Source organism: Ipomoea nil, unplaced genomic scaffold, assembly GCF_001879475.1.
Source record: "Ipomoea nil cultivar Tokyo-kokei standard unplaced genomic scaffold, Asagao_1.1 scaffold2845, whole genome shotgun sequence".
In the NCBI taxonomy this organism is placed as follows: Eukaryota; Viridiplantae; Streptophyta; class Magnoliopsida; order Solanales; family Convolvulaceae; genus Ipomoea; species Ipomoea nil.
In genome coordinates this window covers 3,820,727-3,892,815 of record NW_017619273.1, presented here as the reverse complement: position 1 = coordinate 3,892,815, position 72,089 = coordinate 3,820,727, and the positions used below count along the sequence as shown (strand labels likewise).

Sequence of the window (72,089 nt, the reverse complement as noted above, 5' to 3'; positions counted from 1 at the left end):
TTATTAATAATCATTGTATTACTCTCACTGGATAAGAGTGACAATGATCGCTGCTCTCCCCCACCTGACTAGAAAATGACCCATAATTAATTACTTTCAGTTTCAACATTCATCCACCATTTTCCCCACACCCTACTGTATATAATAAATAGTCCATAACGCAATAATGAAACTCCAAGCAATCCCACTTAAAAGTTAAAGCCCTGCCCTCAAGTCATCACCAATGAACCATGAGCAATACCACTTATTGCGGCTCATTTAGTCTATTCCATGGGATCAAATGTTCATACTTCAATCTATGTTGTTAAGTGCTACGTTTTTTCTTTTTCTCGCCTATGTAATTAGAAAACGGAAAATTGATGTGTTTTTAAACTTGGGCCAAGTGTATTATTGGGCTATAGCGGTGTACTATTGATCAGGGTATTGGAGTTGAGCCATGAATGTGGCAAATTATGTTGTGGCAAATTATATCGTGCATCGCGATGCATAATCGATTATGCACTGCGTATCAAAATGATGTCGTTTTGTTTAATGAAAGGAAATGACATCCGTTTCCCGCTGTTTCGCACCCTTTTACAAAAAGTAACTCTGTTATTCAGTTTCATTTTGTATATACTTCAGTTTCAGTTCAACACAACTACAGTTTCATTTCGATATAACTACAGTTTCATGCGATATTTATAGACTCAAATGTGGGGAAAATGTTATTTAATTTTATTTTATATACATTATAGTTTTATTAAAACACTACATGATCATTTTGATATAATTACAGCTTCATTGTACAATATACATCAAATATGTGAATTGTTATTCAGTTTCATTTTATATACACTGCAGTTTCATTTCACTACAACTACAGTATCATTTTGATATAACTACAGTTTCATTTGATAATATAAAAATAATACGTGAGGCAGTGTTGGTTTAGATATACTGTAATGTCAGTTGGTAATTAACATACAAAAAAATGCGCGTTCCGTTAACACGCGCCGTTTCTTTGCTTAAAGAAACGACATCGTTTTGACCGCGATGCACGTGCACCGCGGTCCACAATATAACGACCCTTATGTTGTGGAACCGTGTCCACCTTGCAAGGTGGACACGGTTCCAAAACCGTTTATAATTATAAATATATAGTTCAAAAATTATGAACATATTGTTTTATAATTATGAACATATCGTTCTGTAATGATAAATATAGATATTCAATAATTGTGAATATGAAATTAAAAAATTATTAATATATAAATTTATAATTATGAACATATAGTTCAGTAATTATGAACATAGAGTTCTGTAATTGTGAATATAGAGCTTAATAATTATGATTATGAAGTTCAAAAAATATGAATATATAACTTTATAATTATGAACATATAGTTTAGTAATTATGAACATAGAACTGTGTCCACCTTGCAAGGTAAACACGGTTTCACAGCATAACGATTGCATAAATGTAGTATGGATTAATATTGGATAGTTATTGGAGATTATATATTTAGTTTCATTCATCTAGCTAGATTCAAATTTTGTAAATACAATATCGAATCGTGTAAAACTACAATTAAAAGTTAATAGAATAAAAGAGAAGTTTGGGGCAAGAATAAAAGAGAAGTCCATAGTTTAAGAACAAAACAAGTGGCAATTGGCAAATGAATAGATAGGAGATTAGGAGAATATGTAGAATCAGAATCAGCCGTGGCTTGGTCATATACGCAAAAAATCTTGACAATGGATTGTTATCTGTTTTTTTTTTTTTTAATGCTATTGACTCTATTACAATTTTAGCTATTTTTTTTTAATTTTAATTTTTTACATTTTGAAATTAGAAGTGTATTGAATTAAGTTAAAAATTAAATATTAGATGAATTATTCAAAATCATGGTTCCGAAACAACAGAATTAATATCATTTCAAGAATTTAATGAACTCAATGCTGACTCCCTGTTTGATAAGTGGGATAATGCTTGACTTTCTCAGGTTGGTGGGGATTCTTAGGGATTGTTTACTAAAATGGAAAATTTGAGAACTTTTCAGAAAAACAGAAAAATAGAGAAATGAAAATATAAAAAATAAAAAACTTGTTTACTAAATTTATTTCTCCAATTTTGTTTTCTATCTCCAATTCTTCCGTTTATGTACAATTTTGAACGAAGAATGCAAAATCAGTGTTCTCCATTTGGAGAAATGATTGTTTTTTCCCTTCTTTGTTCCTTGTTTACTTCTTCTTTCATTCTTGTTTTTTCCCTTCTTTGTCCATTGTTTGTTCAATTGTTCCCCATTCTTCTTTCTCTCCTTTTTTTTCCCCTTCCTTAGTCCTTCTTAGGGCTGTTAACGAACCGAACATAATCGAACGGAGGTTGTTTGTGTTCGTTTGTTAAGAAATTTGGAGTGTTTGTGTTCGTGTTTGTTTGTTAGGATTTTTTAAAATCCTGTTCGTGTTCGTTTGTTAAGCGTTCGTTAGTGTTCGTTAACGTTCGCGAACACATTCACGAACGTGTTCGTTAACGTTAACGAACATGTTCGCGAATGTGTTTGCTAACGTTCGTGAACACGTTCGCAAACGTGTTCGTTAACGTTAACAAACACGTTCACAAACATGTTCATTAACAAGCACGTTCACGAACATATTCATTTACGTTCATGAACACTTAATAAACAAACACCTGCACAAGTTCATGATCACAATTCGTTCGTGAACAATAAATAATCTACGTTCACGAACAATAATCAAACAAACAACACAACTACAAAACTAATATAATATAATATAATATAATATAATATAATATAATATAAGATATATGTTTGTGAACATGTTCACGAACATTATTAAACGAACACAAACGAGCTTGTTCACAAACATTATTAAACGAACATAAACGAGCTTGTTCACGAACATTAGTAAACGAACACAAACGAGCTTGTTCACGATCTCTTAGCAAACGAGCTTACGACTGTTCAAGCTCTGTTTGTTTATTAACCAAGCTCTAAATTTTGTTTGTTAATGTTCGTTTACTTTAACAAACGAACATAAACCAGCGCTTACCAAACACGAACACGAGTAGTTTGACGAAAACTCTGTTCGCTAACACCCCTAGTCCTTCTTCCTTCCCCCCCCCCCCCCCCCCCCCCCCTTATCTTTTCATTATTATTATTATTATTATTATTATTATTATTATTATTATTACTACTAGTAGTAATTTACCCGCGCGATGCACGGGGAAAAAATTATGTTATTATAAATATAAATAAAAAAATAGAAAAAATAAAAATATTTTAAATTGTTTAATATAATAATATTTTTTGAGCTTCCATTGGTCAAGTATTTATTATTTTATAGAATGCAAAATTACAATTAAAATTAAAATCAAAATTTTGTATGGTTAATATAATCTCTACTTAGGTACATATTCAAATAAACTTTTAGAGAGAATTTACATAATTACATTGATTTATTCTTAATTGTATTTCATCTATATTATAATTTTCACAATATAAATAATAACTAAGATAATTACATTTAGAAAGCTAATTTCAAATTGTGTATGAGTAAATTTAAACTCTAATTGAACACGGTTTTTTTTATATGATTATATAATATATTCTTTATGCACATGCATGTCATTCCATAAACCCAAATGTCATTCTATAAGCCCAACACCACTTTTTGTGGAGATAATTCAAATGAATTTTTTTTTTCTTTTAAAAGTCCTAAGTTTAGAAATCCAGAAAAAACATTAAAGACCCATACGATATATACATTTATATATTTAAATTTTTATTTATGGCTCAAATGATTTTTTAATTTTTTTTTTTAAATTCTGAAGTCCAATAATTGATTCACGGCCCGCAGCATTTGCTTTCTTCCTCCCTTCTTGCTTTTGCCATTTCTTTGAAGCATTTGAGAAGATAGAAAAGTACACTCCACAATCTCTACCTGTAGAAGGTGGTTCTTTAATGTCTGGCTCCATTTTTTCTATCACTTTCCATGATTCTTCTCACATGAACTGGACTATATATATATATATATATATATATATATATATATATATATATATATATATATATATATAGGGTAAGAGTGAGCTTGGAGAAAAATAAGAATCAATTACAACCGTCTATCTAGAAAGATCTAATGGATCAAATCTAATTTAAAAAAAAAAATGTGGTAGTATTTTTTTAAAGGGAAAATTGTAATTGATGCCCCTCCATAATATGTCAATTATCAATGTCACCCCTAAATTATTAGTAGTACAAATGTTGCCCCTCAATTTTTAAAATGGTACATATGTTGTTTCTTCCGTACCGTACGGAAGGGGCAATATATGTAGCATTTTATAAAATTGAGGGATAAATTTGTACTTGAGAAAGACAATATATGTATTGTTTTGAAAATTGAGGGCAACGCTTACACCACGTTAGCATTTACCACCATCGGTCGGTCGATCTTTCTCCGGTCATTTCCGAGTGTCTGACTAAAATGCTTGGGGGCAGAGCTATACATCAGTTATTAATTTAACCAGGAAGTTCCAATCACAATATTATTGCACTTGTCCTCCTTGCACTACAATCCTTACCTCCCTGGGGGTGCTATTGCAAATTTAAAACAAAGGAATATCAATATATATTAAACACTGAGTAAATGAGAAATACAAGGAGGCAAGGAAGACACCCACGTTCTCAGGACAGATTCAAAATCAGTTGCCTTTGCAAGAGTATGAGTCACATGATTCGTTGACTTATGAATATGGCGAACAGTAATGTTTCCAATACCCCTAGCAATATCCCGACATTGCTTAACAACTGCACCAACATAAGAAAAGTTGTGAGTCGAAGAATTAAAAGCATAACAAAAATTTAAACAGTCTGATTCTAGTAAAATATTATCAAGACTAAGGTCCTTGAGCCATTTAAGTGCTCCTTTTACCGCCATCGTCTCCGCTAGATAAGGGTCTCGTCCACAACTTAATCACTGTTGTAAATTATAGAATTTCCGATCACCTGAAAATGATCTTAAATCAAGTCGAAAGTCTTGTTTCGACCACTTTTGGTATCCGGAAAAATCTTTGTTGCTATTTCCGACCACCTTTTACTTTCAACTTGATTTAAAATCACTTTCAGGTGGTCAAAAATTCTATAATTTCCAGCAATGAATTTACCACCCAAAGCCGCAACAGCACTGCCATAACAATATTCTTTACAATTTACTCTCCACACATTCACTTGCTGCTTCAAGCCTTCAGTTGTCCAAGCTGCATGCATTGCGCCACATCACAATATCATTACGCATGTTCCAAATAGACCACATAACAGCCGCCATTTTGATAGCACAATCAACATCTTGAGCAGCACTTTTGTTTAGTTGATAGTGGTGAAAATTGACATATCCTCCTGTTCCTTAGTAATGATGAGTGAACAGGTTTTCCTTTTCAACTTGGAGAATAAGGGTGTATGTAATGAGTGCGACAATTATCCTAAGTCTTGAAAATATTTGTTACTATTCGAAGTACCATTCGGTTGGTTTGAGTGTAGAGCAGAATTATCCTAAGTCTTGAAAATAAAATAATTAGAGTCTAAAATTTTTATTAGTTGGTATATCAAAATCTAAAAACATATGTTCCTAGCTAACAAAATATAACTGTAGTGTATCAAATCTTCTTCAGTTGGTTGGGACTTGCAGATTGATCCAATTATACTCTAAGCTTGAGTTTAATCTTCACTTTGATCTCTTCTCCAATGCTGTCTCGTTTCGTCCTTAATTATTTTGTACAACTTTTGCTATCAAACTTGCTCACAGTACACCGTGCTATTTTCCATGCTAAAAAGTGTCATGTTTATCTTCCACTTCTAGTGTTGAGTGCTAGTTAGCATCCATGCCTTCAATTGTGTATGCTACTTCTAGTAGCAATTCTACTTTTAGCATAAAATGTAGCCAATAAGATTCTAACCGTGTACCATTAATGCTCAGCATTTATACGCCATTTTCTCCTCTCTTCAAATAAATTAAATTTTTTCTCCAATTCTTTCTTTAAAATTAATTTTTCTAGAAAATTAATTATACTCTTTAAATTTTTTCATTTTTCTCCTTACTTATAATTTGCTATAAAGAAGTAACACTTCGAATTTGCTCAATCGAATAGTTAAAATTTCAAAACTTATACAAGTCTATTAACCCCCCTCCCCCCCCCCCCCCCCCCCCCCCCCCCCCACCCCGCCCTCTACTTGTAACCCCTCCTACCGGGACCAACAATATATTGCTATGGCAAAAATTTAGTGACTAAAATGACTAAACAAGGAATAATTGAGAGATTAAAAACGTTTTTTTTTTTCCTTAATTATATTTGTTTTGAAAAGATTTCCTTAATTATATTATTCACTTTCTAATAGACATTATATAATTGTAATAGAGTCAATTCTATTCACATTAGTTTATTACTTCCTTCATCAGTGGTTTACTTTCTAATTTTCACATCTTGACTACCAATAAATTAAAACTATTTATATTTATTAGTTATTCATAGATTGACCAACCATAATACAAGTTAAAAAGAGAAATATACTTATTAATCAAATTAAAAAAAAAAATCAATAGTGTTACATAAAGAAATGAATATATTTAGAGATAAATTTAAGAGAAGAATATAACAACACTCTTCAAGATACACATCACTAACATAAAATTATTAATTCAAAAATTATTTTTATTATTTTCCACAAATTAAATAAATATTTTATACATTAAATAAATAAATAAAATTTACTACTAAAATTTCATCTTTAACAACGTTTTATCAGGATTCCGTGATCAAAGTTTGTGTATCCAATGTAAAATGTAGGGTTAAAGCATTGGTAGCAGACAGCCAGACACAGAGATTTGAGAGTTCTGATTAAATAATTAAGAATATGCCACGCACTTGATTACATCACACTCATTTAGATTGGAGAATTTTATTTGATTATATATATTGATTTCAAATGATGCATACTTGATTTGTTGGCACTCCAAAATATTAATAAACTTGTAATATTTTATTATTGATGTGATGATGATATATGTGATGACTATTCCCTTTACTTAATCTATGGGCTTCAAAGTGTAGGGGCAAACATGTCCATGACCAAATTCAATCACAACTGGTGTGTCTTCATCATAAAAAATAAGAAAAAAAATTTGGTTTTAAGTAATGTGGTATTTGCCAAGCACTTTCTACTCAGATAACACTTATGTGTCTCCCCTTAAGGGATGGTCACAAGGTTGAACCCCGGTGGTGGGGTATTGACTCTTTGAGCTATAATAGTTAGAGAAAATATATAATATATATTACCTTGTAATACAGTCAATAGTATTTAAAAAAAAAAAGAGAGAAAATGGTCAAATAGGTCCCTTAACTTTAGCTAAAAGGGCAATTAAGTCCCTGAACTTAAAAAAATAGCAATTAAACACTTAAACTTGTCAAAATGAGTCAATAAAGCCCATAAAACGGTAGATGACCTATTATAACACGTCATTTTAATTCCAGCTAAAAAAATCGGCGACGACTAGTCGCCATCTACGGCGAAAGGCGACTAGAAAGGTCGCCTCTCCAATGGAGAAGGTGACCGGATTGGTCGCCTCTCCAGTGGAGAAGGCGACCAGATCTGGTCGCCTTCTCTACACCCGCACTGGTCGCTTTTCCACCGGAGAAGACTACCGGTCGTCTTCTCCGGAAAAGCCACCGGAAGTTGGTTTTAATGGTGGTTAAACGTGATATTATAGGTTACCCGTAAATCGGACCTATTTGACTCATTTTGACAAATTTAAATGTTTAATTGTTATTTTTCAAAGTTTAGGAACCTAATTGCCCTTTTGGCTAAAGTTTAGGAATTTATTTGACGATTTTCTCTTTAAAAAAAAAAAAAGAGTAATGTGATATTTATGAAAATTAAAATATTAGCTTCCTTTACTAAAACCATTACATAATTATTATTTATTACTTGATGTGACATTAAATTACGTACATAACTGCTATTTATTACTTGATGTAACATTAATTAAAATTTTTCTTATGAAAACTTGTAAGTTGACCAATTTCATCCTTAATTAATTAATAAATGACTTAATTCTATTTTTTTTCATAAATTTATAGGTGTCAGTTCACTTTTAGTTTTTTTTTTTTTTCAGAATATATTACTTTGGTCTTATTACCATTTTTGCCATTCATCATCAAAATTATTGAAATATCATTAATTTTATACAAAGTGGGTTGACATTTGACCTGCTATATTTTTATTTTATTTTATTTTTTTACAAAAAGTTCATAATTAAAAACTTAAATGTCATTGTAGTTTATGGAATTTAAACAGTTTTATTTATAAATGACCAAAAATGGTCATGTCACAGTAATACTATAACCAAATAGAGTGTTCTGAAAAAAGAAAAAAAAAAGGCCTAAAAGGAATTTGACATTTATAAGTCTAAGATAAGACTAAAAATGAAATTAACTCTTAATAAATAATTTACACAATAATTAAATCTAAAACGATATTCAATTTAATAATGTAATAATGATATGTTAAGTATTAAATCTGATTTTGTCGATAAATGATGTCATTCAATATAGTAATGAACAATTGAAACTTTTTTTTATTATAAGCAAGGGGATACCTTATATACACACTACTTGCCTCAAGTTTAGGTTCGAACCTTTCACTGCACCTCCCACTTAGGGGAGCAACCAGGTACTAGTGAACCACAAGCCACTTAGTAAATGAATAATTGAATTTAATTCTCTAAAGATTAAACTCATCGCTTGTATAACTCAGGAGTTAAAAATGATACACATCTAATTTATAGACATATTATAAGTATAAGACTAAAACTGTAAATTTATCCTTTTTATTACTGTAAAACCTAAATGCCTATCTTGCAGTCTTTATAAGTAGCAAGGTCCTTTTCGAACATCAAATCGACTAGGAAAAAAATTACATGCGCGCACATAATCACATATATATACTCCTTAGTGCGACAAATAAATAAAGGGAAAAAAAAAAAAAAACCTAAAATAGACTTAAAAATAGAAAAGAATATAAATGCTAATGATAAGGAAACTGTTACTCTTACATTTTAATTTTTTTTAGGATGATGAGAGAAATTTGAAATCATTATTTGAGGATGTATAATGAGTAAATTTACTTTGTGATTTTGGCCAATATATAAAAGATTACAAGGAAGTAATCTAAGTTGTTTATAGTTGACTAGTTCAAATCAAGAAGGCTAATAAATCGCTCATGGTTAGAGTTAAACTTGTAACATTGTAGTTACTAAATTAAGCCAACTTTGTTGTCTGCACACTTACATTTTTAGATTACGTTTATTAATTTACCAAATAGAAAATCTACATCTACAAATATAATAAGAGCGAATAAAGTTAAGCACTTAATAGGAACAAAGAAATGTTGGCGTAATTGTTTGTTAAAATAAATGGTTCATATTATTTTGATTTTAGTATTTTTTTTAATATAATTTTTCTTATTTACTCTCTATTATATTATTTTTTCTCTTAAATAATCCTACATTCTGTTAGACTAAACTTTAGTAACGGAATATTCCGTTAACTATTTATTATTCTTAACTTATTTGTTAATTTCTATAAGTAAGGTCTTAGGTTCGAGCCACATCCCAATCAGAGTTGACATAATTGTTAAACATATACCACGAATATGCTAAAATGTATTTTAAAAAATACTATATAAAATTTAACATAAACTTTGGTCAAATAATTAGTCCGACTAAATACATAACATTTAAAGTTGAGCATCAAATATTATAATCAGGAACCTTGAAAATCATTTTCTTTGTTTTTTTTTTTTTTTTAAAATTTTGGTTAATTTTTTTTTCTTTAAATTAATCTTCTTTTGATTATTTAGAACAAGACTCAATATTTCAATTATGCTTTTGCATTGTTGGAATGATTTAGGTCATTATGGTATTAATATTTTTTGTACGTATTTCTACAATGGTATAATTGTACATTACTTTAAGTTGAGCATCAAATATTATAATTAGGAACCTTGAAAATCATTTTCTTTGCTTTTTTTTTTTTTAAAAAAAAAATTCGGTTAAGTTTTTTTTTTTTCTTTAAATTAATCTTCTTTTGATTATATTTAGAACAAGACTCAATATTTAAATTATACTTTCACATTGTTGGAATGATTTAGGTCATTAAGGTATTAATATTTTTTGTATGTATTTCTACAATGGTAAGAAAGGTCTTAGGTTCGAACCACATCCCAATCAGAGTTGGCATAATTGTTAAACATATACCACGATTATGTTAAAATGTATTTTAAAAAATACTATATAAAATTTAACATAAACTTTGGTCAAATAATTAGTCCGACTAAATACATAACATTTAAAGTTGAGCATCAAATATTATAATTAGGAACCTTGAAAATCATTTTTTTTTTTAATTTCGGTTAAAGTTTTTTTTTTCTTTAAATTAATCTTCTTTTGATTATTTAGAACAAGACTCAATATTTCAATTATACTTTCGCATTGTTGGAATGATTTAGGTCATTATGGTATTAATATTTTTGTATGTATTTCTACAATGGTATAATTGTACATTACTTTACAAATATATATTGTACTATTATTTTTTTTATTGGACAAAATTATTCTTACATCATTGTCAGACCTGCGCGACCTAACTATAAAGTTGTTGATAAGAAATACAACTACACATGCACTCTAAAATGGTATGACCATTTTTCAAAAAATTGACAATGTAGACATCCCACTAGCTCCAATTGAACGAGTTTACATATCATTTTCAGAATTTTACTAATGCATGACAACTTTTAAAGAAATTGTAAGTTAATTTTTACTAAATCATTATAACAATATATATTGTAACCATATATTTGGTATTATTATCATAATCATCTATTGACAACAATTATAACAATTGTCATTGACAAACCCTCAAAATAATATGTCTCAACAACGAATGAAAAAAAAATCAATGCCTTCATTGTTGTGGATGAAAAGTATGTACCCTACTTTATTACTCTTATTAAATTAAATAAATTAGTAGCTACAACAAAAAATAATACAGATTCATTTATTTAATTTAAAATTAGATTATATTTCTATAATGCTTTTATTCAAAAAAAAAAAATTATTCGTTATAAAAAAAAATTAAAAAAAAATAGAGATATAATTTCATTATATGATCTTTATTTTCTACCATTTAAAGATTCATTACTATCAAATTCATTAATTAATTATATTCAGTACATTGCCATTGTCTTCATTTTACTATATCTTGTAATTAAATATCAAAGTTATTATAATACAAAATATATATTATATATTTATTTACTAAGTATTTTATACAAATATAATAAATATTACTCTCTCTGTCCCATTTTATCTGTCCTACTTACTATTCATTAGTCAAACCAACTCTTTCGTTTTTGCTTATTTTCTTTATTGTTTTTTACTAATAAATTTGATTTTTTGTGTTTAATAGTACTTTTAGTGTAGTTTCTAAATATATAAATTTTGTATATTAATATTAAACTTAATATTATGAAAAATTGAATTAAAAATAACTCAGTCAAGCCTCGTTAACCAAACCAGACACATAAAGTGGACGAAGGGAGTAATATTTTGTTTAATACTTTCACATGATAATCTACAAGACACATCTCACAACACATGAAATTAAACATGTAAGGGAAAAACTATTACTGCCAAATGTCAACATGTGCTTGCAAGATAATGAGTTCATAATACAATTAAGATCCCAGTCATATACACAGCAACACAAATCTAAAACTTCCTACACCATAATCTCATTACATTACATTGCCCTCTATGTTACCACCAGTAACCCAATTACACACGACACACTACCAATAAAAAAGATGAGGACAAGTACTGAAGATGAAGACAATGACAATGCTACCCAAAAGAGAATTAAGAAGAATTGGAGAAATTTAAACCAAAAGTAGTATTTATTTAGACTATCGTTATTAGACTAAGTATTTAGACTAGCGTTATTACAAAATTACATACATTTATTTTAGTGACAATTATAATCAGATCAATCTCACATATATTATCTTGCATTTATATATTTTGAGTTATTAATTTAAATAAATAAATTTAACATTCAATTACTTATATATGAACATATTTTATATAATCTTACATTAATATACTTTGAAGTACTTATTTAAAAATAATTATTAAACATTATTTCATTTGCGGTACCACTTTGGGTTGGGAAGGTTGCAACCGTCAATAGTCATGTTCGGTGAGATTTTTTTCATTGAAATATCTCTAATATATTAACCATAAAAATGATTTGTAAATCTTTTACTAAAGAAAACTAAATGCAACAGTAATAACAAAAAAAATATTATATTTAAAGTACGTGAATGTTTCTTACGGATTGACAGTACAATGGAAAATATTTATACTACACATAAGCGTATGTTTTACTTTTTATTTTTTAAAAGGGAAAAATATTTAAATACACCATTTTATTTTATTCAAAAATTAATTAGGTTCTTAAATAATTTTTAAAATGTACAATTAAATCTATTAACCTGTAATTTTGATACATTAAAGTCCAAAAATCGATTAGTGACATGTAATAGCAGGTTAATAAGGTTCTAGTGACACTCCAACCAACTCCAACAAGGTTACGGGGATTAACATCGTCAACTATTTGCCAGTCATCAGTGTTAGCCCCTGAAACCACATTGGATTTAGCTGGAGGATTGCCGGAGTTAGTCAAAGTGTCGCCAGAATTATAGTGACATGCTATTACAAGTCATTAACAATTTTTTGAACTTCAATGCATCAGAATAACATGTTAATGGGTTTAATTGCACATTTTAAAAGTTTAGAGATCTAATTGACTTTTCGAATAAAATTTAAGAGCCTATTTGACTTTTTTTTTTTTTTTTTTTGTTGAAATACAATTCTTTGTAGAAGATTACGACTTGGATAAGAAATTTAAGGATAACTAACTAAATAAGAAATAAACATGTGTATAATCAATTTCTTTTTCTTTGTACAAACAAATACAATATAATGGGTGTCTCTCCATTCACCCTCTAATGTCTACACGACAAGTCATAATTTATGACCACACACCAACACCAAATTTTCAATCTTTTTTATTAATTTATATTTTTTTCTACTTCTTTTCCTTGAGCGAGCCAATAATCAATTATTATGGGCTTAATTAAACAAATTGAACACAATCCACCTAACCAAATCATAATTATCTATAATTTTGTACAATTAACACACCTTTATCCAAACACTAATGTTTAATTCTTTCACCTCTCCATGTCCGAAGACGCAAAAAACTTGCCCATTTCAAGAAACCTCTTTGACTCGCCGTTTCGCGCAGCTTTGTCGTCTCTCTTCTGCGCCTCAACATCTTCAATTTCTATTGTAGTTTCGTCGTCTTGGTCGTCCAGTTTCGTCGCCAGAGACTGGTACTCCACTTTTTGGTCGTAAATCTTGAGGAGCGCCAAGTATGCGGCGACGGCGAAAATGGTGACGGCGATTACGTACCAGCTGAACTGAATGTTGACGAGCGATTTGGCCCGCTCGAGGTCTCCGTGGGCGTGGCAGCGCACCACCTGGTGTCCCTCCTCGGAGTTGATGAAGCAGCCTTTGGGGATAAGCTCCGGCGTCCAGAGCATGAAGCCCATCGCCATAAACCACACGCCTTGGAGGAGAATACTGGCGGACCTCACGAAGCCGGTGAGGAAGCTGCGGGGGAAAGGGATGCTGAGAAGGGTGGTGGCTAAGGACACGAAGATGACGGCCTGGAGGAGCCAGTGGTACTGGCCTTCCACCCCCATGTGGTCGGCGGAGTGGAGGTGGAAGAGGAGGAGCTGCTGGGCGAAAGCCATGGCGCCGAGGAATTGCGTCAGCTGGAACTTTGCCGGTGCCGCGGTTTTGTCCAGGAGGACGGAGAAAACGGCGTAGACGAGGAAGGTGAGGGAGATGTTTGAGTGCTCGAAGTTGTGGAGATGGTTAGAGGGTATGGTCCCATCTAGGTCTAACGGCTGGTGCCTAGCCGGGCCTATGAAAAGCTCCATGGATATGGAACCTAAGCAGCCACCCATGATCAAGAAAAGCTCCAAGTATTTGATTCTTGGAGTGGGGAACCATGGGAGAGAAGTGTAAGCTTTTGGGTGGAGAGCATGGAGCCTTATGTGGTTCAATAGATGCCATAGCCCAATCACAAAGAAACCAAAACCTGGTGCAACATGCCCCACCAATGTACCCATGTCTTAGATTGTCTGTCTGGTCTGCGGGTTTTTTGGTCTAGAAGTTCTGTGTAGAGAGAGAGAGAGAGAGGGAGGGGAAAATTTGAGGCTGGGGTGGTGAGATGGAAAAGGGATGAGAGAGAGAGGGGGATTTATATACTGCAGATTCAGTATTTGAAAGAGAATTTTATTTGATGGTCTAAGGCTCCAGAGGCTTCTATGAGGGAGTTGAAGTTTGAATATTTTGGGTAACTTAGAGCTTGAGAGGCGTTTCATGTTTTGGTGAAAATGGATTATGTAACACGTGATTGGGATTTGGGATTATATAGACCACTATTTAAGTTAGTCATAGAAAGTACTCTATCTATGACATATTGAATGAATTTAAAGAATAAAATAAATATTAGTTCATCACTTCCACAAAACTCAACAAATTCATTAATATTATCTAATTAACTAACCAACATGGTTGGCGTGGTGGTTCAGTACCTCGTCCCTTAAGCATGAGGTTGGTCAATCCCCTACCACTTAGTGCGCTGACAGTAAGTAAAAAATTATCTAATTAACTAGTATTTTAACTAGTATATTATCTAATAGATAATATATGTTTTTTTCTATGACGTTTAATTTCTGTTGAAAATATAACCATTAATGTGCAATCCAATTATTAGCTTAAGCTTTTAGTTGAGATGGAGCACATGCTTCAATTTGGTATCAGAGTCAGACCAAAGGTCATAGGTGTCACTCGATAAGCGACTATGCAGAGGCTTTTAGTTGAGATGGAGCACATGCTTCAATTGTTTCTAGCTTCTAACAATATGTTTAGTGTGATAACACACATTTAATGTAAGTTTTTGAAATTATTGAAAAACAATATGTTTAGTGTGATACCACACATTTAATGTAAGTTTTTGAAATTATTGAAATAACGGATGGTAAATGCTATCGAGCATCTAGTGTCAGTACGTTTTACCTGTCATTCATTATTCATTAAGGTCAATGTTTGATGATTAACCAAAAGACTAATGAATATACATAAAATAGTAAATGTTAAATTTTGTAAATAATTATTATTTTATTTTTAAAAATATACTGTTGTCCGTTTTATGTTTATAATAGGAGATACGATGATGTCTCTCTTTCTTATATTTTTGTTGGAGTGTTGGTGGCTTGGAGAGGAAGTTAAGGTTATTGGGTTCAATTTCAAAACAGTTGACCAGAAACAGTTCTTTAACTTTATGAGGTGTGCATGCATGTAAGGAGTTAATTAGCTAGGAGGTGAGGTGGCCTTTTCGCTTTCTAGATGAACAGATGACTAATTTCCAATGAACACTATCATGTTCAAAACAACCCTATTTGTACATCTTTCTAGTCCATTTCGAGGTTTCTTCCTTTGCTGTCCCTCTTCCAACTGCTTCCATGTTTGTATGTAACTTTAATTTGAAAGCGACATTCCATGGAAAAGATTAACGTAACACGCTAAAGTATTTCAGGTTAAGAAATTTAAGGAAGTAAACCTTGCCTTAAATTTTGTGAAACTTTTTTTTTTTTTTACCCTAAATAAGATCTTCGCACTACCTACCCCAAATTTCAAACTCTATCTATACTACGAAGTACTAATAAAAGTAAAATTCTACTTTTGCAACTTCACGCCTAAATTACCTCCAACTCCTAAACTATTATTGTATAAAATCTAATAAATATTATGGTAGAAATATGTATTTCTTATAAAAATATGTTTGTCTTGGTAAATATGACAATAATATAAATACGTAAATTATTTGGTAAATATTGTATTAAAATAAGTACACACTTATGAAAAACATTTTTCGGATAAGTACACAATTATGTACGAAATTTCATTTTCTTACATATATAATATACTTTTTTTAAAAAAGTAATACTCTCATTGAAAACAATCAAAACATAGTATTTTAATACTTTTTATTATAAAACTAATACTTTTGCCTAGAAATGTAATAATTGGTGATACATAAAAAAATTTACATTTTTGTTAAAAAACACTCCGTATTACATAAATTTTTATGTATAAGTAATATGACACATAAATTTTTATGTATATACATATAAGCCAGTTCATATGAAAACCACACCCAAGGTGAGAACTTATGGCCTAATTTAATTTGGAATTTTCATTTGGCAAGATCTGATTGATAGGATTTAATGGGTATTTTAAACCCTTATTTATTTATTTAGTTATTTATTTATTGCGTTAGGGGCATTTAGGTAGTTTTTCACATAATTTCCTTACATACGAATTCCTAATTGATTATATTGCGTGATTTTTGGGAATCATAACTATGATTTTAAAGATTTTTTTGATATTTTTTTCTTCCTTTTTCTTTTGATTTTTTCTAGCGCTCGTGGTGACTACTTGGAATAGCTTTATGTTTGATAAGATATGAAATAGCTCATAAGTGTGCTTCGTTTGTACTAAATTATTGACTAAATGCTAGGTAATTGCACTTAAATGAGGCTTTGTTCATGTGTTTATGGATCGAGGAAAGGAAATTTGGGCTTTTTCATGTACGAGCTTAAAATGATGAGGTCAAATCGGGATAATACCGAGGTAAAATGGTCCAAAAATTGAAAGTGAAAATCATAGCACTGAGCAACAGAGTAGCAGAGCAAAGATCGTGTCCAAGAGGGTGTCACGCTGAAGGTCACGCCGTGACCATCGGCGTGACACTCTAGCTAGCTTTTAGATGGTTAGGCATCACGCTGAAGGTCACACCGTGACCATCAGCATGACAGCCCCACATCTGAAAGTGGCCTAGCTTGTCACGATGAAGGTCACTGTGTAACCTCCATTGTGACCTGCTAGGCCACCTTGCGGATCTTTGGGTGTCACGTTGGTGGTCACAGCGTGACCCTTGTTCATCTGCAAGGCAATATGCCTGGTCACGATGGAGTTCACACCGTGACTAGGCAATCTGAAGGTAGTTAAATTGGCGCGATTCCAAGAACATAAATAATTAAATAGTTTTAGGCATTATTTTCATTCTATCATTTAATTTTTCAGTCTCCCTCTACATTTTCTCTCCACTCAAACTATCTAAGAACATACCCCATTGTAATCCATGATCTTTGAAAAGATTTAGGGGAAGATTACTACATGTAATTACATTTGCAACTTCAATTTTAGAATTATTTTGTCAAGTTTTATAAAGTAAAGTTCTCTACTTCTTACTCTTGCATTTTACGTTATTTGTAGTTTGAATTCATCATGTATTGTTTTAATAACTTTGTTGTATGCCAACTCAATTATGAGTAATTAAATTAGTTTAGGGATTTAGATTGAATTACTTTGTATGAATGCCAACATGAATTGGATTGCCAAATCTACGACTTGCAATATTTTTATAATGAATTTGATTGTGAAATTGGTGAATTGTTTTTACTCTTGTTTGGTTAGGGCCTAACTTTTCAAGAGGATTTTGGATTTGGTGTTTCACCTATGAGAATAGGGATTCACCATAGCCAAACCTATCACATTTCTAACTCACTCTTGAGAAAGGGGAGGGGAGTTGGAAGGGAAAGAGCACACAAGGTGTTTGATTAATTGTCTCACCTAGTCTAGTTGCCATGAGAATGGCGTTGGCACTTGCTAAAATTCCTCACTTTCATTATTGATCTTTGTTTGGCTTAGAAACTTAGAACATTAAGAAACATTTATGCAAAGTGGTTTTTATCTAAATATCTAAATCATTCCCTTCAATATTGTGTTTTACTTAATTTATTGCTTTATCTTATATTTGTTCTCAATGCAAATAATCATTTCCTTTTGATTAGCTTTCAAACACTCAATGATCTCGTGTTTAACCCGTCTCTACTCAATTCCCTTATAGCCATTCCTAGAGGACGACATTCACTAAACATCACCACTAAAAACCAACTTTCCAATTATCATGTGTGTGTGTGTCTATTGATAAGTGCTTATTTGTCTATATTTCCCCCCCTTTCACTAAGACATTTTGCTTATAAATCATTCCAAATTTCATGAGATTATGATTAAATTGTGTTATTTTGCAAAGAGTTTTGTTTGGAAACAAAGATGAGTATTTTCAGGCATTTTGGTGGACATTGGAGTCAAATGGAGCGTTTTGGATACATTAGGAGTCCATGGGAGCCAATGAGAAGTTAAGAGGATGGACAAATACTTCCAATAGAGCCTAAGAGCGGTGTATTCAATGGTCTTAGTCATTTGGGCAAATCAAAACAAAAGAGGAGCAAAAGATCAAGACATTGTAATTTTTGTTCATTTTGGACACTGCTCGGTTTTTTGACCATATCTCGGCCAAGGAATGTCCAAATGAAGTGATTTTTGCACAATTGGAAAGCTACCTTAAAGGGCTACATCTCTGTTGAAGATTACAAGTGCCAATAAAATGGTTTTAGGGGTGAAAAATAGCCTAGAAGTCAAGATAAGTGCACAGAATTATGTTTTCAGGAGCCTGGTACTACCTTGCATACCCCCATCCGTGAGGCAGTACCACTGTGCTATGTTCACTATATAGGCGCAGTTTTAGTCATTTCTACATGGTTTTGACCCATGGTTGAGCCCTAGCTTCTCTCTTTCACTTCCTTTCATATTGTAGTGTTAGATTAGGTTTAGATTTAGGATTCTTAACATATTTCAAGCTTGTAATCAAGGATTCAACACTTGGATTCCAACATTTCAAGATTCTACCATCCAATTTCTTTAGAGAAGTTTTACTTCCTTTTATCTCTTTATTTTGCAAGATTTATGTTTATTACTTGTGTTTTTGTGTTCTTTATGCTATTTAATCATGAGTAGTTAGTTTATAGACGTAAGGTAGGGTTGTATTACCTATCTTGATGCTTAGTTTGTGATTATTGCATAAAGGGGATTTTATCTTACCTAGGGTTCTTGAGTTTATGAAGGATTTGTGTTTGTATTTTGTTAATGCTTGGTGTACATCATTCATTAACATGTTTGGGAGGATTCTTGGCCTCAATGAGAGTTGGGTCAAGATTCCAAGCCACTCCTTGCATAAACTCGATTTTTCCTATGAAAATGGGGGAAATTGGGGGTTTTAGATGTTTTGTGTTCTTGAAGAACTTGGAGTTGATTCACCACGAGAGTGGGGCAATTCCTTGTTCTAATCCTTGTTAATTTGCTCACGTGAGTGACTTATAGACTAGGATTCTTACGTGCATCCCCTCTATTCCTTGGTTATGCGATTTTCCTCAATCCTTAGGTTGTACTATGCATCTAGAAGATAATGCTCCCTAGCTTGAGTCCTATTTCTTTATTTCGTGTTTACATCTTGTTCATAAGTGTTCGTGTTATTTTGTTTAGTTATCATGGTCTTAACTTGGTTATGATTTGCTTAGCTTCTTGTTGATTTCCTTATGCTAGTGCCTAGTTTATTGCGATTGCATATTGTGTGCCATAAGCCCCAATCCCCTGAGGATGAAATTTCACACATGTACACTCGCCATCACTCATTTTTGCTACAATCAAAAATTGGCGCCATTGCCGAGGTTTGGCAATTTGGTGGTTTTATGTGATTGCTTGTTTTGCTAGCATTGGAATTTAGGGAATCTTAGGAGACTAAGCTTTTTCTTTCTTTTTGTTTGTTTTTATTGTTCAAGATTTGTCTTCCAATGGGGAGGTTTTACAAGATTTGCTCTTGCCAAACGAAGGTCATGTGGTTGAAGCAAATGAGATGATAGGTGAGGATCTCAAAGATAAAGATGAAGATGATGAGGTTTATGATGAGTGCATTGAGATGGAAACACCAAGTTGGGGAGAGATTATAGGGTTGCAAGGGAATGGTGATAATGAACAACTAGAAGATGGTCCAATTGAAGAAGTGCAAGAAAATGATGGTGTTGAGAAAGAAACAAAAGATGAGAGTGTTGAGGAAGAAAGGGAAGAGAATATGGAAGAGTGACAAGGATCACATTGAAAGTTATCCATTTGAAGAGAATTTGAAGGAAAATGTAGTTGGGAAAATGCAAGGCTTAAATGAGGAACTCTCTTTAATAGAGCATGTTGAGAATTTTAGAATAGTTTGGGAACCAGGAGGAGTTAATGGTTTTGAGAGTATTGGCCCACATTGGCCGATATTCATATCTAAGGACTCCCAATTCTTATTGGTGAATGACAAAGTCCCAAGGTTCTCCTTGCTTATTCAAGATGGGAAATGTCAAGAAGAGAAAATGTGTGGAACTCAAGAGAATGATCAAGCTCTTGAGTATTATCAAGATCCGATGTTTAGAAAGAAGACATCATTTGATTTGTGGATTAAAAATAGATTTAAGGAAGGGGCATGCTTGAAGTTTGATTTGGATGAGCATTATTTCTTAAGATTTGAAGTGGTGATGTTGAGCTTAAGGGAACTTATTGATGGCCACCACTTGAAGTGCTACTTAGAAGAAAAGGTTAACTAAAAAGAGATGAAAATTGAAGAAGAGAGCATATTCTTGGAAGTGGGTCATTGCAATTTCTTTGGAGATAATATGCTACTTTTGAGCTTAAAGGAGTTCCTTAATGCTCAACATTTAAGGAAATTTATTGAAGAGAAAGTGGATGGAGAAAAGGAACTCATCTTCATCCAATCATGCATGGATAGTTCTTTGAGAGGTTGAGTCGAGCTAGCGACGTTAAACTTAGCGCTTCATGGGAGGCACCCCATGTTATCTTTAATTTTATTGCACTTTACTTTCTTCTTTATTTTTCTTAACACTTTTATTTTTGATATATCATGCTTTTATGTATATATATATGCTCTTGATTCTCGGAATGACACTAAGGAGTATGCTCAATTCCAAGAAGGCTTCATGATGATTCTTTGGCACTAAAAGATTCATTAGGGGAGTCTCATCTACCTTCTCTACTTTCTTTAATTGTGTATAGTGCTTTACTTGGTGTAGATAGTAGAGATTGTGCTCCTTATGCTTATTGTGGCACCCTTTCCCCCCTTTAGAGTAAATATCTCCCATGGTTCTCTTAGTATTAGCGTTTTACCATGTGTGGTCATCCGAGTTTAAAACGACCATGAGACGTCCTCCAAATTTTAAAAAATAGCCACCAGTGGTCCTCCGTTAAGTTTGGTGTCAAATGGACGTTAAATGTGAGTGCAAACATGTCATTTCACCTATATTTCTTCCTTAAACCTTCTGATCAAGCCTCTGGTAGCAAGCCAACTTCAGGGACATGACATGTTTTCCCTCACATTTAACGTCCATTTGATACCAAACTTAACGGAGGACCAGGGGTGGTTATTTTTTAAAACTTGGAGGACGTCTCGTGGTCGTTTTAAACTCGGATGACCACACATTGTAAAATGCTAATACTCGGAGGACCATTGGAGGTATTAACTCTATATATTTATATATATGTTGGGGCTAACCCTTTCAGCCAAGAGTAAAAATAAAATAAAATCAAATACGGAGTAAAAGTTAAAGCATTGCAAATCAAAACAATGATTATATCTCCTTTGCATTGCTTGTTTTAGTACTAATTGTCTTCATCTATCATTGTTTTTAATTATTTATTATATATATTGTTTGTGTGGTGTGGTGGTAAAGCATTGCAAAATTTTAGATTTGGTGTAAATATATGGTAAATGCATGCATTTCTTAATTATCCGGCCATCTGATCTGATATAATTATTATTTTTTGGTGCGTGGTTAGCAAATAAGTACGCTTGCTGGGAATCTAGTTCCAAGTTACTTCGAGTGGGAAGTTCTTTTCACCATGGCCATTATTGGACTAGGCCTCTTACTGTTTGCTATGCTCATTGGAAATATGCAAAACTTTCTACAGTCTCTTGGTAGCAGGTACAAGTGTTACTTTGAATGCCGTGCATTATATTGTAGACAAACTTGTAGTTTCGATCTCACCTAGCTAGCTTTATGATTCTTTGAACTTCTCATTAATTAGTAGAATTATGTATGTATGTATGTATGTTATTCTGCATGTTTAGGCAGTTGGAAATGTCACTGAGGCGTCTCGAAGTTGAGAAGTGGATGAGCCACCGAGGCTTGCCAGAGGGATTAAGAAGGTACCTATCTAGCTAGCTACTTTCTAAGTTTTTCTTTTTGAATCTTTCTGCTCTTCCACCACTGGCTGCCTTTTGCTATAAAAGTTCAGGACTTGCAAGAAGATGTTGTGTGCTCGTTCCTTTATCCGTCAAATCCTCTTTCACCCATCATTGAATCCAAAAGTTTCTCCCGTTTTGTGGTAGCCATTTACGGTTTAGAACTTTAAATAGATGCTTATAACTCATTTGTAGTAACACTTAAGAATAGACCATTTGTAGCAATTGTTTCAAGCTTCTTATAACTCATTTGGATGCTGAAACAATTGCTACAAAACCTTATTAGCATGCATGTTTAGCTAATATTTTGACAAATGTATTTTTGATGGTGAAACAATTGTTACATCTTGATTTAAATGATTGACTAATGTTTGATTTTCTTAAATTGGTAATTGTATTGTAGAATTTAATATTGTGGTGTTGAAATTTTTATAATTGTAATAGGTCCATAATTCATTTGTAGAATTTTAAATTTTATTTTTTTTGGTTAGTAAATCTTACCGACCACCTAGTGGTCGGTAATTCAATTTTTTTAATTTTTCTTTGTAAATCTTACCGACCACCAGTGGATGGTAATTCCGACCAATTACCGACCACTAGTGGTAGAAAATATGCGCTTTCTATCCGACAACTAGTAGTTCCGACGTCCTCAACAAGAAGTCGGTATTTTCGACCACCTTGAGTAGTTGTCGGTAACAGCTAGGGCTTTTTTTCCGAATCCATAAAGTGGTCGGTAAGTTGGTCGGAAATTACATTTCCGACCTGAAATCACCCTTTTCCGACCACTTTTTGGTGGTCGGAAAAATGCAGATTTCCAGCAGTGATTTACATTTTTTATTGATTTCTAAGTACAATTCTCTTAATTATTATTATTCATATTTTTAAATTTCATATATAGATATGAATACAATTTGGAATAAATCAACTTAATTATATGAATTTATTCTATAAATTTATCTAAATATGTACATGATTAGAGATTATATTAACCATACAAAATTTAAATTTTAATTTTCTATGTTATGAAAATAGATACTTGACTAAATATATAAAAGTCCAACTATATTATTATATTGTACATTTTAACATCTTTTTATTTTTTTCTATTTTTATTTTAAATTCATAATAACAAAAATAAAATTCCGTGCAATGCATGGATAAACCACTATATTTAAAAAATACAATTTGATAAATATCATAAATTAATTAGTAAAATATCATTTATGTTTATAATAATTAAATAAAAAATATTTTAAAATAAAAATAGATTTACTTTATTTAGCATAGATCTAGGGATGTTTATGTGCTGGACAAGTCATTTAATTACTAATTTAGATGTCACATTGCATGCCTGAAGACCATTAGTAATGGAAGATTATTAGCATACTGTGATTGTGTACATCCTATTGTTAGTGGATCATTGTGTGTCAATGTATACTAATTGATTCCAGTGTTCTACAGGGATTTGACAGAGAAGGAAAGTTACGAGCCATTTGTGGTCATTTTTGGTCAATTTTAATTTATTTGACGATTATTAGTTGTTTGACTTGGTTTAAAAATTAATATAAGTGTTTGGTTAATTAACATTTTGCACTTCAAAAAAGCTACTCAAAGCAACTTTTTCAATTAACTTTTTAAGGAAAGAAATTATACCAAATAGTTTTCAGCTAACAGCTAATTTACCAAACACCTTTCTGCAATCAGCTAATAGCTAACATTCATTTACCAAACAAGGCTAACCTCCAAGGTGCAATATCTTGTGTTGCAACCAAACTCCGGGAGAAAGGCCAAAGTGTTGACCTGGTCTTGGAGAACAAACTACTGAAATGGTACAGAGTGATACTAGTGTCTGAACTTTTCCCCAGATCTGCATAACTTTCACATAAGAGCTCCTCCCGATATTATTTGTTCTTGTGTTGTGTTATAGGGTGTTCAAACGAGCAGCGCAGCGCGAATAAATGCACGCAAGCTGATATTAGGATGTGTTTGGTTCATGGGTTTAACTATCAAAAATGACAATCAAAGTCATTGTTATTGTTTTGTTGACAAGTTTCTAGAACAATGAGATTTGATTACCTCATAAACTCATTCCAATTAAGGGTTTCATTCTATTATGAGTTCTACTACATAGACTTCCAAATCATACTCCCTAAATTTTATTCCTTGATGTGGCGTGCACTAATAGACTACTTTTTATTATGTGGGTCCCAATACAAGTGTCTACATCAAGATTTTGTGTAAGAGTAGAAAATTAGAGTACATATAGTATTTTTCTTCTATTATTCCTTTTGATTTTTAAGTTCGGATTAGTGTTTTTAGATTTTTTTTTGATCATATTGGTGCTTTAAATGTCTTTATATTAGAATAAATTACCTCAATTTTTTGTTTTTTTTTTTTTTTTGTTTTTGTATTTTTAAAGCCTTTATTCTCATTATAAATCATACATAACCAAACAACAATATTGGAAATCATTTCAATTCCACCCTACTACCAAACATGCAAAATACTTTTACCAAAACTGATTACCATTATCAAGTATTTGATTCTCATTTCAATTTCAATTTTCATGTGCAAACCAAACACACCCTTAGTTGGGAGTGCCGAATGGCAAAGGGGTATGGTTGGTGTAAAAACTCTGTCAACGGGCGAGCAATATGAGGTCAAAGTGAATGAGCTATAATATAGTAATTAGCAATGAAAGGATGTAAAGTGAGTACTAGTAACTTTTTAGTTTTTATTTTTTTATGGTAAACTGGATTGTTATTTTTTCCTGTGTTACATGTGACTGCTTGTTTTACAGTAGCCACTATCTTTGTCTAGTCAACAATTTTAATTACTACACTATCTTTGTCTAGTCATTTATCCACACGCTTCTTTTCAACTTACTTTTTCAAGTTCCAATTTATCTAATTGGTTAGTTTCATTTATAACCTCTTCCTACCACTCAAATTTATCTAATTGGTTAGTTTCATTAAGACCTCCGCAAACTCTTTATTTAGCATTATTGGTTTTTCTTTTTTCCACTTGTTGCAAACAATCACTTCAAAAAAATTTGCACCACTATTGTGCTTTGACATCACTGCTGAAAATTCACGTTTTCTCAATCACTTTTTCGATCACTTCAAAATAAGATCACTGGTATTATGGATGCTCTAACATCTATCTAAACTAACTTGTCAGAAATTCAAGTGAAGATTATAATAACATCTTCAGCAATGAACCGGTAAAAATGTATGAACGATAGAAGAAATGTTTTTTGTCATCTTGTGATAAGAACTGCTAGACACTTGCATCATGGACGTCTGACTTCAAGACAATTTTTAACAATAAGTAAACATGCTTTTTGGCCTTTGAATAGCAGTGCATAATATTGTGCTCAGGAAGGAAAAAGTATTACCTAAAGATAAAAATCATGTAGCCGTAATTCCCGTAAAGGATAAAATGATAGCTTTGGACACCTATCATTTATGAAGGCATCAATAGAAACAATTTCAAACATTCCATTCTCAAGTAGACATGACCGGTTCGGTTTGAACCAGACAATTCGAACCGTGTTGACAAGTTTGTCAAATTCTAGACAAAAAGGGATCACCAAGTCAAACAAGGATTATGAATTAGATTCCCAATCTAAATAGGAATAGCAACCCTATTCCTATCCAATCAATAACTCTCTGCCAATAAAAGAAGCTGCAACACAACCCCTTAACTCACGCTTTCAATACCTAACTGTGAGCACGAGAGTCATTGAGAAGAGATACCCAAATTCCCTTGAAAAGTAGTACAAGAGTTTAGGTTACAATAGTTTGATAGGATATCATATTGTGTAATCCCCGTTCCCTAAACCAAGTGTACTTTGAATATCAAGCTTTTAGTGGATTTAGGCAAATTCTCAATTTGAGAAGTGCCTCGCAGTTTAGGGTTGTTTGCCCGAACTGCGTTATAAATTTATTGTGTCACAACGCCAGTTTCAACATACTCGAATCCAACATCTATATTAAGTTCAATTGGTATCAGAGCGGCTCTGGTCAAGTTACTAGCAGGATCCAAATGGAATTTCCAAGAGAAGGTCTTTCAAACAATAGACCACCAGCTCTACTTGGCACAAACTTCTCCTACTGGAAAGCTCGAATGCAGATATACATTCTAGCACAAGGAGAAGGCGTCTGGAATGCAATAGAAAACGAATGGAAAACTCCAGTCGATGACAAAGGGAATGCAAAACCTAGAATTGATTGGAGCGAAGAAGAGAAAACTGAATATGACTTTAACTCAAAGGCTATGAATGCAATATATGGAGCAGTAAGCGAAGACACTTTTAAACTAATTGCATCAACTCGCATAGCCAAAACTGCGTGGAGTATATTGTGCGATCATCATGAGGGAAACACAACTGTAAGACAATCTAAGCTTCAGATGATACAAACTGAATTTGAAAACCTGAAAATGGAAGAGGAAGAAAGCATCACCCAATTCAGTGCCAGAGTTTTAAGTATATCCGGAGATGCATTCAACTTAGGCGAACCTATACCCGAACATAGGATCGTCAAAAAGGTACTACGCTCACTACCCGGAAGATTCCAAATGAAAGTCACCGCTATTCAAGAACATATAGATCTGAATACATACAGACTTAGTGACCTAATAGGAAATCTTCAAACCTATGAACTTGAGATGCTACAAGGTCGGAAAAACAATGGTAAAGGAATAGCATTACAGTCCAGACAAGAAGAGAACTCAGAAACTGATTCAGAAACCATGGAACAGTCAATTTCACTATTAACAAAGAATTTTAACCGAGTTCTCAAGAAGTTTAACAAGTCCAGGAATAAAAATTTCTTAAACAACCAAGTAAATTCTACAAATCAAAAACCATCCAATCCAAAGAGAAGAGATAATACATTTACTGAAGGAATACAATGCTATGAATGCAAAGGCTTTGGACACATTCAATCAGAATGTGCCACATACTTGAAAAGGAAAAATAAAACATATATAACAACTCTGAGCGATGACTCAGATAGTGAAGAAGATGATAGCAACACAAACTTCGTAGCTTTCACTGCTAGCCATGAAGACAACACTAGTAATGACATGCAAGAGTTACTAGAGGCATACACTCAACTAAATGCCAAGTGGGAGCAAATCATCAAGAAAAATTTGGAACTCATGGAAGATAATCACTATTTGAAGAATGAAAAAGAACGAATAGAGAAACAATACAAAGAAGCTCAAAACGAACTATTAGACTTCAAAAACAAAGAAGCTAAACTACTACAAGAAATCAAGGAGCTTATCGAAAGACCCAGGACTCCAAGCACAGACACTAGTGAGAATCATCAAACCGAGACACAGGAAGTGTCACAACAGCACTTCCGACACCGAAGAAGAATAAGGTGCTACTATTGCCACAAACTAGGACACATCAAAGCTCACTGCTAGAAAAGACAAAATGACTTTTACTACAGGCAAAATAACAGAGCATGGCCATCACATAACAGAAATAATAGTAAGAAAATCTGGGTAAGAAAAGATCAAAATGTTGCATATACCTCCAAAACAAACAAAGAGCAAGACATATGGTATTTTGACAGCGGATGCTCCAGGCATATGACTGGAAATCCAGAAAATTTAGAGAACCTACAATATAAAAATGAAGGGTATGTAACCTTTGGAGATGGAGGAAAAGGGCAAATCATCGCAAATGGAACCCTAAACGTACATGGGCTGCCAAAACTGTCAAAAGTCTTCTTAGTACAAGGATTGAAAGCAAACCTGATTAGTATAAGCCAACTATGTGAAGATGAACTTAAAGTGGAATTTTCAAAAGATAGTTGCAATGTTCTCAATCAAAATCATGAATGCGTTATGATCGGAAGAAAATCCACAAACAAATGCTACACATGGGACAATGACCTAACTTGCCTACAGACAACCGTCAATCAAACACAATTATGGCACCAACGGATGGGTCACATAAACTTTCATGACATGAAAAAGGGTTTAGAGAAAGGAGTCTATCGAGGAGTTCCAATACTCGACATAGACGAAAACAAAAAATGTGATGCATGTCTTGAAAACAAAATAACACGAACAGCCCACAAAAGAAGCTCAGGAATACACACCTCTAGAATCCTAGAACTACTCCACATGGACCTATTTGGGCCAACCCAAACCGAAAGCATAGGAGGGAAGAGATACGTCTATGTAACAGTCGATGACGTTTCACGATTCACATGGGTGAATTTTCTTAGAGAAAAATCTGAAGCATTCACAATATTCAAAACTCTCATTATCAAAATTCAGAATGAAAAAGACGGAAGAATAGGAAAAATCATTCGTCTAAGAAGTGATCATGGAAGAGAGTTCGAGAACTCAAAATTCAAGGAATACTGCGCAGAAAATGGGATTCATCATGAGTTCTCCGCACCAAAAACACCCCAACAAAATGGAGTAGTCGAATAGAAAAATCGAACCATCCAAGAAATGGCAAGGGTTCTCCTAAATCACAAAAGACTACCATCAAAATTCTGGGCAGAAGCAGTTAATACAACATGCTACTTGATAAATCAAGTATTCATTCGAAAAGAAACCAACATGACACCATATCAAATTTGGAAAGGAAGAACACCAAATTAAATTTAAAACACACACATGTGTTTGGAAGTAAATGCTATATTCTAAAAGATAGAGAACCATTGGGAAAATTTGACATCAAAGGAGATGAAGGGATCTTCCTAGGATACTCCTCAAACAGCAGGACATATCGAGTATATAACCTTAGGACAGACACTGTCATGGAATCTATCAACGTTGTGGTCAATGACACAACAGAAGATTCCTCCACAAATGATGAAGAGATAATTGTTGTTGAAACAACAGTTCCAACATCGCATAATCAAAAATCTGAATCAGAAACATTAGAGAAAGAAGAAACTGAAGATCTTGAGAAAATTGAGGAAACCCTCAATACTGAAGAGACCAGGATACAGAAAGATCACCCAGTAGAAAACATTATAGGAGGACTAAATGAAGGAATCAGAACCAGAGGGAAGAAACGAGACTATCGTAAAATGGAAGAAGGAGACTACGACTACTGTTACACCTAAAAAATGGAACCCAAAAACATTGTGGGAGCATTAAAAGATCAATTTTGGATAGAAGCCATTCAAGAAGAATTACAACAATTTGAAAGACACAATGTCTGGCAGCTAGTTCCTAAACCCGAAAATGCCAATATCATAGGAACAAAATGGATTTATAAGAATAAAACAGATGAACATGGAAACATTATACGAAACAAAGCCCGACTAGTAGCACAAGGATACACTCAAGTTGAAGGAACAGATTTTGAGGAAACATTCGCTTCAGTAGCCAGAATAGAGTCAATCAGACTTCTCATAGCAATAGCATGTTTCCTCAAGATAAAACTTTATCAAATGGACGTAAAAACAGCCTTTCTAAACGGAAACTTGAAGGAAGAAGTCTATGTTGCTCAACCAAAAGGATTTGAAGATCCTCACTTTCCACAAAACGTGTTCAAACTCAACAAAGCCCTATATGGTTTGAAACAAGCACCACGTGCCTGGTATGAACGACTCACTGAATTCCTAATAAAAAAGGGTTACAAGAGAGGGAGTGTAGACAAAACCTTATTTGTCAAACACCATGGGCAAAACATTGTCATTGCTCAAATTTATGTTGATGACATAGTTTTCGGATCAACACTCGAGGCCTACAAAGACCATTTCATTACTAACATGGAAGGAGAATTTGAAATGAGCATGGTAGGAGAACTAACCTATTTCCTTGGCCTACAAATTAAACAACAAGACAATGGAATCTTTATATCGCAAAGCAAATATGCCAAGAACCCAGTTAAAAGATTTGGTCTAGAAGAAAGCAAAGTTGTCAGAACACCTGTTCCAACAACAGAAAAAATATCAAAAGATTCAGAAGGAAAACCGGTTGAACAAACCTTATATCGAAGCATGATAGGGGGATTGCTATATTTAACCGCTAGTAGGCCAGATCTAAGTTTTGCAGTAGGGATTTGTGCGAGATACCAAGCTAATCCAACTGAACAACACTTAAAAGCAGTCAAAAGAATCATCAAATACGTGAAAGGAACATCAGACCTAGGGATATGGTATTCTTTCGACACCAATCATCATCTCTCAGCTTATCGTGATGCCGATTGGGCAGGTAACGTAGATGACAGGAAGAGCACATCAGGAGGATGTATTTTCCTAGGCACGAATCTAGTATCTTGGATCAGTAAGAAACAAAGCTCTATATCCTTATCAACAGCAGAGGAAAAATATATTGCAGCAGGAAGCTGTTGTACACAGCTACTCTGGATGAAGCAAATGCTAGAAGACTATGGAATACAACAATCAACCATGACAATCCATTGTGACAATAAAAGCGCAATAGACATTTCAAAAAACCCAGTACAACACTCAAGAACAAAACACATAGACATCAGGCATCATTTCATAAGAGAATTGGTAGAAGAGGGAATCACCAGTCTTATTCACATCAGTACAGAGAAACAACTAGCAGATATCTTAATCAAAGCACTTGACGGAAACCGTTACACAAAATTAAGGGCTGAAATAGGCCTGTGCACCTTTTAAAAATCATATAAAAATAAAGGGGGGGGGGGGGGGGGGGGGGGGGAGCGCATGGGCCAAATCCACAAAATAAAAGCCTATGACATAACCGGCCCATAGACATTTCAATCCACAATCTCACCAAAAAGGCCCAAACCCGGTTCCACACTTCACAGCCCCAATTTAAAGAACAGAGCCATCGTCCTCACCCGACTTCACCCATCATCAACCCGAGAATCATACACTCACCCTCACACTCTACAAACATGGTGAGAACCAGAAATCAAAGGATGGGAAAGATACCTCGAAAAGGAACAACCAGTAACACCTCAAAGTATACCGGTACCGGAGTATCTTCCAATCCAGTGTGCGTCGAGGAAGAAAGCCCTACCAACGCCGCAACAAATCCAGTCCCGATATCCAGAGTACCGTTCGGCAAGCCACAAGAACAGAACGCCAATCCACCAGGTAACCAAAATCTTCCTCTAATCAATCATGATGAACAGCCTGAATGCATGCCCATTGCGGCCGACTTTGGGGACAATCGGATTGTCGACCCAAACGACCTTGTAGTGCAACTTAGGTTTGCCATAAATCGTGGTTGGGAACCCGATTTAGGATCTTACGCCAGCTCCGAAGAAGAGGTAAAGTCGAAGGAGCCGGAAACAGAGGAACATGAAGACCCCCTAACTCAAGAGACAAACCGTTCTTCCACTCCACAAAACGAAGAACATACCTCAACCATTGAATCTCCTATCCCAATTTCTCGGGTCAATGAAAACCCTAGAAAAGGAAGAAACCCGACCCAATTGAAGGAGCTAATCCTAGGGCCAAAAGGCCAAACGACTTTCCAATACGAGCAGGACCTCCTCAACGACAGCCAAACATCCCATCTATGCCCTCAACAACCAAGAAATCAAAAAGGATAATAACAGAGGATGAACCGGACTGGTCACCACATGAAGAAAATGAAAGTTCTTGGAATGTAAGAGTAAGGACCCGAGCCCAAAAGAATTCCCAAATACCTGCCAGCAAAGAGAACCAACAAAAGAAAAGCCCCACCACCAAAACGGCTAAACTGTCTAAAAAGGAAAAAGGGAAACAGAAAGCAGTTACTAATGCTGACATATCAAACCTACCAAAACCCCACAGTGTAATCCTCTTGAACAAGGAATCAACAAGCCTATTGAAAAGAATAGTGGAAAGGAAGATCATAAGTCAAAAAATACTTGACATAAGCAAGCTAGACAATCAAGAACAAATTCAAGATATCCTAGTCACAAACCAACTCCTGGGAACAGTGACTAATATTGAGCCCTATGAAGAAAAGGTGGTACAGGAGTTCTACTGCAATCTTACAAAAAACATCTCTACACCTAGCAGTCCTATGTATGGAAAGGCATACTTGAGAGGTAAATTTTATGAATTCACACCAGACACTATCAACAAGTACCTAGGAACACCAGAAGCAGAACAAAACATGGAGATAAATAGTGAGCAAAAGAACAAGATCAAGGCAGCATCTTTAACAAGCAAATATGCCATCCTCCAGAAAATAGCACTTGCCAACTGGATGCCATCTTTACATGAATCCACTGTGAAATGGACCTTAGCAGAATTACTATACAAGATAGGGAAAGGGATTCAATCCAATATGGGAGGCATTATCCATTCTCAAATCATAAATCTAGTAGAGGACACAAAATCCAACACCTCCCTGATTTTCCCAAATCTTATCTTTGCCATCCTGACAGAATAAGGTCTCAAAACACATGGCCCCAAAATCAGTGTCAAGAACATCAACACCACTGTCAAGCTGAGGAAGGGAAATCATCAAAATGATCTAAAAACCACAGCTCCAAAGAACAACCCACTAGACTCCAAGACATTAATCAAATATTTTGAAAGAAGAATAACAGAGTTAGAAATCTCAGAAAAAGAACTCCTAAGGAAACATATGGACATCAAGGAAGAAAAAGCAGAGATATCAGAATGGCTAACAGTCCTAAAAGTAAATGATGAAGAAAATCAAGAAGAAGAACAAGGATCAGAAGAAGAAAGCCAGGAACATTCTCAAGATAAGGGTGTTGAAACTCATGTTTCAACATCAGAAGAAAGACCCTAAACCTTTTTAGCAAAAAAGGGGGAGGAGAAGCAGGAAGCTGGCAGACAGACAGCAGCTGAAACAGAACAGTCTCTTTATTTTTGTGGCTGAAACAGAATAGTCTCTTTATTTTTGTTTCTTTTTGGTTCAGGCAAATCTGACACTATGAAAAACAAGCAAGTTTTTGTTGTGAAAGCAGGCAGGTAGACAGCAGCTGAAACAGAACAAAAATGAGCAGACAGGCAGACAGCAACTGAAACAGAACAGTATCTTTATTTTTGTTTTTTTTTTTTTTTTTGGTTCAGGCAAATCTGACACTAGGAAAAACAAGCAAGTTTTTTTTTTTTTTTTTTTTTTTTTGTGAAAGCCCAACACATTATTTATGCAACCCAATCTAGTGTGTGCACACTAGTATTAGACACCAACTCAAATCATTTCCCTGAAGACAAGAGCAGAATCCCCTATCCAAAACCAACAAGTCAACAACCAAAAATAACCCCACAAATTAAGGGGGAGACAAATTGCTTAGACAACCCTTGAGAATAATCAAAGTTGAAAGAGAGACCCACAAATTAAGGGGGAGACAAATTACACGTGTCAACTCTTGAGAAGATTCCAGATGAATCAATGTTTTTGCTAAAAATTTGACAAAGGGGGAGATTGTTGACAAGTTTGTCAAATTCTAGACAAAAAGGGATCACCAAGTCAAACAAGGATTAGGAATTAGATTCCCAATCTAAATAGGAATAGCAACCATATTCCTATCCAATCAATAACTCTCGGCCTATAAAAGAAGCTGCATCACAACCCCTTAACTCACGCTTTCAATACCTAACTGTGAGCACGAGAGTCATTGAGAAGAGATACCCAAATTCCCTTGAAAAGTAGTACAAGTGTTTAGGTTATAATAGTTTGATAGGATATCATATTGTGTAATCCCCGTTTCCTAAACCAAGTGTACTTTGAATATCAAGCTTTTAGTGGATTTAGGCAAATTCTCAATTTGAGAAGTGCCTCGCAGTTTAGGGTTGTTTGCCCGAACTGCGTTATAAATTTATTGTGTCACAACGCCAGTTTCAACATACTCGAATCCAACATCTATATTAAGTTCAATTGGTATCAGAGCGGCTCTGGTCAAGTTACTAGCAGGATCCAAATGGAATTTCCAAGAGAAGGTCTTTCAAACAATAGACCACCAACTCTACTTGGCACAAACTTCTCCTACTGGAAAGCTCGAATGCAGATATACATTCTAGCACAAGGAGAAGGCGTCTGGAATGCAATAGAAAACGAATGGAAAACTCCAGTCGATGACAAAGGGAATGCAAAACCTAGAATTGATTGGAGCGAAGAAGAGAAAACTGAATATGACTTTAACTCAAAGGCTATGAATGCAATATATGGAGCAGTAAGCGAAGACACTTTTAAACTAATTGCATCAACTCGCATAGCCAAAACTGCGTGGAGTATATTGTGCGATCATCATGAGGGAAACACAACTGTAAGACAATCTAAGCTTCAGATGATACAAACTGAATTTGAAAACCTGAAAATGGAAGAGGAAGAAAGCATCACCCAATTCAGTGCCAGAGTTTTAAGTATATCCGGAGATGCATTCAACTTAGGCGAACCTATACCCGAACATAGGATCGTCAAAAAGGTACTACGCTCACTACCCGGAAGATTCCAAATGAAAGTCACCGCTATTCAAGAACATATAGATCTGAATACATACAGACTTAGTGACCTAATAGGAAATCTTCAAACCTATGAACTTGAGATGCTACAAGGTCGGAAAAAACAATGGTAAAGGAATAGCATTACAGTCCAGACAAGAAGAGAACTCAGAAACTGATTCAGAAACCATGGAACAGTCAATTTCACTATTAACAAAGAATTTTAACCGAGTTCTCAAGAAGTTTAACAAGTCCAGGAATAAAAATTTCTTAAACAACCAAGTAAATTCTACAAATCAAAAACCATCCAATCCAAAGAGAAGAGATAATACATTTACTGAAGGAATACAATGCTATGAATGCAAAGGCTTTGGACACATTCAATCAGAATGTGCCACATACTTGAAAAGGAAAAATAAAACATATATAACAACTCTGAGCGATGACTCAGATAGTGAAGAAGATGATAGCAACACAAACTTCGTAGCTTTCACTGCTAGCCATGAAGACAACACTAGTAATGACATGCAAGAGTTACTAGAGGCATACACTCAACTAAATGCCAAGTGGGAGCAAATCATCAAGAAAAATTTGGAACTCATGGAAGATAATCACTATTTGAAGAATGAAAAAGAACGAATAGAGAAACAATACAAAGAAGCTCAAAACGAACTATTAGACTTCAAAAACAAAGAAGCTAAACTACTACAAGAAATCAAGGAGCTTATCGAAAGACCCAGGACTCCAAGCACAGACACTAGTGAGAATCATCAAACCGAGACACAGGAAGTGTCACAACAGCACTTCCGACACCGAAGAAGAATAAGGTGCTACTATTGCCACAAACTAGGACACATCAAAGCTCACTGCTAGAAAAGACAAAATGACTTTTACTACAGGCAAAATAACAGAGCATGGCCATCACATAACAGAAATAATAGTAAGAAAATCTGGGTAAGAAAAGATCAAAATGTTGCATATACCTCCAAAACAAACAAAGAGCAAGACATATGGTATTTTGACAGCGGATGCTCCAGGCATATGACTGGAAATCCAGAAAATTTAGAGAACCTACAATATAAAAATGAAGGGTATGTAACCTTTGGAGATGGAGGAAAAGGGCAAATCATCGCAAATGGAACCCTAAACGTACATGGGCTGCCAAAACTGTCAAAAGTCTTCTTAGTACAAGGATTGAAAGCAAACCTGATTAGTATAAGCCAACTATGTGAAGATGAACTTAAAGTGGAATTTTCAAAAGATAGTTGCAATGTTCTCAATCAAAATCATGAATGCGTTATGATCGGAAGAAAATCCACAAACAAATGCTACACATGGGACAATGACCTAACTTGCCTACAGACAACCGTCAATCAAACACAATTATGGCACCAACGGATGGGTCACATAAACTTTCATGACATGAAAAAGGGTTTAGAGAAAGGAGTCTATCGAGGAGTTCCAATACTCGACATAGACGAAAACAAAAAATGTGATGCATGTCTTGAAAACAAAATAACACGAACAGCCCACAAAAGAAGCTCAGGAATACACACCTCTAGAATCCTAGAACTACTCCACATGGACCTATTTGGGCCAACCCAAACCGAAAGCATAGGAGGGAAGAGATACGTCTATGTAACAGTCGATGACGTTTCACGATTCACATGGGTGAATTTTCTTAGAGAAAAATCTGAAGCATTCACAATATTCAAAACTCTCATTATCAAAATTCAGAATGAAAAAGACGGAAGAATAGGAAAAATCATTCGTCTAAGAAGTGATCATGGAAGAGAGTTCGAGAACTCAAAATTCAAGGAATACTGCGCAGAAAATGGGATTCATCATGAGTTCTCCGCACCAAAAACACCCCAACAAAATGGAGTAGTCGAATAGAAAAATCGAACCATCCAAGAAATGGCAAGGGTTCTCCTAAATCACAAAAGACTACCATCAAAATTCTGGGCAGAAGCAGTTAATACAACATGCTACTTGATAAATCAAGTATTCATTCGAAAAGAAACCAACATGACACCATATCAAATTTGGAAAGGAAGAACACCAAATTAAATTTAAAACACACACATGTGTTTGGAAGTAAATGCTATATTCTAAAAGATAGAGAACCATTGGGAAAATTTGACATCAAAGGAGATGAAGGGATCTTCCTAGGATACTCCTCAAACAGCAGGACATATCGAGTATATAACCTTAGGACAGACACTGTCATGGAATCTATCAACGTTGTGGTCAATGACACAACAGAAGATTCCTCCACAAATGATGAAGAGATAATTGTTGTTGAAACAACAGTTCCAACATCGCATAATCAAAAATCTGAATCAGAAACATTAGAGAAAGAAGAAACTGAAGATCTTGAGAAAATTGAGGAAACCCTCAATACTGAAGAGACCAGGATACAGAAAGATCACCCAGTAGAAAACATTATAGGAGGACTAAATGAAGGAATCAGAACCAGAGGGAAGAAACGAGACTATCGTAAAATGGAAGAAGGAGACTACGACTACTGTTACACCTAAAAAATGGAACCCAAAAACATTGTGGGAGCATTAAAAGATCAATTTTGGATAGAAGCCATTCAAGAAGAATTACAACAATTTGAAAGACACAATGTCTGGCAGCTAGTTCCTAAACCCGAAAATGCCAATATCATAGGAACAAAATGGATTTATAAGAATAAAACAGATGAACATGGAAACATTATACGAAACAAAGCCCGACTAGTAGCACAAGGATACACTCAAGTTGAAGGAACAGATTTTGAGGAAACATTCGCTTCAGTAGCCAGAATAGAGTCAATCAGACTTCTCATAGCAATAGCATGTTTCCTCAAGATAAAACTTTATCAAATGGACGTAAAAACAGCCTTTCTAAACGGAAACTTGAAGGAAGAAGTCTATGTTGCTCAACCAAAAGGATTTGAAGATCCTCACTTTCCACAAAACGTGTTCAAACTCAACAAAGCCCTATATGGTTTGAAACAAGCACCACGTGCCTGGTATGAACGACTCACTGAATTCCTAATAAAAAAGGGTTACAAGAGAGGGAGTGTAGACAAAACCTTATTTGTCAAACACCATGGGCAAAACATTGTCATTGCTCAAATTTATGTTGATGACATAGTTTTCGGATCAACACTCGAGGCCTACAAAGACCATTTCATTACTAACATGGAAGGAGAATTTGAAATGAGCATGGTAGGAGAACTAACCTATTTCCTTGGCCTACAAATTAAACAACAAGACAATGGAATCTTTATATCGCAAAGCAAATATGCCAAGAACCCAGTTAAAAGATTTGGTCTAGAAGAAAGCAAAGTTGTCAGAACACCTGTTCCAACAACAGAAAAAATATCAAAAGATTCAGAAGGAAAACCGGTTGAACAAACCTTATATCGAAGCATGATAGGGGGATTGCTATATTTAACCGCTAGTAGGCCAGATCTAAGTTTTGCAGTAGGGATTTGTGCGAGATACCAAGCTAATCCAACTGAACAACACTTAAAAGCAGTCAAAAGAATCATCAAATACGTGAAAGGAACATCAGACCTAGGGATATGGTATTCTTTCGACACCAATCATCATCTCTCAGCTTATCGTGATGCCGATTGGGCAGGTAACGTAGATGACAGGAAGAGCACATCAGGAGGATGTATTTTCCTAGGCACGAATCTAGTATCTTGGATCAGTAAGAAACAAAGCTCTATATCCTTATCAACAGCAGAGGAAAAATATATTGCAGCAGGAAGCTCTTGTACACAGCTACTCTGGATGAAGCAAATGCTAGAAGACTATGGAATACAACAATCAACCATGACAATCCATTGTGACAATAAAAGCGCAATAGACATTTCAAAAAACCCAGTACAACACTCAAGAACAAAACACATAGACATCAGGCATCATTTCATAAGAGAATTGGTAGAAGAGGGAATCACCAGTCTTATTCACATCAGTACAGAGAAACAACTAGCAGATATCTTAATCAAAGCACTTGACGGAAACCGTTACACAAAATTAAGGGCTGAAATAGGCCTGTGCACCTTTTAAAAATCATATAAAAATAAAGGGGGGGGGGGGGGGGGGGGGGGGAGCGCATGGGCCAAATCCACAAAATAAAAGCCTATGACATAACCGGCCCATAGACATTTCAATCCACAATCTCACCAAAAAGGCCCAAACCCGGTTCCACACTTCACAGCCCCAATTTAAAGAACAGAGCCATCGTCCTCACCCGACTTCACCCATCATCAACCCGAGAATCATACACTCACCCTCACACTCTACAAACATGGTGAGAACCAGAAATCAAAGGATGGGAAAGATACCTCGAAAAGGAACAACCAGTAACACCTCAAAGTATACCGGTACCGGAGTATCTTCCAATCCAGTGTGCGTCGAGGAAGAAAGCCCTACCAACGCCGCAACAAATCCAGTCCCGATATCCAGAGTACCGTTCGGCAAGCCACAAGAACAGAACGCCAATCCACCAGGTAACCAAAATCTTCCTCTAATCAATCATGATGAACAGCCTGAATGCATGCCCATTGCGGCCGACTTTGGGGACAATCGGATTGTCGACCCAAACGACCTTGTAGTGCAACTTAGGTTTGCCATAAATCGTGGTTGGGAACCCGATTTAGGATCTTACGCCAGCTCCGAAGAAGAGGTAAAGTCGAAGGAGCCGGAAACAGAGGAACATGAAGACCCCCTAACTCAAGAGACAAACCATTCTTCCACTCCACAAAACGAAGAACATACCTCAACCATTGAATCTCCTATCCCAATTTCTCGGGTCAATGAAAACCCTAGAAAAGGAAGAAACCCGACCCAATTGAAGGAGCTAATCCTAGGGCCAAAAGGCCAAACGACTTTCCAATACGAGCAGGACCTCCTCAACGACAGCCAAACATCCCATCTATGCCCTCAACAACCAAGAAATCAAAAAGGATAATAACAGAGGATGAACCGGACTGGTCACCACATGAAGAAAATGAAAGTTCTTGGAATGTAAGAGTAAGGACCCGAGCCCAAAAGAATTCCCAAATACCTGCCAGCAAAGAGAACCAACAAAAGAAAAGCCCCACCACCAAAACGGCTAAACTGTCTAAAAAGGAAAAAGGGAAACAGAAAGCAGTTACTAATGCTGACATATCAAACCTACCAAAACCCCACAGTGTAATCCTCTTGAACAAGGAATCAGCAAGCCTATTGAAAAGAATAGTGGAAAGGAAGATCATAAGTCAAAAAATACTTGACATAAGCAAGCTAGACAATCAAGAACAAATTCAAGATATCCTAGTCACAAACCAACTCCTGGGAACAGTGACTAATATTGAGCCCTATGAAGAAAAGGTGGTACAGGAGTTCTACTGCAATCTTACAAAAAACATCTCTACACCTAGCAGTCCTATGTATGGAAAGGCATACTTGAGAGGTAAATTTTATGAATTCACACCAGACACTATCAACAAGTACCTAGGAACACCAGAAGCAGAACAAAACATGGAGATAAATAGTGAGCAAAAGAACAAGATCAAGGCAGCATCTTTAACAAGCAAATATGCCATCCTCCAGAAAATAGCACTTGCCAACTGGATGCCATCTTTACATGAATCCACTGTGAAATGGACCTTAGCAGAATTACTATACAAGATAGGGAAAGGGATTCAATCCAATATGGGAGGCATTATCCATTCTCAAATCATAAATCTAGTAGAGGACACAAAATCCAACACCTCCCTGATTTTCCCAAATCTTATCTTTGCCATCCTGACAGAATAAGGTCTCAAAACACATGGCCCCAAAATCAGTGTCAAGAACATCAACACCACTGTCAAGCTGAGGAAGGGAAATCATCAAAATGATCTAAAAACCACAGCTCCAAAGAACAACCCACTAGACTCCAAGACATTAATCAAATATTTTGAAAGAAGAATAACAGAGTTAGAAATCTCAGAAAAAGAACTCCTAAGGAAACATATGGACATCAAGGAAGAAAAAGCAGAGATATCAGAATGGCTAACAGTCCTAAAAGTAAATGATGAAGAAAATCAAGAAGAAGAACAAGGATCAGAAGAAGAAAGCCAGGAACATTCTCAAGATAAGGGTGTTGAAACTCATGTTTCAACATCAGAAGAAAGACCCTAAACCTTTTTAGCAAAAAAGGGGGAGGAGAAGCAGGAAGCTGGCAGACAGACAGCAGCTGAAACAGAACAGTCTCTTTATTTTTGTGGCTGAAACAGAATAGTCTCTTTATTTTTGTTTCTTTTTGGTTCAGGCAAATCTGACACTATGAAAAACAAGCAAGTTTTTGTTGTGAAAGCAGGCAGGTAGACAGCAGCTGAAACAGAACAAAAATGAGCAGACAGCAACTGAAACAGAACAGTATCTTTATTTTTGTTTTTTTTTTTTTTTGGTTCAGGCAAATCTGACACTAGGAAAAACAAGCAAGTTTTTTTTTTTTTTTTTTTTTTGTGAAAGCCCAACACATTATTTATGCAACCCAATCTAGTGTGTGCACACTAGTATTAGACACCAACTCAAATCATTTCCCTGAAGACAAGAGCAGAATCCCCTATCCAAAACCAACAAGTCAACAACCAAAAATAACCCCACAAATTAAGGGGGAGACAAATTGCTTAGACAACCCTTGAGAATAATCAAAGTTGAAAGAGAGACCCACAAATTAAGGGGGAGACAAATTACACGTGTCAACTCTTGAGAAGATTCCAGATGAATCAATGTTTTTGCTAAAAATTTGACAAAGGGGGAGATTGTTGACAAGTTTGTCAAATTCTAGACAAAAAGGGATCACCAAGTCAAACAAGGATTAGGAATTAGATTCCCAATCTAAATAGGAATAGCAACCATATTCCTATCCAATCAATAACTCTCGGCCTATAAAAGAAGCTGCATCACAACCCCTTAACTCACGCTTTCAATACCTAACTGTGAGCACGAGAGTCATTGAGAAGAGATACCCAAATTCCCTTGAAAAGTAGTACAAGTGTTTAGGTTACAATAGTTTGATAGGATATCATATTGTGTAATCCCCGTTTCTTAAACCAAGTGTACTTTGAATATCAAGCTTTTAGTGGATTTAGGCAAATTCTCAATTTGAGAAGTGCCTCGCAGTTTAGGGTTGTTTGCCCGAACTGCGTTATAAATTTATTGTGTCACAACGCCAGTTTCAACATACTCGAATCCAACATCTATATTAATTTCAAACCGAATCATGCACTGTTGAACCGGAACCAGAATCGAACTGTCCGTACGGTTCCGGTTCCGGTTCTTAACCGGAACCATAAGGTTCGAGATGAAAAGGAACCGGAATCGGCAGTTCTGGTTTCAAACTGAAAAAAATTAAAAAATTATAGTGTTTTTTTTTTAATTATTTTTTAAAATAAATCCTGTTAGAACCGGCGATTCCAACCGGAACCGCTGGTTCTGAACCGGAACCGGAACCTTACTATAAGGTTCCGGTTCTGGTTTGTCCATTTGCAGAACCGGAACCGAAATCACAGTCACCCCTATTCTCAAGCCTTTAGCTCTATAAACAGATTATAATTTGAAGTGTAATAAAGTTACGAAGTTGCAAATATATGAGTCATGAACGAGCTATTCAACATTCTCAAGCCATTCAAAGTGCAAAACACTTCAAGAATCATTGCAATTATCTCTAAAGAAATTAGTCATCTTGGCTAATCATTCAGTTTGTTACTTCATCCTTTTCAAGGTGACTTTAGACCCTTGAAGAAGGAGGTGTTGTAGTGAAGAATGAGCAGCTTGGTGAAGAGAGTCATTCTTACTGTCTTTGTATTTATAGAACTACTTGTGAAATCCCTTATGAGTTGGGAGAAGAGTGGAGTATGGTATTTCTCTGACCACTATAAATTTTTGGCTCAATTTCTTTATTCCTTACTCTTTACTTTAACTTCATTATCTTTTTGAGCCTAAAAACACACTCACGATCTTCTTCAAGAAGCAACCTGCTACTAGAGGTGTCAAACTGGAGGGCTTGGTTTGGCCCAGTTCGGTCTGCCACTAGCATGTTTTTTTTTTTTATCGGGTTGGCCCAGTCCAATTAAAGTTCGAACCGGACTTGGCCGGTCCAAAAATAAAAATTAGAGTTCGGCCGGTCCATAGCCCTAAAAATAAAAAAAATATTAAAAATCATATATCGACTAAAATGTTTGAACAGAATCTGGAAGATTCTTGAAGAGATCAAAGCGTTTTTTTTTTATATCTCATGCGTTTACTCGTATATGTCTCATAACTTCTTCACACTTCTGGATATGCACTTTAAATAGAGTTGAAAACCTCAAAATTTGAAAGTTTGAATTATTCCTGTTGGCAACTTCCGAAATGGTAGGTGCCCAAAAGTTGTCATTTAATTTCTTCATTTTTTTGGTACACGTTATTGACCTTTGGATAATACCTTTTTCCCTTTTTAGAGATGACATTAACTCCTTTGTGCATAGGCCTAAAAGCATTTTTGCTCTTTGTTAGAAGATATCTTGGTGTTAGATGTCCTTGGAGAGCGTGTCCAACAACACTTATAAAGAAAGGACAAACGACATTCCTCGGACGCTCTGTACTTCTCTACCAAATTGAATGACCTTGACAAAGGTGTACCGGGTTCAAACTTAAAATTGTAACATGGCTAAGGTCAGATGATAACATACCTAAAGGAAGACCTTTTTACAACAAATAATCTAGGTCTACCATATGGCCGTCTTATACTGACATAGGTCTGCCGGTAGTGAATGCAGTCATCTACCCTTAGGCAACCTTTTACATTAGTCGGCTAATTAAGAGAAAACTCTTGTGGCTAATACAAAACGAATGGGAATTCTAAGTTCCTAATATACAATTAGTAATATCATATCATCAAAATCTATACAATAATTATTCCTAATAAATGTTTTTAAATATTTTGGGCTATGAGCTAGGTCGGTCAAAGATTTGTGTTGTTTGCAACCCAATCGATTATACTCATATTTTAACCGCACTAGTCCAATCCAATTTAAATAATAACTAGACGGATGACGAACTATCCCTTCCATTTGAAATCACTCAAATGAAGAGAGAGAATAGAGTTTGAGATAAGAATCTAAAAAAATTTCTTGAGTAAAAATCTCAAAAGACTTTTTTTTTTTTTTTTTTTTTTGGTTAAAATGAGTCATTTTTAATTTGACCTAAATGAGTATTTTTCTGTTAACTTTATTTTTCATTGATATATATCGAAACATGAAAATTCAAAAAATGATTTCTAAAAATTATTTTCTTAATTCGGAAATGAAACCTTAATAAATAATACATCTTTTAGTTATTTTGGGTTTTAGTTAACATATTTTATACATATTTATCTCGCATGCCTATTTAAAAAGTAAGAAGTTAAAAATCGAAAGCTAAAAACTGCTAAACATATATACATATTCTTATTTTGCTACACTTTTTTTTTTTTCTTTGTGAAAGTTGAGTGGTAGATTTAGTAACGTCACTCTATTTATTATTATATATATGCTAGTCTAGTAGTCTTCCAAAACTAAGGCTACCTATGGATACTGTAATTAGTAGTATCTTGTAGGTAGCTGCAAATTAAATAGGTTTCTTTAGGGCTTAGACATATACATGGGCTGTTTTCAAAGGAAGTAGCACATCCTTGTTTTCAACGTTTCCTCCAAGAAGAAACTTGATAATATAATTTATAATATATGGATAAGGGAAAAGGAAAATGCTAAGAATGTCACATTATTGTAGTAGTTTTCATGCATGCCCCAAAGGACAAATCTATATATACTAAGCTAGCTAACAACTAAGCTGATTGTGATAAGCAAAATTATGATTTTGTGTGCATATATGTTAGCTTGCACGCAACTTTAGACCAAACGCTTCACGCTAGCTTTATGCTAACCTGCTAATATTTTTTTTTTTAGGAATAAGGGTCAAATAGACCATCAAACTGCACACAATATAATACAATTAGACCTTTGAATCTAAAAAAAGTTACAATTAAATTTCTAAACTAACCATTTTCATGCAATTAGTCTAATTTGTAAGTTTTATAGATGGCTAGCAGGTCACCTTTAATTTAAAATATTTTTTTAAAAAAATTTATTATTAAAAATGAAAAAGAAAACAAACCGTCTCCGCCATGGATTCGTATCCATGGCCGGAGACGAAGAAGTTACCTTAGCCTCCGGCCTCAGACGAAGAAGTTATCTTCGTCTCCATTACCGGAGACGAAGAAACTCTTCATCTCTATGGCCGGAGACGAAGAGACTCTTCATCCCCGGCCATGGACACGAAGATAACTTCTTCATCTTCGGCCATGGAGACGAAGATAACTTTTTCGTCTCCGGCCGGCCAGAGATGAAGACGTCTCCGGCCATGGAGACAAATCCATGGCCGGACGCGATCTGTTTTTTTTTTTTTTTTTTTTTTAATTTTTAATTTTTAATTTTAAATAATAAATATTTTAAAAAATATTTTAAATTAAATGTGACCTGCTAGCAACCTAGAAAACTTACAAATTAGACTAATTACATAAAAATGGTTAGTTCAGGGATCTAATTATTTTTAAGTTCAGTGGCCTAATTGTATTATTGTGTGCAGTTTGATGACCTATTTGACCCTTATTCTTTTTTTTTTTAATGTGTAAAAAAATTCTTTATATTTATAAACTGCTTATGAATTGACGGACTCTACCATAGATTAATTAAAAATGAATGTATTCCATATTTATTACTCAAATACAACCAAAATTTAAAAAAAAAAATTACAAAAATTCAATAAGTGGTGTTACATAAGAAGGTGAATATTAAAAGGTAAATTTAGAATGTGAGTGTAGCATTACTAATGCGATTGAATCATTATTATGTGGGCCGTGGTCCATACAGTTGTCTGGACAATGGTCCAAAAGTATAAAGTACATTATTCTAACTCATAAAATATATTATTTTAACACATAAAGTACATTGTTCTAACTCATAAAATACATTATCTTATCCTAGAAATTTCATTATTCTAACACATAAAGTACAATGTACATTATTCTAACTCATAAAATGCATTAATTTAACACGTAAAGTACATTATTCTAACTCATAAAATATATTATTTTAACACATAAAGTACATTGTTCTAACTCATAAAATACATTATCTTATCCTAGAAATTTCATTATTCTAACACATAAAGTACAATGTACATTATTCTAACTCATAAAATGCATTAATTTAACACGTAAAGTACATTATTCTAACTCATAAAATACATTATCTTACCCTAGAAATTTCATTATTCTAACACATAAAATACATTATTCTAACACATAAAGTACATTATTCTAACTCATAAAATACATTATCTTACCACAGAATGTTCATTATTCTAACACGCACCCTGAGCAAGGAATTTTTTTAAACATCAAAACGATATCATTTTGAACCGTGATCCATACAATAATTTGCCAATGCGATCCGACCAGCCGGACCAGGTCTAATGTGGATTAAATTTTGCCATTGGTGTGATGCATATAATGTGGTCCAATTAAGGACAAAGTGTTAGAGGTACCCAGTGTACTATACGAGAGGGGGTTTGAACTCCCGACCTCTCTTAAACTTAGAGGTACCTAGTGTACTATAAGCTAGGAATCTTTTTTTATTTTTTTTGTTGGTGTATTCAGTGTACTATAATTCCCTCATTGGATTGTAAGAACCTCTTTTGAGTTGGACAGCTGGCTTGAAGATTTAAAACTCAATTGTTATATCGTAGACCAGGGTCCATAGTGCATGGACCCTGATTCAATGCACAGAATTCATGTTCATAATGCACAGAATTCATGTACATAATACATATACACATAAACACGATATAATGAACATGAATTCTATGCATTATGAACATTAATTCTGTGTATTATATAGTTGAGGACACATAAACACTTAACATAATATACAAAATTCATGTTTATAATGTGTTGATCACGGTAGGGTCGAAAGGAGAGTCTAGAGGGGGGGGGGGGGGGTGAATAGACTCAATTCATTTTTCTCGAAAATAACTCCTTTCGGAGTTATTACGCAGCGGATATGATATATAGATTTTAAGTTGCTTTGCACTATTTGCTCTTTTAAGAATACTCTCGGTTAAGGACGTATGATATGCAATGCACGAAAGTAACGGGCTGAAAAGTAAAGAGAGAGAGACAAGAGATTTTTATAGTGGTTCGGCCAACTGTGCCTACTCCACTCTTCTTTCACAACTTGTGAAAGGTTTGCACTATCACTCCTAGTACAAATTACACCAAGTTAGCTTCCTTGATCACTAAGCCGGACAGCTACTTGAAGGTTTTTCAACTCTTAGAGTTTACTCCGCCTCTATCAACTTCTTCTTCAGAGTTGAGGGTTGGATAAAAATAATCTTCGAGGTTCTCCAACTTGCTGAAGTCTTGACTGGCTGGTGAATTGATGGATGATCAATGTATACAAGATTGCAAGACTTCTTCAAGACTGAGTGAATGAGATCAGATACGTCTACTTGCAAACTTCACACCTTGAATCACTAAATTTCAAAAGCTTGAGAGAGTGAACTTGTATAAGGAGCTTTTGAGTATGAGTATTCGATTGTAATAAAAAACCAGCACCTTCTATCATGGAGAAGATGGGTATTTATAGATGAGAAATAATCCATCCGTTGGAGGGAGATGACACATTTCAAACCTATGAACCAGTGGGTACAGACCGGAGAGCCTTGTGTATTTATTGCTTCATTAAATGCAGATGTACTATGTAGACGTTGAAGAGAAGCACTCCTGCTTATTTTGTCTTCTAGCTCTGAAAAGTAGTACTATGGTATTTAATGCACCTTGATAACTGTGCTCTCAGTCTTAAGAAAGCTTATTCCTAGGATGATCCTTAGATGAGACATTTGACAACATTCTTCTTGAGTTGAGAGAAGATGAATTGGCTTGACAGTCATATCTTTAATTAAAAAGTCTCTAGACTAGAAGGCTTCTTTCGGCTTCTGCTTTGGGTTGTAGAAAATCATTTGTTCTTTCGTGGTCATCTTCATAAACTCTTCTTTCTTTCGACAAGACCTAACTTAAGAGATCATAACTCGGTTTCGTGTGTTTGACTAACTTAACATGAATTACATGGTGAGTTATGGTACCTTTCGTCTAGAACGAAGGTAACAGAATAAAGACAAAAAGTTAGGGGTCTACTTCTAAGTTACATTGGTATCATCAAAATCCTAATACATATGTTCCTAATAATGCACATAATTCATGTTCATTATATCGTGTTTAATTATGTGTATGCGTATTAATAAACATGAATTCGATGCATGCACATTCTTGGAAGGGGGTGGGTTTGAAGCCACTACTAATGGCCCTTTGACTTGTGGTCTGGATCCATTATTACCGGAGGCCATGGCTTGTAAAGAAACACTCTCGTGTGTCAGAGGTTTTGGATGGCGGGTTGTATGCATGGAATCGGACTGTCTCAACTTGGTTTAGGTGTTAAATAGGAGTGCAATAGATCTTTCTTATTTTGCCTCAGTTGTTTATCCGTGTAAGGTTTTGAGTAGTTCATTTAATTCGTGTCTTTCGTTTTGTTCCTCGTACAACCAATCAACCAGCCCATGCTCTTGCGAAAGCGGTTGGTTCCCGTACTGATCTGTTGTTTTGGGAGGGCTTACCGCTTGACTCTATTCTTGGTTTGTTTGTTTAATTTAAGCTCTTGGTTTCAAAAAATAAAAAATAAATTTTATGCATTATGAAGTCAAATTCTGTGTATTGGACACGGTAAACCCTGATCCACCATATCATTTACCTTTAAGGTTGTTCTATACCCAAAATCAAAGATGGAAACCTTAACCTTTAATTGTTGTACTAATCTCTATTACTCAATACATTGCCCTTTCTTTTCAACTTTATGCAAACTATCTATCCAGCTTGGCTTAATTTCTTATATATATAAGCTAACCTACTTCCTTTCCATCTCTCCATTCCTTCTTCGATCATTATCCCCTCTCCCTAGATACATATCTTCCGTTGCCACCTTGAAGTATATAAAAACAATACAAGACTAAAAAAAAATAAAGAAAGAAAGAAAGTAAATGGGTAATTTGATGGGGCATGTGCTACCTGGCTTAGGTTTCTTCTTGATAGGCTTATGGCACCTACTAAACCAAGTCAAACTCCACGCTTCTCACCCAAAAACCTACTTCTCTCTCCCATGGTTCCCATCTCCAAGAATCAAGTACTTGGAGCTCTACGTGATCATGGCCGGCACCTTGGTCTCCATTTCCATGGAGTTGTTCGTGGGACCCGCAAGGCACACCCCATTTGACCCCGACGGCACCATACCCTTCAACCATCTCCGCAACTTGGAGCACGCAGGCATCTCCGCCACCATCCTCCTCTACGCGGTTTTCACCTTGGTTTTGGACCGGGCATCGCCGCCGGCCAAGCACGGGCTGACGCACTTCGTCGGGGCGGTTGCTTTCGGCCAGGAGCTTCTCCTCTTCCACCTCCACTCCACGGACCACATGGGGGTTGAAGGGCAGTACCATTGGCTGCTGCAGTTAGCCATTTTCGTTTCCTTTTCCGCCACCATTTTGGGCATTCCTTTCCCCAGCAGCTTCTTAACCAGCCTCGCCAGGTCTTTCGGCATTATGCTACAAGGTGGTGTTAAGCTTATACTATTTATAGTCTCTAATCTTTCTTCATGGAATATGACGTACAGTTTCTCCTTAACCTTACAGGTGGGTGGATGGCTGCCATGGGGATTTTGCTTTGGACGCCGGGGTTGATCCCCAAGGGATGCTTCATTAACAACGAGGATGGCCACCACATCGTGCGGTGCCGCACCGTGGAAGCTATGGAGCGTGCCAAGTCTCTGGCGAACATTCAGTTCAGCTGGTACGTAAACGCCGTCACCATTTTAGTGCTCTCAATCTACTTGGTGTGCGTCAGAAAGGCGGAGGAGGACTACGAACGTTTGTCCAAGGAATGTGATGAGGATCAGAAGGAGTTGATTCAACGTAACGTTGAAGCTCAAATAAACCCTTACGAAAAACACGCAAAAACTTCAAACTATTAAGAAATTAAAAAGATCGATGGAGTGGAAACTGTACGGTTAGTACTGTTAGTGATTTGAAATTATTAGTGTGGTTTATAAAGTAAAAGGCTTCAACATAAATTCTCCTGAAATGTAAATTTATTAGTATGCATAAGCCGTTGAGTATGATGATTAAATGAAAACGGTATGTATCATCAGTCGTCCTAATAGGACTCTTTGTAAGATATATTAAATGTAATATATTTATCTATGTATATATATAATTGTGAAGAGAGAGGAATAGAAATAAATGTTTATTGCTTCACTTAAGTCAAACTGCTTCCGTAGCACAATTTGCTGCTGCAATATATTCTTCTTCTGCGGTTGAAAGTATTATAATCTGTTGCATCTTTGACGACCAAGAAAATATGGCTAAACCAAGAAGGCATATCCTAATGTGCTTTTTCTGGTCTTAATATCTCCAGCTCAATCACTGTCCGTATACCAACATGTTTCACAGTTTCATTAGTAGAGTAAAAAATTTCATCATTACTCGTACCTTTGACATATCTCAGAATTCGTTTTGCTATAGTCTAATATGATTCTTTTGGTTCTTCCATGAATCTACTAAGTATTCTAACCCCAAAAGAAATATTTGGCCTTGTTGCCAACAGATACCTCAAACTCTCAATTAAGCTTTTATAAGTTGTAACATTCACATGGTTACCACACTCATCTTTGGACACCTTTAACTTTTCAGCTACCGGAGTTGAAACTGGCCTGGTTTGGAGTTTTCCATTTTGAACTTTTTCAAAAGATCAACATCATATTTCTTTTGTGAAATAAAGATCCCGCCATCCATTTGAACAACCTCAATGCCAAGAAAGTAACACATAAGGCCCATATCAGTCATTTCAAATCTCTTAATGAGTGCATCCCTCAATTCTGATATTAGCTTCAAGTTATTTCCAGTAAAAATCAAATCATCAACATATAGACAGATTATAACAATATCACCAGAATCAATGCATTTGACATATAAAGTATGTTCATGAGGACATATCATAAAACCACTTTCAACAAAATATGAATCAATACAACCATACCATGCTCTAGGCGATTGCTTTAAGCCATATAAGGCTTTTCTCAACCTGTACACTTTATGTTTCTCCCCTTTCTTCACAAACCCTGCAGGTTGCTCAACATATATTTCTTCTTCAAGAAAACCATTTAAAAAAGCATATTTGACATCCATTTGATGCAATTTCCAATCATTTTTAACTGCAAGAGAAATAACCAGTCGAACTGTATCAAGTTTACTTACTGGAGCAAAAAGCTCAAAATAATCAATACCTAGTTTCTGCTTGTAACCCTTTGCTACCAACCGTGCCTTAAAACTGTCAATTTCTCCATTTGACTTGTATTCCGTTTTGTAAACCCACTTTACTCCAATTGGCTTCTTTCCAGGAGGTAAATCTGTTAACTCCCAGGTACCATTCTTTTCAATGGCATGTATCTCCTCATCCATCGCCTTAAACCAATGAGTTTCTGTAGCAGCCTCCTCAAAAGATAAAGGATCACAATCTGCAAAAACAGCAAATTGAACAATCTCTTCATCAGACATGTCATTATCATGACCCAAAACATAATCCTGTAGGCGAGCTAGTAAGTGGCGCTCGCGTTGAGATCGTCAAATTGATGGCTCTAGCTGTGAAGGAAACTAGACATTATCTGGAATCGGTTGCTCATCAACAATATTCTCAACAACATGAATAAAAACTGGCATTTCATCTTTAGTTGACCAATCTCAAGCACCATATTCATCAAAAGTGACATCACGGCTTATAACAACCTTTTTAGTTTCAGGATTGTATAGTTTATAAGCATTTGAAGCATCACTATAACCAATGAATATACACTTCTCACATTTATCATCCAACTTCTTTTTCAATTGATCTGGCACATTGCATATGCCAAACATCCAAAAATCTTGAGATATCTTATAGAGGGTTTTTTCCCACTTCAAGCGTCTTCAGGTGTCTTATCACGGACACTCTTAGTTAGACACCTATTTAACACATAGACAACACAAGCAACAGCTTCTACCCAAAAAAGTTTAGACAAATTTTTAGATTTAAACATGCACCTTACCATATCTATGATAGATCTATTATTTCTCTCAGCCACTCCATTTTGTTGTGGAGTGTATCTAGCTGTCATCTGGTGCGGAATACCCTTTTCTTTAGAAAATTATCACAAGCAATATATTTTGTACCTCTATCAGTTCTTAAGATTTTAATTTCATAACCACTCTACTTTTCAACAAAAGCCTTAAATTGTTTGAAAACATCACATGCGTCAGACTTTTGCTTCAGAAAGTAAACCCATGTTTTCCTACTAAAATCATCAATGAAACTAACAAAGTACTTACAACTTCCATGTGAGGGAACGTCCAACGAACACAGGTCTGAGTGAACAATCTCCAACTGTTTTGTGGCTCTCCTTGACTTGCCCATGGGGAAGGGATCTCTAGGCTTCTTCCCAATCAAACAAATCTCACAAATATGATCAGGGATATTCACAATAGGTAAATCAGAAACAAGTTCTTTTCTTGCAAGATAGTAAATCCAGTGAAATGGAAATGCTCAAACTGCATATGTCATAACCAATTATCATCACAAATTTCTGATTTAAAGCAAACAAGAAGTGCATGATTGATTGTCAAATGAAATAGTCGATTTTGGGATATATTTACCTTTGCAATCAAAACTCCCTTAGCATCTGCAATGATACAACACCCCTGAATAATATTTATCTTATACCCCTTTTTCTGACAAGTGTCCCGTACTCAACAGATTTTGATGTAGTTTAGGAACATAGAACATATCGGAAATAAAATTATGAGTACCATCTTTCAACTGAATAGAGATTTTACCTTTTCCCAAAATTGGCACTTTTGACTTATTGCCAAATGTCACTTCAGACTAGACTGATTCATCTAGTTCGAAAAACAATTCTTTCTTCCCACACATATGGTTACTACACCCAGTATCCAAGAACCATATGTTCTTATCTGCAGAAAAACTATCACTGGCCAAAAGTAAAGTTTCAGAACTCTCACTAGAATTTTTAGCAATGTTTGCTTGATTTCCACGATTGTTCTCATTATACCAACAATCTGCAGTCTTGTTCCCATACTTTCCACAATTGTAGCAATGAAATGGAAATTTACCTTGTTTGGTATTACCTCCACCTCTTCCTTGGTTGTTGTTACCACGTCATCCTCTCCTCCACTAGATCCTCCTCTTCCTCTTCCACGATATCTACCAGATCTTCCACCTCTTTGAGGGTGACTTGGCTCTTCAAAGCTTCTTTTGCAAGTGGTTCCATTTTTATGCAATCCAACTCATCCAAGTGGTTGGTTTCTATGCAAGAGGAGATGGAAAGTCTTCATAAAAATGAGACTTGGGAGCTCGTAGAGTTAACAAAGGGTAGACATCCATTGAGCTGTAAGTGGATTTACAAGACAAAAGAAGGCATTCCTAGGGTTGAGAAAGCATGGTGGAAGGCACAGTTGGTTGTTCGAGATTTCATTCAACGTAAAGGTATTGACTTTAATGAGATTTTTTCTCCAGTTGTACGTCATACCTCTATACATGTATTACTTGTTTTTGTTACTGATGGATATATTACGACCGGAGCAAACCGACCCGTGGAGGTAGAGCAAGACCCGTGGCCCCTAAGGTTGAGCTGTAACACCCCACTTTTCTCAAACCTTATTAACGATACTTAACTTAAAAAAAAAAAAAAAAAAAAAAAAAAAAAAAAAAAAAAAAAAAAACTAATCAAGCAAGTAGATAGCATTATAAGCTTACAAGTCAAACTTCAAGAGGTGTCACCGCCACAATTACCACACACGGTGATTGCACAGGCAAGGAAAAGATCTAAACAAAGTCAAGCTTAACTAACTTTAAACAAACTTGGGGAACAAAACCTCGGCGTCCAACACCATCAAAACATCTAAACAGATCTACAACCAAGTCTCAACAAACATAATTGAAAAGAGTTTAGATTACAACTAGAACTCTAAGCTAAGCTAGTCTAACTCGATCGCTCTCAAGCTGAGACATTGAGTGTAATATGACTTGCCAACTATAACAACGGAATTAAAGTTCCGACGCTAGATAACGACGGACTCCAACGTTCGTCGCTAGACATTAGAAGAATTAAACATAATTAAATCCGAGTACAAATCTAGCGACGGATGTTACTATTCGTCGCTAAGAATTAAACATAATTAAATTCGCGTACAAATCTAGCGCTATCATGGTTGCAGTAGGTGCTAGGCGCTAGTCGGGCGGTCGGGCAGTGCCTAGGCGGAATCTAGGCGGCGCTAGGCGGGCACCAAAAAATTAAAAAAAATAGTAACAGACTTGTAGTTTGACAATTTTAATGAGGTTGTTTTCAACATTCAATCAAATAACACATCCAAATAAATGAAATAATGATAATTTATAAGTCATAACGTCATAATAATATTAAAATCAATAATTAATGAAAGACGACATCGGATGAAATCGGTCGACTCGGCTGAGTTGGCCACCTAGGCCGCCGCCTAGGCGGCCGTCCGAGTTTTGGCCGCCTTTAGGCCAAAACGGCACGGCTTGGTGCCGCCTAGCGCCTAGGCGGCCAAGTTTTGCAACCCTGGTCGCTATATAACGACGGATCATCACATCAATCGCTAGATTATACGCATAAATAAATGTCTCTTGAAAATTTAGCGACGAATATATATATCCGTCGCTATTATAATTATGTAATTAACCCGCCAAAAATCCGTCGCAACTTCGTCGTTAGGTTTTGCGTGAAAATTTACCACTAATATTAGCTACGTATTTAACGACAACAATAGTCTATCGCATAACATTGCTATTTTATTACAAAATTTTGTCCTAAAGTTATCTTGTCTTTTTCCCTTATTTATATTTAACTTCTTTTAATTCTCAATTTTAATTATATGCTCCCGCAATGCTTGTTAATTATCCACTGCTGGAAATTATGGAATTTCCGACTACCTGAAAGTGATCTTAAATCATATCGAAAGCCTTGTTCCGACCACTTTTAGTATCCGGAAAAACCTTTGCTGCTATTTCTGACCACTTTTTGCTTTCGACTTGATTTAAAATCACTTTCAAGTGGTCGGAAATTTCATAATTTTCATCCGTGATCCTAACATGTCTTTTGAGTAAACATTGATAGACGTTTTCTGGCATATTGAGTCACTTTTTAATTAATTAAAATTAATATTTTATTTTATTTTTTTTTTTAATTTTGATACTTAAATAGGGGAAAATATGAAAAATACAGAATCATTTTTTAAGTTCAAAATGTACTCTTAATTAATTGATTGTGGAGTGTACGTTATTTAAGTAGCATGTTAAACAAAACTGATGGGATGGAGTCGTATATTTAAATGAGCACATTGATGGGGTTCACCCTAGAAGAAGTGACTTCAGGGTAAAGAAACTTTAGGTTGTTTTCAAAGTTTCTTCACACATGTGTTCACCTAATAATTACTTATGGGAAGCAACGCATAAAATTATTAATTTCGTGCTCGATCGAAATGACAAACTTAATAGTACAGATAATGGACACCACCTTCTCCCTTTGAAAATGTTCAAACATAAATACAATATGATAACACTTCTCCCAAAAAGGTTGAATCTCCAACCGTATGTAAATCATGGTGACTCAATAGTTCAGCGGACAGAGTCAAATATCGGTGCATACAAAGAATCTGTCCACTTTGGACATAATTTCCATACTGCTGCCGTCGAGGTTCAAACCTTGGTCTTTCACTCAAATACTGTCCACTGAACCATTAAGCTAAACCCGTGCGGACGACAATATGATAACACTGTGTGTAAGCTTGAGTGGTCAAATCTAATATTTTACTTATTTTAAATTTGAAACGTTGTGTTCACTATATGCAAATAAAATTGTACATTCGCTATTAAATATAATTTTATTTGCATATAGTGAGCACAACCTAGGATTTGACCTCCCAAGCTTAAGACCTTCCTTATAGAAATAAATGAGTAATTTCAAGAATAATAAATAGTTAACGGAATAATCTTTTATTAAAGTTTACACAGATCAAATACAATGGTATTTAGGGAAAAAAAAAAAAAAAAAAGATATACTAGATGGTAAAATAGAAAAAAACAATTAAAAAAATACTAAAATAAAAAAAATATGAACCATTAACTTCAACAAATAATTACACCAACTCTTTTTAGTTCTTGTTAGGTGTCTATCTTTATTTGCTCTTATTATTAGGTTTGTAGAGGTAGATGTAGATACCCAATTAATTGCTTTAAAAAAAAATACAGGTCATCATTTCATGTCTACCGTACCGTGGCACACAATTAACTTCCCCATCTCAACGAATCCCTTCTGCGACTCAACATCATGGATCAAATCCTCCTTTTCATTATCCTCAAACTTATTGCTCGGCAACGACTCGTAGGCGATATTTTCTGAGTAGCACTTGAAGAGCACCAAGTAGATGGTGACAACAAGAATGGTGAAACTAATCACGGACAAACTGAACAGAATATTGACGAGGGACTTGGCTCGCATGGCCGCTTCCTCGCTGCGACACTTGACCACATGGTGCTCATGTTCTTCCGTGAAAAAGCAGCCTTTCGGGCTAAAACCCGGCGTCCAAAGCATGATTCCGATAACGAGTAACCAAATCCCTTGGAACATAACGCTGCAAGACCTCACGAAGCCGTTCATGAAGCTGGTGGGGAAAGGAAAGCCGAGAAGGGTAGTGGATAAGGACACGAGTATGATGATTTGCAGGAAGAAATGGTACTGCCCTTCAACCCCCATATGATCAGTGGAATGCATGCTAAAACTCAGAAGCTCTTGCCCAAAAACCATGACCCCAAAGAGCTGAGCCATCCCGTGCTTAGCAGGAGGGTCTGTCTTGTCCAAAACCACGCTGAAAACCGCGTGCGCGATGAGGGCGGTGGCGACGTTTGCGTGCTCAAACTTGCGGAGCTTGGAGAAGGGTATGGACCCGTCGCGGTCCAGAGACGTGTGAGATTGAAGGCCCACCAAGACCTCCGTGGAGATGAAGGCAAAGCTGCCCAAGATTATCATGTAAAGCTCTAAGTATCTGATTTTTGGACATGGAAACCATAGGAGAGAGAAGTGGGATTTTGGGTGCGTGGCATGGAGTTTTATCTGGTTCGACATGTGCCATAGACCGACCAGACAAAAGCATAATCCGGGAAGAACATGCCCCGTGGAAGTTTCCATGTAGAAAGCCGGAAAGAAAGAGCAAAGCCGATTGATGATTGAGGATGGGATGTGATAGATGATGATGATGATGGTGAGACTTGGGGAAGAGTGTTTTGGAATTTATATATATGAATATGAAAACCTGACAACACAACTAGTTAAGGAACTTAGAGTCAATGACGGAAATATGAAGAAAGTAGAAGCCAATGACAAAGATGGGAGGTTTTTAAAAATGTACAATTTCCTATAGAACTTTTTTTTTTTTTTTTTTCTAAAAACAACCAGAAGCAAGTGGCAATTTCGTCTCACACCTATCTGCATAACCAAAGTCCCAGGAATATTCATTCATCCAAAAACAACCCAAAACTACTCATCAATTTCCACTGCCAACAAACCCAAAATCCCAATCATAGACCTAAGGCATTCATGGGAATGAGATGAAGCGCAGACAGGTTTTGAGGCAGTCGGAGAAGCATCTGCAACATGGGGATTCTTCCAGGTGGTGAATCATGGGATCCCAGGTAATGTTTTAGAGCAAATCCTGAGAGGGGTACGAGGATTCCACGAACAAGATACAGAGGTGAAGAAGGAACGGTATACACAAGCTGAGGTCGATCAAGAAATGCTTGTCCCAGTTTATTTTCAAAATTATATATTTTTTAAATCTTTCACATTTTTGTCATTCTCTTCTACTTTCTTTCTATTTCAATCATTGACCCAGGAACTTACCCTTTGCCGGTACGTGCGGCATAAAAACAGAGATAGACAATGCTTTGAAGGTTGTCTATAAATATATTAGAGTTAATACTCAAAATGGTCCCTCGACTATGCCATAATTACTAATTTGGTCCTCAACTACCATTCTTATCCAATTAAGTCCTCAACTATGTAACTTTTACTCAATTAAGTCTTCAACTATACAATTCTTACCTAATTTAGTCATCACCTATACAATTCTTACCCAATTTAGTCCTCTATATTAATTTGACTGTCAAAAGTCGGGATAAAATTATAATTTTACAAGATTTCTCCTTCCTCTCCATTTAGCAGCGCCAAACCATGCAGCAATACACTCCGATCAGATTTCGATCGTCAAAAAATCGTTGAAAATCAAATTCATGGGCTATCCGATGCATAACCACTACTTCGATACTGACAGGTTTAGAACCCAACCGGAGCTTATTGCTACATGGTTTGACGCTGCTAAATGAGGAGGAAGGAGAAACTTATAAAATTACAACTTTATTTCCACTTTTGACAGTCAACAAACAGTCAAATTGACAAAGGACTAAATTGGGTAAAAATTGTATAGTTGAGGACTTAATTGGGTAAGAATGATAGTCGAGGACCAAATTGGTAATTACGACATAGTCGAGGGACTATTTTGGGTATTAACTCAATATGAGTCGTTTTCATCATGGTTCAATAGTTGAGAGTTTTTTTTTTTTTTTTTTTAACAAATAAAATATAGATGAATTTTATAATTATGGAGGGAGTGGATATGTCTATACTTTTTAGATGGTGAGTCGTTCTTACATGAACTTTCCCTATATGTGTGTGTGGAGTAATAGTTGGATTTGGGAACTTTTGAAAAAACAGTAGGCAAATTTGGGAAGGTTTTGAGAAGCTGAAAAATTTGGGAAGATTTTGAAAAGAGTTTAATACTGAAATGGTCCCCCAACTATGGTAAAATTACTAATTTGGTCCTCAATAATTTTTCTTACCCAATTAAATCCCTTGACTTTAAAAATGTTAACCATTTTGGTCCTCCGTTAAGTCAGGTGTTAGAAGTTTCTTAAATTAGAAGGCATTGATGGAATTTCACATTAGATATAGTTAAATTAGAGCAAATTTGAATCCACCCAGTTGCTATGGCGATGGCGCAACTGGTTCAAGCTCTTCACTCCAATGCCGCCGCTCTCCGCCCCCACCGCCGCAGAAGCATCGGCGGCGGCGCCGAATCCGGCGCTGAGCTTCTCGATGTCCATGTAAGTAGAGAAGATATCGTCCTCGGATCCCATCTCCTCGAAGCTCCCGGCCAATACGGCGGTGTCAAAGGGGTCGGACGCCAGATCTAGATCCTCCGGTGGTGCGATTGCCGGAATGCAGAGGGAAACGGCAGTGTTTGGTTGGCAATGGCTTCGAACCTGATGGATCTTGCATCTTAATGGGAGTGGAAAATGCAAGAAAACAAACAAACAAACAAAACAACCCTTTTGTTGGGGAGATTTAGAGGACAAAAATGACGAAGCTTTTGAGTTATGCAAATAAAGAAACAGAAAGCGTATGTAGTAACCAATAATGGCGACTGGGAGGAAAATCGACGATCTAGTTTCCACCAGAAAAATCAAACAACAAGCCTCGAACAACCAAAAACACCACTGCAATTCCACACATCCAGAAATCAAACCATTTTATAGACCAAGAACACCACCTGGACGTCTCCCTTTCGTCGAAAAATACTCCCAACGCCAGAAATACATCCTACCTATTCATAACGGGTTGAGCTTTCCGAAAAAACCACACAACGCCGGAAAAGCCGATAACCACCGTAAAGTTCCAAACCATATGAACACCACCGGAAATAAACAGAGATCTGCAAATGGGTCTTCTCAAATTGAAATGGTTTAATCAATTAAATAATATAAGAAATGGATTTTTTTAATGTGAAATTCCACCAATGCCCTCTAATTTAACAGACTTCTAAACCTGACCTAACAGAGGACTAAAATGGTTAACATTATCAAAGTCAAAGGACTTAATTGGTTACAAAAAATTGTCGAGGACTAAATTGGTAATAAATTGGAGGACCATTTCGGTAATAAACTCTTTTGAAAATTTTCAGTAATTATAAAATTGGCTTTATATATTTTTAAAAAAATTAAAACGCAATTATTAATGAACCTTAATAGACAGCTGAGATCAATATCTAAATCTAAAAACATAATAAGTGTAAATGAAGGTTATACCTTTCATTTATATCCGTTTTTCCGTTAAATTTTTTTATACATTATGTGATAAAAGTTTTACTTTAGACTATTTTGGACAAACATACTCCTACCGTTATAACTTCCGTTATCTTTTCCATTATTGTTACTATGCACATGCATCTACCATATATTTTCAAACCATAGGTACTAATGTTGATCATGCCCTGCTCAATCTTACCATTTTGGTCAGGTCTGTGGGCAAAGAGGTCGGTAATGCTCGGGAATGGTCTTTCTTAGTGACTTGACCGCATACCGAGCAGGTACGTGCCTCATAAAGTGGAGCTATACCCGAGGAGTATTTCCTATCAAGTAGCTCACCAATCCGTGCCTTGACGCCGGTTCGATGAGGAAGGGTTCGAATTGAAATATCTGAGTAAAACTCTCAAAATCCCATTCCGAGTTAGGATTGAATGCGCACGCACACCGAGCATAACATGGATCACCGTTCGTGCACGCCGTCAAATACGTGTTGGCCGCTCACTGTTTGTCTCGTGATTCGTAATGAATTTTGAAATTTTTTCCTTGCCATGTATAAATAGGATGTAGAGGGGGACCCATTTTGTGTAAAAGAGTGTATGTTTAGAATATTATTTTTAAACACTTGTAATTTTTGACAGCATAATATATGTTCTATACTTTTTTTAATTTTTTTCACCCAAAGAATCAATGACTATACCACCCAATTTGATCCTTGATCGCCCATTTGGGGTGGTAAGGTCTCATCACACTTTTAAATAGCATTATTCTTCAAACATTTTATAAGAACTCAAAGTACTTTTCTATATTCACACAATTCCAAGTCAAATGAAAGATACTATCCTAAAATTTATCACACATTTCATTTTTCACACATCATAATCCTGAATTAATATATATACCACACTTAATTGCTTAAAAAAAAATTTAAAAAAAAAAAGTCATCATTTCATGTCTACCGTACCGTGGCACACAATTAACTTCCCCATCTCAACGAAACCCTTCTGCGACTCAACATCATGAATCAAATTCTCCTTTTCATTATCCTCAAACTTATTGGTCGACAACGACTCGTAGGCGATATTTTCAGAGTAGCACTTGACGAGCACCAAGTAGACAGTGACGACAAAAATGGTGAATCCAATCACGGACAAGCTGAACAGAATGTTGACGAGGGACTTGGCTCGCATGGCCGCTTCCTCGCTGCGACACTTGACCACATGGTGCCCATATTCTTCCGTGAAAAGGCAGCCTTTCGGGCTAAACCTCGCCGTCCAAAGCATGATTCCGATTACGACTAACCAAATCCCTTGGAACATAACGCTGCAAGACCTCACGAAGCTGTTCATGAAGCTGGTGGGGAAAGGAAAGCCGATAAGGGTAGTGGATAAGGACACGAGAATGATGATTTGCAGGAAGAAATGGTACTGCCCTTCAACCCCCATATGGTCAGTGGAATGCATGCTAAAACTCAGAAGCTCTTGCCCAAAAACCACGACCCCAAAGAGCTGGGCCATCCCGTGCTTAGCCGGAGGGTCTGCCATGTCCAAAACCATGCTAAAAACCGCGTGCACAATGAGGGCGGTGGCGACGTTTGCGTGCTCAAACTTGCGGAGCTGGTGGAAGGGTATGGTCCCGTCGCGGTCCAGAGACGTGTGAGTTTGAAGGCCCATCAAGACCTCCTTGGAGATGAAGGCAAAGCTGCCCAAGATTATAATGTAAAGCTCTAAGTATCTGATTTTTGGACATGGAAACCATAGGACAGAGAAGTGGGATTTTGGGTGCGTGGCATGGAGTTTTATCTGGTTCAACATGTGCCATAAACCGACCAGAAAGAAACCTAATCCGGGAAGCACATGCCCTGTGGAAGTTTCCATGTAGGAAGCCGGGAAGAAAGAGTAGAGCAGAAGAGAGTGATTGAGGATGGGATATGATGATGATGATGGTGGTGAGACTTGGGGATCGGAAGAATGTTTGGGAATTTATGTATATATGATGAGGTTAATTTATGGCATATATATACTATATACATCAAAACCTAACATCACACATATTTAAGGAACTTACCCTTTGCCCGTACGTGCGGCATAAAAACAGAGATAGACAACGCTTACGTGCGGCATAAAAACAGAGATAGACAATGCTTTGAAGGTTGTCTATAAATATATTACAAGCAAAGTGTTGTATATGCCAAGGACCCAAGGTGCATGGCTGGCTTTATATTGGCTACGGAATGGGATGATCAGAAAAAAAATGAAACGCTCGCTACAGGATGTTGTTGGAGAAATTAGCTACGCTGATATTGTGAAAAAAAAAAAAAAAAAAAAAAAAAAAAAAACAATGTGTCGTGTTATAACCACGGTCTTAGAAGCGAATTCACTACTATTGGTGCATGCTCACAACAACGGTATCGCCACCAAAGGTTAACAAAGCAATTAAAGTTGTGTAAGTTTCGCAAAACCAAAGTGACACGCATCACACCTTAGACCTTGTGTAAGTTTCCGCAAAAAACTACATATATATTTAGCCCAATTGAACTTCGGATTGATCATGAGTGCTCAAGAAAGATAGCGCATTATCTTTCATAAAAGATGGCTAACCCTTTCACTCAAGTAGGTGATCTCATTAAGTCTATCTCAATATAGACAACCCAGATTACGGTATGAAATCATTAAGAGCATTTTATGTTCACCCTCTCAATTATTAAGCGGTGAATTCATTAAGTCCGTCTCAATAAGATCACACATCTCATAGCATTATAAATTTATTAAGAGCTGTAGCTCAACCTTACTAGTACACATATCATAGGGAATGACCAATTAGTGTACTACTATATGATTCTTTCCATGCCTTCGTTTGACAACAAAAGTGGAATCCACCACGAATTCACCACCTCTTGAGCTTTAAGTCATTCCATCAATAATTCAACCACTAACCTCATAATTAGTCTTCTCTATTAAAGTAAGTTGATCCTCTCAATCAAACTTACGTACACTTTGACGAGTACTTTATTGACTCCCAAATAATTCCCTTGAGATTTTCATGCTTAACATGAAACATTCCCTTTTATCATTATTTTCGGTACCACAGAGAGACTTACAAGGAAGAAATATAAGGAGTTAATTACCCCTACAATGCAACACTTACAAATACTTTTCTCAAAAGTACATGATCTCTTACCCAGATTGGTCTTTGGTGCGGTGGTGCCCAAAATTTGCTCCTTTTTAGATTGAGTTTTACACATTTTCTTTGTGAAACTTTATAGTAGCTCCGCACTTAATTAATGGATACTCATTAGTTGAATATATTCAACAAACTTGGTTACCTCAAACCACCATAATTACCCTTTAAACAGGAATTATAGGGGTCCTTCAAGATGACTCAACCAAGATTTTAAATCATATGTATAAATGCTCATTGACAATAAGTCACAAAAATAATGTTGTTTGCATGATACTTAGTAATAAGTGCCAAAGATACTATTTTTTATGGGCCATTTAAGGGTTGTGTTGTGCTTAACTAGAAGTCTTTGTGGTTGATTTATGTTGTAAATGCTTTGAAATGTGTTAATGTGTTCCAATTTCCCTATAAACATGTACACATTATTGTTTTGAAGGCTTTTGAGCTTAAAGAAAGACATATAGGCTTGAACCGGAGCAACCAAGGAAGAATGCAATGGAGAAAAGCGTCGAAGACCCTGCCATGAGGGAAACACGATCATGGACCACTCATGGATCAGGAGTAGAAGGTTCTACGACTGGATCCACGATTCGTGACCGGGGAAAAAGCCGAGATTGGAGAGCGTATGCAACTGTATGCTGAGGACCCTGCTTCTTTAAATAAGATTGTTTGGCGGGATTGTTGGAAGAATCTTGTCTTTACTTTTAGATATTTTTTAGATCATTCTTAGGTGTTAGATTTTCTCTCTCTAGAGGATAGCTAGATTCAACTAGTCACTTGTAGATCTTTAATTGTTCAAGGAAGGAGTGATCTAGAAGCTTGGAGAATTGACAACTCTCCTATATTGTGGTGATCTTCTATCCAATTTGTAGATTGATCTCACTTTGTGATTCAAGTTGGTAACATTTAATCTTTTATCTTTTAATTCCCTAATCTACATTACTGGCTTGATTCAATCGCTTTGTAATTTCAATTAATGATGTTGAGTGGCGGCTAGATCTTCTAGGAATTGGATTGGATTGACTTGAGATTGTGCATTCTTGATTTGTATTGATGAATTGATGAGATGTTGTGTAATGCTTGACCTATGATACTTTTGTTGTGAATGAGTTGTGTATGGATTCTCTCTTCATTGAAGGATCCCAATAAGTTAGAATTATGAGAGAGTGGAAGTAGCAAGAGATTGTGCTTCCATGTAGTCTTACTCATTTGTTTTCCCCTTCCTCCGATCCGAGAGGGCAAGGCCTAGGAGGAGGCGTAGGCTACGTGTTCGAGGAAATGCCTTAGTCACTCTACGGTGTGGTCTAATAGTCTAAGTACGTATCAGCTTAGTGTAGGCAAAGCGACCTCCCTTAAGTTAGTCTTGCATTGCACTACCTCTTGTCTACCTTAGGCCATTGAATGCATAAGATCAAGTGTTTTCCATCTAATTCCTTGTTTTACATATTTTAATTTCTTGTTGTCTTTACATTCTTGCCCTCTACCTTTGAATACATGCCTTCCTACACCTTGCTTCTACCTAGTTAACTCTTGTGAATGCCTTACTATGATTGTCTTGCACTCCACTTACTCCAAGTTGTCATCCTTGTGAGACCGACACTCGGGGATTCCATGCTCGTTTACACTTTCTCATCCTACTAAACTACATCCTATCACTTAGCTTCAGGTTGAACAACATAATCACAAATTTACATAATTTTCTGAGAGAAGCCAAACATCTTGTACTCAAATGGCACCCGGGTTGGATTCCCATATGGGAGGTTGTGAGTTCGAGCCTTAGTAGAGGCGTTATTGGCTCATTTTAGGTTTAGATTTTTAAAATCATGTGAAAATCAATCTCATTTCAAGTGAGAATAAGTGGCGCAATCAATCTCATTTCAGGTGAGAATAAGTGGCGCTTTAACTAGCCTACATAATCAACATCCTACTTCTTAAAAAACTCTCAGGTCGAATTGTGAATCCGAGGTTTACTTAAAATTAAAACCATCTTTCTAGTCAGAATATTCAAGAATGATGACTCTTCCATGCTACCAATAAATTACAATTAAAGCCTTTGATATATGCTTATTGTGTTTATACAAATAATTCTAGTACTTGATTCAAATCTTTGAAATCATCATGTGGCAATAATATATATGCATCTCATATTCATTCAGTACAATACTGGAGTAATATCTATGTCAATATTTATTTCAATCAGTGTGATTTTAGTTCATGCTTGCAATACATACATACAATATCCTCAAATAAATAATATTTGATGTTTTGAAAGAAATTAAGCATTTTGACATATTTTGGTCATTCATTTTTATTGACTACCAATCGTAAATAAAGTTAATGTATGATTTAATAGACACTTCATAGCTGACTCTCACAATCAATTGACAATTATGTCTCAAAGAGCTTATTGATTATCACACTAGCCATATAACCCCATAATTCTCGTAGATATCAAGCTATTTGATTTCTTCTCCATATCCACTTGATTTCATGCCGGAATATCTGCTATCACATTGATATGATAATTGCCAAGACATGTAATTTATATACCACCTCAATGAAAATACAATTTTATATTTTACAAAACCACAAAAACACTCAATTTTTTTTTATGTAATATTAGTTAATTACTAATAACTAGCACCAGAAAGAACCTTGGTTACAAGAAATAAGAATTTTAACATCCAAGTGAAGAAATGATACCTGAGTTAGGGCTCATGAATATAGTTGTCAAATATACATAAGCAAATCACTAATAATATATGGCGCATGCATACCAAATAGAACTAAATACAAAATTAAAACATTGAAATTATTAAATCCCAATAGCATTCCCACATAACCCAATCATCAATTATACGCATAGCCAACCCACAAATACATGTTGTAGGCAAATGTACACTGAACAGAATACCAATCAACAACATAAAATTATAACCTTAATTCAGAAATTATGCCGTAATTTGACACATATGAATACATACAAGGACCAATAATTCGTATAGGAAACTTGGAAAACAGCATAGCGTATGCGGGCATACATACATATACATAATATATCCATGCATACACTATTTGATACTCTTAAATACACAAGTACAAACAAATACATTAGTTCATAGGTAATACTTAGCTTTGTTAGCAACAGGATGAAGTGATGAACGTTGCCTTCGATTATCCACACCAACACTGAGCCAGCATCACCTTCCAGTTCGTCAATAATATGAATATCCATGCCCTTCACATCCATAACATCGTCCGAGGCAGCGATAGATGTGCTGGTTAGAGACGCCAAGGACTAACTTGGCCTTCACATAATGAGCAATGGTGATGACGTTCTTAATTTTGGTTTGGTTCCTCATTCACTATTATCAACATTATAATCAAATTCGCTTCTATATTGTTGGAAAACTTAAGTTGATAATGTGAAAATAAAAAAATTTTGTGTCGTGATATAACCACTGTCGTATAAGCGAATTCACCACTACCGGTGTAGGCTCATAATAACGGTGTCGCCCTCGAAGATTAACATAGCAATCCCCATCTCCGTGCGCCTGGAGCAAGGATTGGAGCATACACACCATTCAGAGTAATAATGTGACACAAGAAAGAGACACATAATTTTGTCTGATTGTCTGAACTAATGAAGTTCTCCTTTAAATAATATAGGCCAAGTAAATATAAGCCGCATACTACTGTAATAGATCTAACCACTCACCAACTTGTGGTGAATATTAAATCGATAAATAATTAATAAATGAGAACCACAAATCTTTTCATGATTTGCATTTTTCCCAGCAGATGCTTGAAGAGCTCTCTTTACATATAGAGAAGAATACAATGAGAATATGGTCTTCCCGTAAAATATGAGAGTTTTAGAAAAAATTAAAAAAAAAATAAAAAATATGGGTCAATTTTATAATTATTAAAAAATTTTAAAAGCGAAATTCATTTGTAATTATTACAAACTTGAAAGTTTAGTAATGGTAAGATTATATCATTTAATTTGATTTCTCCGGATGCAAGGTGTGGATGTGTGTACACTTTTTAGATGGTGAGTTGTTTTTACATAAACTCCCCCTATATATGTGTGTGTATGGGAGTAATAGCTCGGTTTGGGAAGTTTTTTTTTTTTTTTTTTTTTTTTTTTTTTTTTTTTTTTTTTTTTTTTTAAATTAAGTAGGCAAATTTAAGAAGGTTTTGATAAGTTGACAAAATTGGGAAGGTAGGTTTTGAAAATTTTCAATAATTATAAAATTGACAATATTTTTTTTATTAAAATCCTCAATTATTAATGAATTTTAATATGGTTGAGATAAATATATATAATGTACATGTAGGTGCATACACATAATTTTTGAATTTAGGTTTATAATGCAAGATCAACCTTGGTCTTATATAACAATTGTAGAATTGGACATAAGGCTGAATTTCAAGTGCTCTAATAGAGGGCCCAAAATAGACCATCAATCTAATAATAGTGTCGGGCAAAGTTCGGTAGGAATAAACCCAAGGATCTAAAGTAGCAAATTATTACGTGGATCATGGTCTACACAGTAGTATGTTGATCATAAAAAAGTACATTTTATATATTAAAAGTACTGTATTTGTATATTGAATGTAAATTACTCTGTATTTTGTAGTATACAAAATAATATACTTTCAATACTCAAAATAATATACTTTATATAAATAATGTACTTTTTATTTATAGTCTACACAGCTGTGTGAACCGTCTGAATTAAAGCAGTACCTTTACCGGCAAGAATGAAAATGTATTAAAACGAACAGAAGAAAAACAAAAGATTGCCTACACACACACATATATATATATAGGCTATGTTTGGCAAATCTAGCTGAAAAGGTAGCTCAAAGCTGAAAAGTAGCTGAAAGCTGAAAAACTATAAGCTAGAAGCTGAAAACTGAAGAACTGTTAAGCTAGCTGATGATGCTTAAAAGTGTTTGTTAAAATTAGATTTTTGATAAGCTAATAAATGTAAAAAGACTAAAAAGGACATCTTCATAAAATTTAAATAGTTTTAAATGAGTTAATTCCACCAGAGGTCCCTTGTCTTTAGTGACAATTTCAAATTTAGTCCGTCCCGATTATCGTTTTTGTCGTTTAACATCCCAGATTATTATTTTTGGACACTTTTAGTCTTTTTTTATGACTTTTCCTATTTTTAGTAATGACATTTTTGTCTCTTCATATTTTTCTTTTGTTATCTTTTCAGCCTCAACTGGTTTAATTTGTTTAGGACTTTACTAAAAACTGGTTTAAAAATATGGTTACTAAAAATCAGAGGTTACATAAAGTTCTAAACCAATTAAACCGGTTGAAACTAGAACAATAACAAAAGAAAAATATGAAAAAATAAAAATGCCCTTACTAAAAATAGGAAAAGTCATGAGAAGGACTAAAAGTGTCCAAAAAATAATAGTCTAGGATGTTAAATGGCAAAAACGATAGTCTGGGACTAAATTTGGAATTTTCACCAAAGACAAGGGACCTCTGGTGAAATTAACTCGTTTTAAATTTAAATAGGTTTGTTTACATATTAAAATTTAACATTTTGAAATGAAATTATTAGCATAATCATGATCTAGCATCCCATAATGAAGTAGCAATATTGTTATGAATCTCCTTCATCTCAATAGAGTTCTCCATCTTAAGGAGTTGTTGGGCGGTGAAAGTTGCGGAAGATGATGAATAAAAATATAGGAGAAGAGAGCATGCAGGGCCATATATCATTAATTAGTAACTTAAAATTAAATAATCTATAACATTTCCAAAATAAAAATAAAAAATAAAAAAATTAAGGGGATATATTCAATCATGACTTTTGTAGAGTTTTAAAAACTTTTAAAATTATAGATTTTAATAAACTTTGATTGACGTTCATAGAGCCGTTCAAAATGTTGAGCATATAACCATTAATGTGCAATCCAACTATTAGCTTAGGCTTTCAGTTGAGATGGAGCACATGCTTCAATTTGGTATCAGAGCCAGACCAAAGGGTGTTGCTTAGAACCCACCGTACACGTGAGGGGTGTTGAGTATATAACCATTAATGTGCTAATGTGCAATTCAAGTATTAGCTTAGACTTTTAGTTGAGATGGAGCACATTCAAAAATTTTTAAAACTTTATAAGACTGTATAAAAGTCTATATAAAAAACATTCATATACTTTTATCAATTTTTTATTGAGTTAATACCCAAAATTGTCCTCGACTATAGTGATTTTTCTCAATTTCGTCCTAAACGACTTTGGTGACCTAATATAGTCCCAGACTTTTGTGTTTCGCTCAATTTAGTCCTCCGTTTGTTATTCCGACAAATTGATGTTAAATAAAGGGACAATTCAATAATATCAATATTGACCTCTCTTTACTTTCAACCTGCGAAGTGAGAAATCTCTCTTTCTTACACGAATTACACCCAGAGTTACTCTCAGACCTACGAATCAAATTTTATATTCGCAGCTTTAGAAGTGATTCTGGGAGTAATTCGTAAAAAAAGAGGGATTTCGCACTTCACATGTCTATGAATAAAGAGATGCCAATATTAAAATTACTGAATTGTCTATTTATTTAACAACAAATGGACGGAATAACAAATGAGGGACTAAATTGAGCAAAAACACAAAAGTCTGGGAAGAAATTGAGTAAAAACACAAAACTCTGGGACTACATTAAGTCACCAAAGTCGTTTAGGACAAAATTGAGAAAACCCACTATAGTCGAAGACGATTTTGGGTATTAACTCATTTTTTATTTTAAAAAGTCTACAAAAGTCATTGAAACTCTTAACATAATACACATAAACTCTTAACTCTTAAAAAAAAAAAAATCTACTGTTTCGATGTACATAATTATATAATAGAATATACATAAAATTTTCGCGTCAACTCCCCACACAACTTAACAAAATAATGTCGTTTTGAACGTGGCGCACAATATAAGGCAATTTATATCCTACACCACGGTGCGCGTTGCACTATGCGCCCAGATGCAAAACGACGTCGTTTTAATTATTATTATTTTTTTTTGAAATTTCCCGCCCCAGTGAATGGCAGTAGTTTTTTCTTAAAAAAAAAAAAAAAACCCCGCTGTTCAAGAATGTACATAATGTTATACTAGAATACACATAATGTTATACATGAATGTACATAATTATATAACAAAATATACATACTCTTTTTAAAAGATAATACACATAATCTAACATAATACATAATAAACATAAACTTTTAACATAATACACATCAACTCTTAACATAATACACACAAATTTTCTGATTCGGATGTACATAATTGTATGAAAGAATGTACATAATTGTATAAAAAATATACATAACTGTATGAACCAATACACATAACGTTGTGAACAAATACACATAATCTCAACAACTTCCTACCGCGCCTCCCAACACTACCCCAAAACAACGTCGTTTTGGGAGGCGCGCGGCGCACAGTGCTATGTGCGCCGTGGTGTAGGATATAACGATTGCACAATATAACGATTGCTAAAAATCAGCTGTAAGGCATAACAAGAACAGTGAAAAAATGAATTGGGCCGCCGTGTGGGCCTAATAAGAGCCCACTAAATGAAAATACAATTGTTATACTGTGGAATCATGTTCACCTTGCAAGGTGAACACGGTTCTATGTTTATAATTATAAAGTTATATATTTATAATTTTTGAACTCCATATTCATAATTATTGAACTCTATATTCACAATTACAGAACTCTATATTCATAATTACTGAATTATATGTTCATAATTATAAAACTATATATTCATAATTTTTGAACTTCATATTCACAATTATTAAATCTCTATATTCATAATTACAGAACGATATGTTCATAATTATGTTCAGAACTCTATGTTCATAATTATAGAACTATATGTTCACAATTTTTGAACTATATATTCATAATTATGAACAGTTTTGGAACCGTGTCCACCTTGTAAGGTGGACACGGTTTCACGACATAATTTGCCATGAAAATAGACAATTTAAATTATGGACTAGATTCACATAGCATTATGGATCCTGATTTGAAACAATGAGTACAAAATTTATAATTGCAAAGTATAGAATTTCATAATACAAAATACAAAAAATCAGAACATAGAACACATAGCATAGCATTATGGACCCAGCTAAATTGAAAATATAAGGTACAAAATTCATACTCGTAAGGTACATTATTTCATAACACAAGACACATACACATGTTATATATTTACTTATATAGCAGCATGGACCATAAAGCAAAACAACGTCATATCATTTTAATTACATTTCAATATCGTTTGATAATATTGCTCTGTTTTTTAGTTTCATTTGATACGCACACTAGTTTCATTATAGCAAGACTGAAGTATCATTTTAATTTTACTACAGTTTTGATAATATACGTTATTGCATGACCTCTATTTTTTTAGTTTCATTTTTACACAAACTAATTTAATTATAGTAACTTTGAGTATAATTTTAATTATACTTCATATTCATTTGACAATATATGTTACTGTACAAGTTCTTTTTTTTAGTTTTATTTTTTCACACACACTGGTTTCATTATAGCAATACTAAAGTATCATTTTAATTCTATAATTTTATTTGATAATATACGTTATTGCATTAACTTTATTTTTTAGTTTTATTTTACACACATACTAATTTCATTTTACTAACAATAAAGTATTATTTTAACTCTATTTTCATTTGAAAATCGTATTAAACCATGATTC

At 35.0% G+C, this 72,089-nt stretch overlaps 4 protein-coding genes and 2 long non-coding RNA genes across 8 annotated transcripts in view; 3 read left to right on the top strand and 3 right to left on the bottom strand.

Moving 5' to 3' along the window:
* LOC109160072 overlaps nucleotides 1-20,229 on the top strand; it is a 24,624-nt gene extending 4,395 nt beyond the window's left edge. For both annotated transcript variants that reach the window (XR_002050688.1, XR_002050687.1), the window contains exons 2-3: nucleotides 6,312-6,322; nucleotides 20,160-20,229. This is a non-coding gene — a long non-coding RNA (uncharacterized LOC109160072). The remainder of the gene's footprint in view (nucleotides 1-6,311; nucleotides 6,323-20,159) is intronic.
* Nucleotides 13,033-14,415, bottom strand: LOC109160071 (transmembrane protein 45A-like). Its single transcript, XM_019308204.1, has one exon. It carries the CDS (start codon nucleotides 14,310-14,312, stop codon nucleotides 13,347-13,349), a length of 966 nt encoding a protein of 321 aa, XP_019163749.1. The 5' UTR covers nucleotides 14,313-14,415; the 3' UTR covers nucleotides 13,033-13,346.
* A 1,580-nt stretch (nucleotides 20,230-21,809) lies between the features above and the next one.
* Nucleotides 21,810-22,769, top strand: LOC109159993. The gene is made up of 2 exons (XR_002050663.1): nucleotides 21,810-22,124; nucleotides 22,271-22,769. It is a non-coding gene; the product is annotated as an uncharacterized LOC109159993 (long non-coding RNA).
* A 24,072-nt stretch (nucleotides 22,770-46,841) lies between these two features.
* LOC109159691 lies at nucleotides 46,842-57,304 on the bottom strand. Its single transcript, XM_019307782.1, has 2 exons — nucleotides 56,133-57,304; nucleotides 46,842-46,852 (listed from the first exon to the last, which is right to left on the bottom strand). Exon 1 carries the CDS (start codon nucleotides 57,191-57,193, stop codon nucleotides 56,261-56,263), a length of 933 nt encoding a protein of 310 aa, XP_019163327.1. The 5' UTR covers nucleotides 57,194-57,304; the 3' UTR covers nucleotides 46,842-46,852; nucleotides 56,133-56,260.
* LOC109159692 (transmembrane protein 45B-like) lies at nucleotides 48,804-50,036 on the top strand. Its single transcript, XM_019307783.1, has 2 exons — nucleotides 48,804-49,488; nucleotides 49,569-50,036. Exons 1-2 carry the CDS (start codon nucleotides 48,921-48,923, stop codon nucleotides 49,904-49,906), a joined length of 906 nt encoding a protein of 301 aa, XP_019163328.1. The 5' UTR covers nucleotides 48,804-48,920; the 3' UTR covers nucleotides 49,907-50,036.
* Nucleotides 57,305-60,893: 3,589 nt separating the features above from the next.
* Nucleotides 60,894-62,212, bottom strand: LOC109159983. 2 transcript variants are annotated; one of them, XM_019308105.1, is made up of 2 exons: nucleotides 61,136-62,212; nucleotides 60,894-60,970 (listed from the first exon to the last, which is right to left on the bottom strand). In XM_019308105.1, exons 1-2 carry the CDS (start codon nucleotides 62,016-62,018, stop codon nucleotides 60,966-60,968), a joined length of 888 nt encoding a protein of 295 aa, XP_019163650.1. In that variant the 5' UTR covers nucleotides 62,019-62,212; the 3' UTR covers nucleotides 60,894-60,965. The 2 variants fall into 2 exon arrangements, with proteins under 2 accessions (XP_019163650.1, XP_019163649.1); XM_019308104.1 differs by lacking the exon at nucleotides 60,894-60,970 and having other exon boundaries at nucleotides 60,978-62,211.
* Between the last annotated feature and the right edge of the window lie 9,877 nt (nucleotides 62,213-72,089).

What these genes read in the sequence shown, in the direction of transcription:
- LOC109160071 (XM_019308204.1), bottom strand. Translation starts at nt 14,312, where the DNA reads ATGGGTACATTGGTGGGGCATGTTGCACCAGGTTTTGGTTTCTTTGTG.
- LOC109159692 (XM_019307783.1), top strand. Translation starts at nt 48,921, where the DNA reads ATGGGTAATTTGATGGGGCATGTGCTACCTGGCTTAGGTTTCTTCTTG. An exon ending in TTTCGGCATTATGCTACAAG is followed by an intron (nt 49,489 to 49,568) that starts GTGGTGTTAAGC and finishes TTAACCTTACAG; the next exon opens with GTGGGTGGATGGCTGCCATG.
- LOC109159691 (XM_019307782.1), bottom strand. Translation starts at nt 57,193, where the DNA reads ATGGAAACTTCCACGGGGCATGTTCTTCCCGGATTATGCTTTTGTCTG.
- LOC109159983 (XM_019308104.1), bottom strand. Translation starts at nt 62,018, where the DNA reads ATGGAAACTTCCACAGGGCATGTGCTTCCCGGATTAGGTTTCTTTCTG.